At 39.2% G+C, this 72,089-nt stretch overlaps 2 protein-coding genes and 2 long non-coding RNA genes across 8 annotated transcripts in view; 2 read left to right on the top strand and 2 right to left on the bottom strand.

Moving 5' to 3' along the window:
- Nucleotides 1–15,883, bottom strand: part of LOC107785352 (lysine-specific demethylase ELF6) — an 18,703-nt gene extending 2,820 nt beyond the window's left edge. The window contains exons 1-5 of one of the 2 annotated variants that reach the window (XM_016606635.2): nucleotides 14,321–15,883; nucleotides 10,248–10,326; nucleotides 10,035–10,102; nucleotides 2,261–2,411; nucleotides 1,133–1,686 (exon numbers count right to left, since the gene is read on the bottom strand). In XM_016606635.2, coding sequence (XP_016462121.1) covers nucleotides 1,133–1,686; nucleotides 2,261–2,411; nucleotides 10,035–10,102; nucleotides 10,248–10,326; nucleotides 14,321–15,461 — 1,993 coding nt within the window. In that variant the 5' untranslated portion in view covers nucleotides 15,462–15,883. The remainder of the gene's footprint in view (nucleotides 1–1,132; nucleotides 1,687–2,260; nucleotides 2,412–10,034; nucleotides 10,103–10,247; nucleotides 10,327–14,320) is intronic. The other variant, XM_075219762.1, reaches the window with a different exon arrangement.
- Nucleotides 15,884–27,718: 11,835 nt separating this feature from the next.
- LOC107785351 (uncharacterized) lies at nucleotides 27,719–35,304 on the top strand. 4 transcript variants are annotated; one of them, XR_012694271.1, is made up of 5 exons: nucleotides 27,719–28,586; nucleotides 31,035–32,099; nucleotides 32,439–32,506; nucleotides 33,695–33,762; nucleotides 34,670–35,304. It is a non-coding gene; the product is annotated as an uncharacterized LOC107785351 (long non-coding RNA). The 4 variants fall into 4 exon arrangements; XR_012694270.1 differs by having other exon boundaries at nucleotides 34,662–35,304; XR_012694269.1 differs by having other exon boundaries at nucleotides 33,695–34,425.
- Nucleotides 35,305–48,393: 13,089 nt separating this feature from the next.
- On the top strand, nucleotides 48,394–53,300 carry LOC142162825 (uncharacterized). Its single transcript, XR_012694272.1, has 3 exons — nucleotides 48,394–51,440; nucleotides 51,781–51,848; nucleotides 53,039–53,300. It is a non-coding gene; the product is annotated as an uncharacterized LOC142162825 (long non-coding RNA).
- Nucleotides 53,301–64,426: 11,126 nt separating this feature from the next.
- LOC107785349 (polygalacturonase-like) lies at nucleotides 64,427–67,089 on the bottom strand. Its single transcript, XM_016606634.2, has 4 exons — nucleotides 66,618–67,089; nucleotides 65,807–66,096; nucleotides 65,011–65,239; nucleotides 64,427–64,916 (listed from the first exon to the last, which is right to left on the bottom strand). The coding sequence occupies exons 1-4, from the start codon at nucleotides 67,068–67,070 to the stop codon at nucleotides 64,695–64,697; spliced, it is 1,194 nt and encodes a 397-aa protein (XP_016462120.1). The 5' UTR covers nucleotides 67,071–67,089; the 3' UTR covers nucleotides 64,427–64,694.
- Between the last annotated feature and the right edge of the window lie 5,000 nt (nucleotides 67,090–72,089).

The raw sequence follows: 72,089 nt of genomic DNA, 5'->3' as shown, positions 1-72,089 counted from the left end.
AAATGGACCTTGGGTCTAAGCAAACCCCAAAAACCAGCTCATGAGGTGAATATTACCCAAGGCCATATAAGAAAACAATAGTCCCTTCTCTCAACCGATATGGGATGACATAATATGGGGGCCAGTACTGGGTAAACCAAGAATACAGATGGATCTGGCTATGATACCAAAATAAAATGGACCTTGAGCTAGGAACACACTTCAGCACAGTTATATACCTTTAGGCACAGAGAATGGTCAAATGATGTTAAACTTTCTCTTACATTATACCAGGTGTCCAGATATATACCTTTAGGCACAAAGCAGCAAACCGTACACTTGTCACCATGAAATGCTTAAACCTAAAAAAACGTGAAAACAACTACTTCCATCCAGTGATACAGCTGTCTATTCATTGGAACCAGCTCAACTAAGACTAACCTATTTAAGGTGACTTAAAAAGAGGAATGAAAAATGATAGAACATCTGCTGATTCATGCCGCTGAAGGTAAACCAATATTTCCAGAGCGTATCCTAACCCAATGAGTGGGCCAGCATATGAATATATGCGTATTTTATCACTCCAGGCAGAAATGAAAGTTATAAATCAACGGCTGGAGTTCGTAAACAAACTCAAAGGAAACTCATTACATCGTCTTCAGACTCGATAATTTAAAGGATTAGATCTTTAAACTATGAATGGTGCACAATTAAGATACTTTGATCAGCTTAGAAATGTATTGGTAGTTAGTAAGCAACCACTAACAGCAGCAACAAACTGAAGCAATTCTTTTCTTTGCTCTCTTCTTTTTCTATCAGTAAAAGTTATGTCATTTCTTTTTATCAGTATTCAGCTGAAACAGAAGCAATATTTCTTTTGCACTCCTTGAGTCCTTGAAGGAAAAAACATGTCAAAAGGAAAATAATGATAGAAAGATTAGGGATACATTCTTTGCACCAAAAAAGAGGAAGATCAGAAGAACTCAGTACTGTTGTGTTCAAGGAGTTCGGATTATTTCTCACATGTTGATCAGACACAGGAAGTTTCACAAATCAATTTGCAGAACTTTTTACAAGTAATAAAAGCAGGGCATTTAATAACGATAACAGACAAACTCGGCACCAGGAAAAATAGTTATAAAGGGTCTCCTACCTCTATTATAGTCCTCAATCATGCCCCTAAGATCTGAATGGCAATCCGACTCCACATGTTTCACCGCTCCAGAATCTTGTTTATTCTGAAAATCCTCTGGGAAAAGGTGTTCCGCAGCCTTTTTCGATGGTTGCACCAGAGCCATAAATGGAAAACCAAGAATCCCACAAGCTATACAGGGTAATGTCCCCGAATCGACTTCAAAGTCACATGACACATCATCATCCACATAGAAGTCACTGTAATTATCCATGTATAAGCTCATCTGGTCTAATAGATCCTGACTATCGATATTGTCAGACTGATCATTCCCTCTAGAAGCATCCACACTAGCATGCTTGTGCAGTTCAGATTCTTTACCTGAAGACGGCAGCATATCCACATCCCACAACACTGCATTGTCAGAAAAGCTTTTCTGAAGCAAAACTTTTACCAGGTCATTCTCTTTTTCTATATCTTCCAGGAAGGCTTTCTTTACCAGAAGCTCCTTTTCTTCCTTCTGACGATCTCTCAGACGAGAGGTTCGCACCCCAGGTAGCAAGGACCTTGGCACACTGTCATCCAGAAAGACAAAAGTAAAGAAACCAAAAGACATTTATAAGCTTATTAAAATGTCAAAGGAAACATAACCATACAATATTCGTGAGCCTATGTCCCCCTAGACTTAGGTTTTTCATGATTCTTTAACCTGAATGACAGGAAAAAGCAACAAAGTGGAGTACAATAGAGCTGGGATATCCCTGTATCACACATTAACTATCCTGCTTAGTTTCTCAAAAGTTATCCCATTCCACTGCCCATTATATCCGTCATTCCAGGAACAGAAGCAAACAATAGCAACTTTCACCTTTTAAAGTAACAAAAAGGTATACCTTAACCTCATTTACCCACATAACTTTAAACAGATGTCTAAAATTCCAAATCTGACATGAGTAATGTATCGTACACAAGGAAAACCAGATTTGTACAGCTGGAAAAAGGTTCTTAAAATCCAGATCAATAAAAGACAAATTAAGATGACGCCTATAAATTTTCAATCCGAGCACGCAAAAAAAACATATAATTCTCATCTCCTAGAGGGGATATGTTGGGCTGATCCACAAATGCAACAAGAGCAGATGAGCAGACCTTGAAACAAAAGACATGGTCAACAGATAAAGCAACTGCTGATGAGATAGCATAGGCAGATAGTTCATGGCAGCCCGACGAACAGCAGCTTCTTTGGCAACTGTAAGCCACTGTGGAGTACCGAAGTTGGCAGCCTCGCCACAATTGAAGCCTGCATTTAAAGTGAATATTTGGAAACTAGGATTAAAAAGTTAAAAGTCATGTGTTTGCCAATACAACATGTTTCACTTCATACTGCACCACTTAACACAAGAATTTGGGAGGAGAGGCAAAATAAAATAAAGCTGGCAATCAACTAGAGTAAAGGATCCAGACTCACAAGCAACTGAAACAGAATTTCTTTTATATAAGTCAAAATATTTATTGGACATCTTACCCAAGTCTGTGTCATCTTTACATGTGCGTATGCTATTAAGCTCCCAAAAATTCCATCCGGCCATCTTTACAGTAATGAATGTTTTCATTCCATCAAAATACAACATAATTAGTACTTTCCTTATAAATCTCAGTATTTCTTTAAAACTTCTATGATTCTTTTCTCACCAAATTGTCCAAAACAAGCAAATAGGAGCTGTCTTTCCCAGCACCTTTTTCCTACCTTCCATCCTCCAAGTTTGTCATGGCTTTCTAGGAAGATAACCAAACCAAATATTGAATATCTTAAGGCCCACAATTTGTTCCAAAGTTGCAATATATACTTCGTAATGTAATAAAATTTGCTGCATCATCTCCATGCATCTTATACATGCAAGACCAATTTACGACCGCTTGTTTTCTTTTCCTCAAGGTAGGATACTGACCCACAATGCACACCAGCAAAGAGCATTCTTAGTGCTCTAGTTTCCTTATTAACTTCCATGTGCTTGAAATCACCTCCATTGATCAAGTGATTGTAGCATGTTTACCCAGAAAAAATTTAGTCCTTGTCCCTCTCATGCCCACCCCCCCCCCCCCCCACCCCCCCAAAAAAAAAAAAATTTGTATATGCTATATCTATGTATATTCTAAACTAAACCTTCCACTTCATCCCTTTCTCAATCTTGAACAGGCCTTCTAAAAGACATCTTTCAAGGAATTCATTCCTGTTTTTTCTAATTATTTCGGCTACTTTGGCGTCCTTGACCATAGTTACAGTGAATGCGCTACGGAATTCAAGAACATTTGGCCTCTACACCATGTATTTAGCCACAAAAGAATGTGATTTCCTATTTTCCACTGTGATTCTCTTTTGTGAATCTAATGAATGTTAAAAACAGTTTTCCTTCCCCTTCATGAATTTCTTCCACACGCTTAAACCAAATCAAGAATTGGCTACTTTTATGACGGCTGGTTGCTACCTTACCACTAACCTTCCTCCTTTATCCGGGTTTAGGACAACAATGTGAGCAAGCTCACACGGCAGTTTCTCGAGAGGGAACGAGGTATATTTAAAATCATATGTAGTTGTCCTGAAAGACCTATGATTTCTTAGTCTCTACACCATGTATTTAGCCACAAAAGAATCTTATTTCCTATTTTCCCCTGTGACTCTAAATTGTGAATCTAATGAATCTTAAAAACTATTTTCCTTTCCGCACATGAATATCTTCCACACGCTTATACCATATCAAGAATTGGCTAGTTTTATGATGGTTGGTTGACAACCCTACTACAATCCTTCTCTTTTATTCGGGCTTAGGACGACAATGTGAACAAGCTCACACGGTGATTTCTCAAGAGAGGAGCATAGAAGAAAGTTGTATTGAAAAGACCATTGATTTCTTGGAAGCCATGCTGAGTTGCAAACTTTGTGTAAAATAAGGCATAGTAAAAGAAAAGATCTATATAGGCAATACAAATTAATTGGGAATATTGATTTACTCATGTTAATATGTGTACTTTTCCCCCACTTATAGGTATTCACTAGGGTGGTTGTTGTTGTCGCAATATGTGTACTTTAAATCCTGTACTTTCTAGGAGTCATTTAGTCCTATCGGAGATTTTAATGACACAAGAAAATATAAAGAATTTTTTTATTTTGTATAATGTTGGCTTGAGCTGAATTAATGGAAAAATATGGTTAGCAATAATTCATATAGCTGCTCAATTTGTTTGAGATTAGGGGTTATTGTTATTGTTGTTGCTTATAGTATATGAGGTTGTAACGTCTTCCTAAAGCCAATAATGCGCATGGTATCAATATTTTGTACACATCACCTCTTACATGGTACATACTTATTTCATTTGTGAATCTGTCTAATCACTTTCTCAAGACGGCTTGATTGATTAACGAATTGGCATTCATGGAAACCTCATTCTCCTACTGGTAGCATACTAGCATCACCATCTCCATCCAATCAAGCATACTTTTCATTCCTGTTTGCTCCATGCCGCTATCTCATAAAGTTATCCATCAGCTTTTCCTAACTTCTTAATAATTGATAATAGAATGAGAGAGACATAAATTATGTTTATACGTTGCATGTTTGATAGGGCCGATTTTATGGGAGTAACCTTCAAATTTTTCAGTTAAATTTGCTAAGCCACTATGTTCAATTAGAATCACTGCCTCTCTCTCTCTCAACTTACCATCAGCAAAGAGCCCAAATCGCAGTATCTCTCCATCAACGCCGGCGACCACATATAAGGGTTTCTCTCCTCCTCTACCCCCCCCCCCCTTCCTCTCGTCAGTTTCTTTCTCCTTCTTCTTTTGCCTCCTGTTCCCGCTCTCTCCTCTCTCCTTCTCTCTCTGTCGCCTCTGTTTTCCCTCTTGCTGGTGGAAGTTCGGCGACGAGACTGTCAGCGCCGGCGGTGGTCTGCCTCTGTTTTCCCTCTTCCCCCTTTCCCGGTTGCTTCTTTCTCTGTCTCCCTACCCCTCTCCCACTCTCTCTTTCTAGTGTGTGGGTGTAAAAGGCAGCAGATTCCCGGCGACCTAGCCATAGCCCGGACCGCGGGTAGACTGCAAAGGCGGGATCGACGGGTTAGAGTGCCTCCGGCCAACCAGGTTCTATCGTCCCTTTTCCTGTTCTTTTCTATTTTTGGATATTGGTCAACATTGTTATTCATCTGTTGTGTTAATTCTTCTACTGTTTAGTATTTTTTTTGGGGAGTCTTCGTGTGGTTGTATTCTTGCTTAGTTATTTTACCATTTGTGTTCTTCTTCTTGAGATTGAGTAGAATGTGGTTGTGTTCTTGCTTAGTTATTTTACCATTTCTTCTTGTTGAGATTGAGTAGAATTTTTATTCTGTTATTAACCATTTCTACTGGGTATTCTGGAATAAATTGCATTCACTTTATTCCCCGTTTCTTGTTGTGTCCCTTTATTTAGGTACTTCTATATATCGTGTTTTATTGAAATTAGGAGTACTGTAGTAATTAGGGACTTGTTATTTGGGCTATAGTGGCTGTGGTGAACAATGGTATAGTAAGATCATGTCCTTGAGTGGGGCAGGGGGTGGGGGGCAAGGGTAGTAACGGGGGTAAGGGAACCTCTAGATTGAGTCCTGGAACATAGGGACTTTGACTAGGAAGTCTATAGAGTTAGCTAAGATTCTCCAGAAGAGGAAAGTCAACATAGCTTGTGTCCAGGAAACTAGATGGGTGGGGAATAGGGTTCGGGAGGCAGACGGGTTTAAGTTGTGGTACTCGGAGGGTGAGGGGGAAGAATGGGGTAGGCTTACTAGATGATAGGAAATATAGAGAGCTAGTGATAAAGGTTAGGAGAGTGAACGACAGGTTGATGGCTATTAAAATAGTTGTGGGAGGGCTTATTTGAACATTATTAGTGCTGGTTTGGACGAGGAGGTTAAAAGGCGTTTTTAGGAGGACTTGGATGGGTTGGTACGGGGAACTCTGCCCACCGAGACGCTTATCATAGGAGGAGATTTTAATGGCCACATTGGGACGTCGTCTGGGGATTACGACGGGGTACATGGCGGCTTTGGTTTTGGAGACAGAAACGTAGGAGGAACTTCGTTGTTGGAGTGTGCTAAAGCCTTTGATTTGGTGATTGCTAACTCGTGTTTTCCCAAGAAAGAGGAGCACCGGGTCACCTTCCAGAGTACGGTGGCCAAAACCCAAATTGATTACATCCTACTTAGGAGGTGTGATAGAGGTTTATGCACGGATTGCAAGGTCATCCCAAGTGAGAATCTCACGACGCAACATAGGCTATTGGTTATGGATTTGGCGATCATGCGGACAAGGAAAAATAGGGTAGTGTAAGGTCTACCTAGGATCAGGTGGGGTGCCTTGACTAATGACAAAGCTTAGGAGTTGGGGGAGAAGCTACTGGCTATGGGGGCCAGGAGGAGTAGTAGGGACGCGATTTGCATGTGGACTATGACAGCGAGCTATATTAGAGAAGTTGTGAGAGAGGTGTTAGGGGTCTCAAAGGGTTTCTCTAGTGGCCGCAGGGGGGACTGGTGGTGGAATGAAGAGGTCCACGAAAAAATGGAAGCCAAGAAGGCAGCATATGTGAAGCTTACAGAAAGCATAGATGAGGTGGAGAAGAGGGCCAATAAGGAGTGGTACAAGGAGGCTAAGAAGGAGGCTAAGTTAGTAGTTACTGCGGCTAAAACCGCATTGTTTGAACGTCTGCATGAAGACTGAAGAGCTTGGGGAGAAAGGCGGGGATAAGAAGTTGTACAGATTGGCCAAAGTGAGAGGAAAAAAAAGGCACGTGACCTGGATCAAGTGAGGTGTATAAAAGACGAGGAGGATGGAATTTTGATGGATGAGGCACAGATTAGGCGGAGATGGCAGCCATACTTCCATAAACTTTTGAATGAAGGGAGGATAGGAATATTGTGTTGGGTGATTTGGAGCACTCCGGAAGTCATCGGGATTTTGGGTACTGTAGGCGCATTAGAGTAGGGGAGGTCGAGGGGGTAATGCGAAGGATGAGCAGGGGTAGAGCAACCGGTCTGGAAGAAATCCCTGTAGATAAATGCTATTTTCTTCAAGTTTACCCTAGTTTTAGTTATGATTTCAGGAACCAAATTGTATCTCGTCTCGAATTTTTCCATCCGTCGTGATCAAAGTGCCCAAATCGTTTGACTAGATCCGGTAAGGATATCATACCACAAGCACACTAGTGTGGTGTCGGCACGGGTGCGAAACCTATATTGCCGTATCGGAGCAACTTAGACTATAAGTTCTACGAGCATTGGACATTAATGAAAAACTTAGTTCCTCGTCCCCATCCAAAGCCAACTATTTGAGACTTTTGCCTCCTCTTTTCTGCTACCGATCCCGCTTTCGAAGTTGTCTTTGAATTCCAATCCCCCCTCCCCTCCCCTTCTATTTGCAGCTATGATTTTCAAGTCAACTCGCACACATCCCAACTAATCTAACGGGTTCCCACCTCTTTTTCGATAAGATATCACGCTAATCTTTCTTCTGCAAAATGCAGTTAGTTCCTGGAAGAAAGTCGATTTACTTGTCTTCATTCTACCAAACACATCTCTCACTTCCATATCTTTAAATCATATTTCAATAATCTTAGCTTCTTGACCTCTAAAACTTGGGTCACCTTCCCACGAATTGATATCTCATTGTGCCCTCACCATCACCCTGAGACCTTCATACAGAACCCACATGTTCTTAAACCTAACAAGATTTGTTTTCCTAGATCATTTGTATATAGAGAAAATTGTTAACTGTGAATTGGAGATCTCTAATGTGGAACTACAAGCATAAACTCATATGTCAAAATAGACTAAGAAACGATGTATTTTACATATCGGAGAGTAAGATTGAATCAGTGTTTGGAAAAGCGATCGCTTCGTCGCTTTAAGCGCGAAGCGGCAAGGCATCGCTTTTTACTGCCTGAGGCGATACGATCGTGTGAAGTGCACGCTTCAGTGAAAAAAGCGACAAGGCGACGAGGCGACGAAGCGAGTGAAGCGATCGCTTCTGTTAAAAAATCGCAGCTAGGCCCTTTTTACAAAAAAAAAGAAAGATTGAGTTTGTTTGTAAATTAACAAAACAGACCCCTAAGCTCGCTATTACAGATCCTCGACAAAACAGAGTGTAAACAGACGCCTTCTCTCTTCTTCATCGCAAAACTAGGGCTTCTGCCATTTCTTCAGTCCAGGTAAATTCTTCTTCTCCTTCTTATTTTTTTCTTTCTTCTTTCTTTCTTCTTCTTGTCCAGATTCTCCTTTTTTTCCTTCTTTATTCCTTCTTCTTCTTCTGTTCTCTTTTTCACTTTTTCTCGTCCAGCGTCTGCACAGCTAAGGCAGGCGTTGTTTTCTTTTTTCCCCCCTTTTATTCTTCTTAATTTTAATATGTATTTTAGTTTATAAAATTACTTATTATATAAATGTGTAATATTTTTCGGTTTATTTGATTTTTTAATGTGTATTTCAGTTTATAAAATTAATTATTTTATATATATATATATATATATATATATATATATATATATATATATATGTTATATTTTAGTTTATTTGATTTTTTTAATGTGTATTTCAGTTTATAAATTAATTATTATATATATGTTATATTTTCAGTTTGATTAATTGTAAAATGTATTTCAGTTTAGAAAATTAATTATTATTATTATTATTATATACACATTATATTTTAGTTTATTTGATTTTTTTAATATGTATTTCAGTTTATAAATTAATTATTATATATATTATATGTATTTTAAGAATTGCGCTTCACTTCAACGAAGCGTGCGCTTCGCTTTTGAAGCGAGGCGAGCCCATGTCGCTTTTTTGCGCTTCGCGCTCTCAAAAACACTGGACTGAATACATGCACCGGAAGTTTAATCAGCATGAGAAGGGCGAAGTTGAGGTGAGACTAGATGGGATTGCGGTGCCAAAATGCAAACAATATAGACATCTAGACTCGTTATTTCAAGATAATGAAATGATAGATGAAGACATTACTCATAGAATAAAAATCGAATGGTTGAAATAGAGAAGTGCCACTAGGGTATTATGTGATAGAAGGATGCCTACCAAACTGAACGGTAAGCTTTATAGAGCAGCTACAAGACCAACAATGTTATATGGTAGTGAAAGTTCAGCTGCCAAAGTCCAACATGTCCACAAGATGAGTGTTGCAGAGATACGGATGCTAAGATGGATGTGAGGTCGTACAAAACTAGAGAAGCTTAGAAATGACCACATTTGTCAGAAGTGCAAGTAGCATGCATTGAGGATAAAATGAGAGAAGGTCGCTTGAGATGGATTGGTCATGTCATGCTTCGACCTTCAAATGCACCGGTCCATAGGTGTGAAACTATGCTGAGTGGAGGTATTAAAAGAGTGGGGTAGACCTAAAATCACATGTAAGGAAGTTGTCTTGAAAGACCTACAAATTCTTGAAATCAATGCAAACTTAGCTAAAGATAAATTAACACGGGAAAAAAAGATCCATATAGGGTATACCTACTAGTTGAGAATAGGATTTAGACTTGCTAGAGAGCTTCTAATATTACTATTATTATTGCTATAATTTTTATATCTATTGGATATATGTGTGTTTTTTTTGTGTGTGTATATATATACACATTCATTTTCACTTTTATTTTATTGTGGTATGATGACGATTGGGTTGAACTAATAAAAAGGAAGTAAAGATTCATAAAGCTTACCCCAACTTGTTTGGATTTGAGGCGTTGTTGTTGTTAGAGTCATCAAGGGGTGGAGAAAGGAATTTAGTTAACTCATTAAAGGGAAAGATCACAATCAAATCAGCACAACAGCTATTTCTGCATAAATTGTTGAAGCTATCATAATAATAACTTCAATTTAGAAGATCAGAAGCAATTACCATGGCTGAAACCTATATGGTAGGCCCTCGGAAAAGTGACAACAAATTCACCAGGATTCTGTACCAATCTATGAAAAAAAGAGCACATATAGTAGAATGTTAGCAATATTAAAGAAAATTAGGAATTGCCACACAGGAGACCCCCACTTTAGTTCCAGAATATAATCAAGAGAATACAAAAAGTTAAAGTAGGATCAGACAAAAGGAAACCACCTGCAGCAGGGGATGCCTGATGCTACAACAACTTCAGGTGATAAAAGAGTGGTCTTCTCGCCCAATAGCGTAAGAGCAGCTGGAGAGTAAAATTATATTTATTGGATCTGAGAACTACAAACTTTTCAGAGCAAAAACTCCCAAATATCTCTATTTCAATGTCAACAAGAGAGTTGCCAGATGATTAAAGCCAAAGATCTATATATAAATGACACAAATTGAGCAGGCATATGAAAATTGTTTCCTTCAATAGAAATTAAACTAAGACTTGAGAAGGACAAGTTACCAGAATGTCAAGTATAATCACAAAAGACTGAACATCTGTAGCAATTCAGAATAAGTAATACAGGAAACAGGATCACTTCTTAAGGAACTTTGGAAAGAAACTCATACCCTTCACTCGAACATTTACTTTCTAACGTATGAAGAGATAGTTAGAGAGCAAATGCATGTTAAACCCCCTACCATGGCTAGTATCTCATAACTGCCAGCATACCATGCCTAAACAAATACAAAATGAACATGACTGCCAAAAGGCTATATAAAATGCTTAAACAATAAGTGCATGATAACATTGTATATCATTTTTTTGAGAAGGAAACAATTTTGTTTATATATCAACTGCACCAAGGAGGTGCGGTCTTTCAAATTACAAAACATTGTATATCATCTACGCAGCAACGTTTCCTTCTCCCTTTTGGAATGGTGGCTCCAGTTTCCAGAACATGAGGGGGGGATTTTTCTTAATTGATATGGCAAAGCCACCTCCTAAGCAGGAGCGCAATAGTATCTTTTTCACGCTTTACTCCCTTGTTCGCCCAAACATCCAATGTCATGGTTGGAGGTGGAGGACTCTACCACTAAACTATTCCTTCCTTGTCGACAAGATGAGAAATATACAGAGACAACAAGCAAGAGTAAGGATTTTGGTGGCATTTGACCTCACAGATGAGAGAACCAGCAAAGGAAACATCAAAGAGAAGAAGACTACGGAAACAAAATTCCATTTCTCTCGAGGTATTAGGGAGTACATTACCGGAATTACCCCAAATAAATTCCCTCTTCTCTCTCGTTGTTGTTCTTTAAAACCTTTTGCAGAATGAAAATAGTTATTAATAATAAATTCTTCAAAGATATTTTATGCTAACTATCAAATTAAACTCCTTAAATAAGTACTCTATACATCTATACATCGTTAGTGCAACTAAAAAAAAATTGACGAAGAATGGAGAGAAAAAGGGCAAACTAGAATCTTCTTCAAGCGAGGGCGCCCTATGCTACGCCCCTTAATGAGTCGAATGGTACTTCGACTTTCATGTGATTCTGACAGCCTGCATGGATCCCATGAGACCCGCCGACGATTACCATGAAATTTTTTGGTGTATTTACAAAAAAGGGGAAGATCGAGAAAAGAGACCGCAACCAAAAAGAAAAGCTCATGGCAAAAATCTCTTGAGGCACCTATAAAGGGAACCCACAATTGGATTCTTCAGGTGCTCGTTAACTTCTTGCCTTTACTCCTACAAAATGTCATGCTTTCAACTTCCCATTTAGGACCAGGCTAAGTCATTATTCATTTTCTAATATGAATATATCATATAGGCTTTTTAGCATGGTTATAATTTTTTTCAATCAAGTAATAAGATTTATTAACAATAAGCAAAAACCACTCGTATACAAGAAGTATAACAAAAAGTAATAAACCTTATAGAAAGAGATAGTTTTCTACAAACGACATCCAATCTTCTATACCTACAATAACTTCGTGAGTTCACCAAAAGGAAATAAGGGACAAGAGGTTGGTCCTTAAGTGTACAAAATTCTTCTCTATTCCGTCAAAAGTCCTCCTATTTCTCTCTCTTCAAATGGTCCGCAAAAGTGCTAGTAGAGCAACACTCACGCCCCAACATGACTCATAATTCCCCGCCTAAACATTTTTCATTGTCATCAGCTAGCCTCAGTCCCAAACTAGTATGAGTCGTCTATACGAATCCTCAGTATCCATTCCGCTAAATTTTCAGCATTTTGGAGGTTTATCATAATTGGACTATTTTTTACACTGACACACAATCACTTCAATCTCCTATACACTACTTTCAATGAAAGAAAGACTGTACCGGTGCAATAAGTAAGATTTCTACATAAAGAGCATATATTATACACAAGTACAAAATTTCAAATAAACCCAGCATTCTTTATGAAGAGCATTATGTCCTCTATATTGACTGAATTATCAAATTGCTCCAAAAGTAATAAAAATAAAAAGTCCCACTAACTTTTACAAGAGTATTTCAACTCTTTAAATGCTCTTCTTTTTCATATTATCCACATGAGCACCAAAAGAGCTATTCCCCATGTTCCTCTTCTCAGCTCTTCATTTCCACCCAATAGCATGTCAGTGATAGATTCAAGATCATCCATTTAACTCCAGTATTCCACAATATACACCATAGCCTACATGTGAATGTCACCTTTGTCATCTATATTACTTATATTGCTTTCGGGAAAGAGTCTCTCTTTCCCTCTACCCTATTAGAGTGCTGATTGGTTCCTTGATAACTAATTGGTTAGCTTTTATGAGGAGGTTAACTTGTTAGGTTTTTCTAGGAAATCAAAGTTTTCTTTTGTAAATCAATTTAAGTTGTTCAAATCTTGCCCCAGACAAAATCCTAGTATTTAAGTGGAGAAGCGTAAAGGGGCAGGCCCGTTATCCACCAAACTTCGAACCCTACACTAGTAGCCCTCGAATTACTAGGTTATCAAGACAATACATTTTAACTTATTCAATGTAGGATAGCACAACTTTAAAAAGAAACTTTGAAAATCCTTAAAAGAAGGAAAGCCCACAAGTTAGATATACAGGCAACTTACTCAAGTATAAGTAGTTTTGGCATTCAAGTTGGAAATTGCAAAAGCTTTATGTCCTAAATTTACTTTAATTTAATATATTGACAAGTACTTCAAAGTAGGAACCAAGATCGCTTTGAGTTAAATACTAGTGTAAGTTGTTTCCTTAAAAGAATATTAGTGTAAGTTGATTCACAGGATCATATCCCAAAATACGGCTTGCAGTATAACAGTTTCCCAAGAAGGAGAAAACAGAATAGATATGCCAAGCTACAAAAACAAAGAGGGAAAACAATGGATATGCTGAGCTACAAAAGCAAAGGAGGAAAACAACAAAACAAGGTTTTCTCCAATTGCACTAAATAAGGGACAATGGTGAGGAGAAACAACTCATACACCTAAATGTTACAAGAAACCCAACAATCAAGGATGGGGTTAAGGAGCTGCTGGCTGCAATTTTCTAGGTCAATGCACTTTGAAGGGAGGCATTCTTGAAGAAGGGAGAGATACTCCACCAGATACCAGTCAAAATCAATTAAAACCATGTTTGAGAGGGGCAAAAAGGGAAAAACAGTTGGAAAAAGAATGAAAAGAAAGTGACAAAGAGGCTGGATAACTTTTGCTATGATGAAAGGATAGACTCTAGATAACTTACAAAACAAGAAGAAACTTCTAATGGGAAGAAAGAGGGAGATCCTAATTCTGAATATGTTCCTATTACTTGCTGCTTTCTTCATAGTAAACAGGATATAGCCACTTCTGTAGATGATTGAATGGGGTCTGGAAGCTAAACACAAAACTATTTGCAAATGGCGTTATCAACCATATTTCTGAATAACATCTTGAAAACTTTTCCAAAAAGAAGTGCAACACGGCAAAGAACAAGCTTCCATGGGTTAAAAATATATAAATTCTGAAAGCAATGGACAGTTATACAGCGACTAACATACATCTCAGGAAATCTTTCCAAATGGCAATAGCATATAGAGCAATGACCAAGGACAGTTATTGTGTAAAGAAAAGTATAAGCATAACCCCAAGGTTACCAACTATGATATAACCTTTCCAAAGAGAACTAATTCTTCCATCTTTTTGTAAGATTACAAGAAATGAGAGTTTGAAACATTTCAAGAAGCTAAAGAATAAAAGAAAAGAAAATATTCCTTTCTTTCTTTTTCTTCTTTGATAATTTTCATCACATCATCGACAAAATAATATATCCATACCTAATCGATCAGTATTTCCTCCATAAGCATGATGACGAATGACTTCTTCAAAATTAAATGCATAATCTCCTGGCACAGCATACCAAGTCTTAGGGGATCCCGTATGAAGAAAATTCAAACTATGAAGCTCGTGATCCTCAACATGCCAAGCAAACCAGCTAAACAACATCCCTATATAGACCATAGGAGAAGTAACACCGGGGATATCATCTGGCATGAAGCGAGTCAGTGACCCAGGCGACCGTGCAATTACTTGCAAATTCCAAGGACTGTTTGAAAGGTTCCAACCAGCACTACCTTCCATTGCACCAGCATTACTACAATCTTTTGGCCTAAAAAGGGACGAGTTTGTTATTTTCTTTGATGGAGGGGTCAACAAAGAAGCGGATCGTGTCTCTACGCTATGACATGGACTTTTGTCCGCACTATTACCAGAAGTACCTACTCCATCATTCTTATAACTAGAATTTCGTCGCCTATTTCTATCGGGAATTGTCCTCTTCCCCCTCCTTCTCCTCCTGCGAAAATAATGAAAGTGTCCCTCAGGATCCCCAAATGCAGAACCGGGCACATCATTTGCATACTCCACGTAGATAGGGTCCTCGGAAGCCCTCTTCCAAAACATTGCCTCCACAACTAATGGAGAAAGCTCCTTAACCACGCCCAATTGACTCCTAGCAAAATTCTTCGATTTGGCTTCAAACTGCTCTAATGTATAAACTTCTCCACTTTGCCACACTTGCTTCTGAGCTCCCAATATTTGAAAACCAAATTCCCTTTTTATCTTCTTCTTTTCACTACGCCCCAATTCTTGATGCCGCGTGGTAAAAACTGCCCTAAATTCTCCACCATCAACATTTCCCTCATCCTCACCACTTGTTGTAGACGAAGTATCACGATTGGCATTCAAACCCAACTCGGGGCACTTGGATAGAGATTTATTCAAGTTATGAACCACATACTTCTTTGAAGGTTTAGGCAATGGTGGAATCACCTTGCAAATACCAAAAGCACTAGCTTCCTTCTCAATTTTGGATATATAAGCAATGGGGTCAGCAAATTCAGTATCAGTAGGTCGAAATTCAGGTGCCAGGGGCAACCTTTTAAGCCATTCTGGTATATCCACACACTTCATCACCATTCAACAGAGAGTACCATAACCACAATAACTCATGAGAATATTGAATTAATTAACCACCCAAATAAACACCCTAAAATCTACAGGCTAAACGAGTGAGTTTACACAACTACAAAACCCTAATTTGAGCTTCTGTTCCTCCGAAAAAATGCAGGAACTGGAAAAATGTAAAGGCGCGACGTATGCTAGACAGTGAACCTGAAACTTGAATTAAACTTCGAGGGCAATCTTCAAAACGATGAGTGAGAAAAAAGCCAAAATCCCCAAACATTGTTGTGTCCAGGTTATAACGGACAGTTTTGACTCTTGAAGATGCGTAATATAGCACTTTTAACCACCATTTCCTTAACCTACGCCAGGTGGGATAAGGCGCACAGCAGCACCGACGTCAGCGGGACATATGGTTGGGTCCAACGGACCAAAGTAGGTACCTTGGCGGGCGATTTGCATATATACTTAGTTTTAGGGTTACTATTGTAGGGAGCAAAATTGGCTAATATTAAATGACTAAATGGTAGCACGACACGTGGAGCCGGAGATATACGGATGACAAATCGAGTAAGGACTAAAGACCAGGGACAACAACTGCAGTCGGTATCGGATTGACCCGGAAGGGAGCGTAATCAACGAGAGCGGGTCGAATGTTTGTCACCAGATGACATTTAATGAAGAATATTCCCTAGTATTCAATAGGCAGCTGTTGCAGAGAATTTTGGCATTCATGATCTGTCATTACACATTCATCAATGACCCCTTTTATTGTCATTTAAGAGGGGGTTGATCCTAGGATCTTGTTTCCTAGGTATAGCTATAAATAGTGACTTCAACAACCACTGTAGAGAGACGAAATCTCTGGCAAAACTTATGCTATACTTTATTCTCAAGCTAAATAGTACAACTTTACTTTCTGTCTAATATTGCTCTTACTTCTGTCCTCGGAAGCATTCCTTCCGGAGCCAGGCCTACCATTTCCTTTGATTTTAACGCTAAGTCTTATTTTGAATTTATTTTATTTATCATTTTGGATTAAATCAGTTCTCTTGTCTATAAACCACGTAATAAATTCAATTGTACTATTTTACGGGTAAATAGTTTGGCGCCTACCGTGGGGCTTAGACAGTTGCGTAATTGAGTTGATCCTTGCATCAATTAGTAACTTGTTTGATTCTTTGTTTCATAGAAAAAATAAAAAATGGCAGTTAACGATGTCAACATCACACACAATGTTGAGGCGCACAAAAATCTGTCTCAAGATGAGAATTCAATCAATGACACCCGCAACGAGGGGGATGTGGCAACTCCAATCCATGGTGACAATATCCCCGACATGTGCGGAAGCTAACTCCCGATGATGCGGAGGACGAACACATTGTGGAAATGGTAAGGATCTTGAGAGAGTAACAGAAAATCATCATGGGCCATCTCTCAAGGCAGGACCAAGTCATGATGAAGTTGAATCAAGCATTATCAGGTGCTTCCAACAACGCGAATGGAAGAGGTCCAGTTCCTCCCAGCGCTTTTGCAAATCAAATAGCTCAAAGAGTTGATAACAACACCCCAAGGAGTGAGGTCGATTTCGACAGAGCTAGGGGTACCGACAGCGGATCCGGTAACGACAACGGTAATGATCCCTTCAAAACTGAACTCATGAGATTTATGAGGGTGATAAACGAGCGGATGGAGCAAAATGTGAAGGAGTTTCACGCTCAAATGGACCAGATTCCGGGCGCACCACTAGTGTTGAAGGGCCCAGATTCGAAGAAGTACACCAAGTTGTCGTTTAAGCCGAGCGCAACACCAAAATTGATTCCGAAACGATTCAAGATGTGAGACATACAAAAGTGCGATGGGACTTCAGATCCTCAGGAGCACATCACAACTTATACAACGGCAGTGAAAGGAAACGACTTGGCCCAACATGAGATTGATTCGGTTATGCTGAAGAAATTCGGAAAAACCCTCACAAAAGGGGCCATGACATGGTATTCACTCATACACTCAATAGATTCCTTTGAAATACTCGCAGATTCTTTCACTAAGGCCCATGCCAAGGCCAGGAAGGTCTAGGCCCAGAAGGCAGACATATTCAGAATTGCGCAAGGAGAGTCTAAATTATTGCGTGAGTTGGTGATCAGATTCCAAAAAGAAAGGATGTTGTTACCGGTCGTGCCAGATGAATGGGCAGCGGAGGTATTCACTAAGGGTCTAAACCCGAGAAGTTCTGATGCCTCCTAGAAGTTGAAGGAACACCTGCTCGAATTCCAAGCGACCACATGAGCGGATGTCCATAGCCAAAAATGATCCGTTAATCCCCCGGAACTCACCCGAGCCCTCCAGGACCTCAACCAAACATACCATCAAGTCCTAAAACATCATACGAACTTAGTCGAACCCTCAAATTACATCAAACAACGCTAAAACCATGAATCATACCCCAATTCAAGCCTAATAAACTTTGAAATTTTAAGTTTCCATAAACGACATAAGCTCGAAAATAAGATCCTCTTTGAAAGTATATAAAGTAAGTTAATAATGTTACAGTGGAGGTTACAAATATTTAAGATCATTAATAACAAGTACCAAGAGGGTTGGAAGACTTAGAAGCAAAACAAATTGAAGAAAATAAGTTTCGTCGGAAGTCGACAAGTTGGGAATATTGTAACATGTACTTTTGGGGTGAGACTAAGGTTCTTAACATGATAAGGAGGATACATTATGAGTTATTTTAGTTGTATGATAGTCGTGTGTTACATTTTGAAGTCAAGCAAGTTATGGAACAAAAGTTGGCATAGGTCATCACAAGTCACACTCATAATATGCTGAAAATTAGGTCAAATGTAGCTGAGCTTTTCTCTCAATACTTAGAGTTACGGGGTGATCCACCTATCAAATCCAAGGCTTAAGAGTCTAGTTTCCAACTCATTAAAGAGTACATCAATGTGACATTAGAGTAGAAAGATATTTATATTTTTGCAAGACTGTGCAGACTGCTAGGTGACAAGTAGGTGCATCACCTACTTGCTCAAATGAAGGGACCAAATAAATCCCCAAAAAGGGGAGGCCAAGGGGCCTTTTAAGGGCTGAATTAAATCACTTATTTTGATCATTTCTCAGACCAAGAATATCATATTAAACCCCTACAAATCCTCCCCAAAAATCCCACACAAACCCTAGGTGATTTCGGGTGATACGAAGTGATTCTGGTGCTAGATATCCTAGATAGCTTGTTGCTTTTCCTTTCTCCTTCTTGTAGCTACATTGGGGGACTAATTTCGGATGAAAATGAACTAGGATTCGTGGGTTCTACTCAGTCCAAGGTTATTTTATGCTTCTCATTTCCTTATCTAAGCTTATATGAGTTGTAGCTCGATTGTAAAGACTAGAACTTGCGAGTTTCGAAAGAGTAGTATGCTGTTTGTTGTTGCTGTAATTATTGGCTGGTTGTGAACTTATTTTTAAGTTGAATTCATGTATGATTTATATGAAAAGAGTCTTAATTATTTACTATTGGTTGTGTTGCTCGATTTGAAAAAAAAAAGAAAAAAATCGAAAACATCTATTAGTAATCAAAAAAATCAGTTTTGAGTTGTTGAACTTGTCAGACTGCTATGGGGTCACTTTAAAGTTGTATTATGGCTGAAATTAGTATGGATAATTGAATAAGTGGAGGTTAATGTTGTTGATAAATTCTGGAAGGAAGAAGGGGTTTAAAAATATAGTTGTTTAGTCACAAACCGAGCTTGTCGCTCATCTTGTTAAACTATTTTGAAAGGCTTATTATGAGTATTTGTTGATTTTTTGGGCTATTGTTGGCTGTTGTAACGTGTGGGAAGCCATATAAATAGGGGAGGTGCTGCCCATTTTATCGTAGAATAAAGTGTGTCGTTCAAATGCGATAAGTTACGGCATTCGTATTGTGACGACAGTATTGTTCATTGCTTGTAGACAAAGGAGCTGCAGGTTATGGTAGCTTGAGGATTAGACTGGATATTATGAGGTATGTAAGGTCTTCCTTTATTTTCTTTGGCATGATTCCGTAATTTACATTACCCTTATAAGGGATTCCAGAGGGCGTGTGCTTGTATACGTACTATTTCAAGGATTAAGGTCCGTTCACGAGTATAGTCATATGAATGTTGAAATGGATTGTGTTGGTCGTAGTTTCATGTATTCTTAACGAGTAAGTAGAGCCTTATTAAAGGTCCTTGTCTTTTATATGTAACAAGAAGTCTAGATGTTAATTAAACATTACACACGAATGGTTTGATGAATTAGAAGCAATATAGAGTTTGTATAATGAGGGATAGTTATACACAAATAGTTCAGCATCGTAGCATAATGCATAGTTTGCAGAAAGATAAGAATGATTCGACCTAAAGAATTCCATGACTTCCAATACTTACACGTTTGTGTTCACAAAACTGATAAAGACCTAGGAAGGTAGTTGTGTTGCTCTCAAGTTAAGTAAGGTTGATTATATATGAGGGTGATGTTAAGAGATAATATACATTACCTAAGGAGTCATAAACTACAGAATACAAGCTTAGCAATAAGAATATATGTTGATAGAGCGTAAATCCCACAACTCTTGTTACGTATTGATGAATGGATATATGTATGTATAGCGATTAGCCTCATACGCTAAAGTATTACATAGCTATAAGTACAAAGAATCATGTAATCCCCAGCAATGAGCCATGATGTGAAATAAGGATAGAAGTGCGATTTCAAAATAGTTGCAACATTCTTTATGGATAAATAATATAGAATACGAAGGATGACGTAGGAAGTGGCTAACGAATAAGGATTAGTTATTGTAACGAGTTACTCACGAACTTGTACGTTTATGAATACGAGTTTATCTATTGATGATTGAATGATGTCTACATGAGTGATATGAAATGAATATGTATAAGACATGATCCCTACGAACGGTCTGTGAACGCGTAGGTGTACATTGAAGCCCTATGGACGGTCTATGAACGCATAGGTGCATAATGAAGGTTGGTGATGGATGGTCTCAGTTGCACGCATAGCCAGACCTATGAGCCCTACATATGGTCTACTATGTTACGCGTAAGATCCACTAGTTATTCATGTTTATAAGGAAGCCTTACGGACATTCTCTTATGAAATGCGCAAGTGCCACTTTTATGTTTCAATGTAATCCTAGAGATTTTTGATCTGTCTGAGGTAAGTATTCGGATATAAAGTATGATGGCTAGAGGAATATTACAGATTATGTTCCATGATACGATGTTTTCCGGTACAGATAGCATATGGGAACAAGTTTAGGTATATCATGACACGAATTAGATGTATATACGACATTAGATGTTCTCGGCCAACAGAGCCTTCCTTTTTCAGTCTATATCCTTTGTAAGGTAAGTTGGATAATTCAATACTTAGATATGTTATGAGTCAGAATAAGGTAAGTATGATTCCCGGATCTCATTGACCCTCCAGATTTCTTTCAGTATATCATATGTACATGTCTGTCCAGTTTCAATTACAGATTTCTTTAAGTATATTATATATATGTATCAGTTCAGTTTCAATTAAGTTATTCATATGTTATCTGCCTTACATACTTAGTACATTTCTTTGTACTAATGTCCCATCGTTGGGGCACTGCATTCATGATTGCAGGTTCAGGTATCCAGTTTGACGGGATCTTATCATAGACGGAGTTGATACTCAGCTGAGGATTGGAAAAGCTCCATTTCATCTGGAGTTCAGCCGAGTCTAGAGGTTATCAGACTATCCTATGTATATATACACTTATGGGTAGGACAGTGTCCTATCCTAACTATATTTTGATGTTAGATGCCCTTAGAGGCTAGACACATGTTATATATGTACAATATGTTAGAGGCCTTGATGGTCTGTGTGTATTCATATTTTGAGTAGGCTCGCTGATATAGCATTTTCCCACCTATAGTTACACAATACGAGTTGGGGCTATGTTGTACCATGATAGTTACAAAAATAATCAGTTCAGCCAAGTCGGCCTATGTATGTTCTAGTTTTCGTCGAATGATCATGAGTTGCAAAATGGTTCGCTCGGGCCAGTACGACACCGAGTGCCAGCCGCGCATGGGGCTTGACAAAGTGGTATCAGAGCAGTTACGTCATAGGGAGTCTATAAAGCCGTGTCTAGTAGAGTCTCACTTATGGGTGTGTTGCATACCACACTTATAATTGAGAGGCTACAGGCCACTAGGAAATGTTACCCTTCTTTTATTTCATATCCTGCCATAGAGCTGATTAATAAGAAGTCGGTATAAAGCCTATTCCAGATTGTGTATGCACTAGAGGTGCAAGTATTATAGTAAAGCTTTAAGGTATGGATGTAAATTCCACCTATATGGAAGGGAGGTTATAAAAGCGACAAAAGATGCAATGCGAGATTTAAAGGTAAGTAAGTTAAAGGTAAAGAAGGTACGAGATACTCAAGTTCAAAAGGTTGAGAATAGTCCAGACTTCATATAGAGGGGTAGAAATGTTGTGGTTCAGTACCCAGAAGTGATAGTGGTGTCGTCTGTAGCACATCCTCCAACTTATGGTTTCTAAGTATCGAAAGGCCTAGTTACGAGAACAAAGAAAAATTAGAGGCAAAATGATTTCTCGCTTGAGGTTCCAAAATAACATAAGGAAATTTATGGTGCTAGCAAGTAAAATAAAGGTTGCGAGTAGTACGAATAATTACATGTAGGTCGCAAGCTAAAGTATGGTAGAGTGACAAAGTTCTAGGTAGACAGAAGTAAGGATAAGAAAAGGTGAGTGAGGAGGTGACGAGAACAGGTAAGGCATCAAGATTAAGCCCATCAAAACAAGAGAGGTGATGGTTTTCGTAAGTTATAGAAAGCTCAGTATAACCTAAACAAACTCGAAGGAGTTTAAGACTAGGAGCATTTAGAAGAGATAGAATACTTCTTGGTAGTAGAATAAGAGTGCCATTGTGATAAACGATAAGAGGATGACATTTAGGAATATAGCCTTCTTATTTAAGTAATGATTCAACAAGAAGGGATTTCATGAATTCCACGAGACTAGAATAACTTCCATAAGATGAATCACGTTGAGATGCTACATTGAAGTATAGTATCGTCCCTAAGGTGGATTATGGATCAACATTAAGGTGAATCAACAATAGTTGGATAAAATTTCCAAAGTATTAGATGAGATTAGGCTGTCATTCTTAAGATGAACTGTAATGAGGAAGCATTAAAAGACATAGATTTATACATATAGAATAAGCAGCGAGAGAGTAACCTGGAGTTGGGTAGCAGAGCTCGGTAATATGACAACTGGAGTAAGTGTTATAGTATATTATGACCTACCTAGATGTAGTAAAGACATAAGGATAGATAACCAAGGCTATGAAACAGAATATAGCAATAAACGTAAGTTCGACAAAGCACCAAGCAAAGAACTTCAGTATGCCTATAGATGCCCAAAGGAAAAACTTGGCATAGTTCTCTATGGGTTCGCAAAGTGAGGCCTAAATATTTGCTAGAAGCTGGAGGAAAAGGAAGAGAAGAGTCATATAGGCACGGGTACAAAGGTTGATTCATACAGACTACATGACAGAGGTAGCAACAGTTGATGTAATCTTGGAAATAAGATCCTTTTTGAAAGTATATAAAGTAAGTTAATAATATTACGGTGGAGGTTATAAATATTTAAGATCATTAATAACAAGTACCAAGAGGGTTGGAAGGCACAAAAGTTAAATGAATTGAAGAAAATAAGTTTCGTCGGAAGTCGATAAGTTGGGAATGTTGTAACATGTACTTTTGGGGTGAGACTAAGGTTCTGAACATGATAAGGCGGTTATGTTATGAGTTATTTCAGTTGTATGATAGTCGTGTGTTACACTTTGAATTAAAGCAAGTTGTGGAACAAAAGTTCGCATAGGTCATCACAAGTCACACTCATAATGTGCTGAAAATTAGGTCAAATGTAGCTGAGTTATTCTCTCAATACACTTAGAGTTACGGGGTGATCCTCCCACCAGATCGAAGGCCTACAATTCAGTTTCCAACACATTATAGATTACATCAATATGACATTGGACTAGAGAGATATTTATATTTTTGCGAGACTGTGCGGACTGCTAGGTAACAAGTAGGTGCATCACCTACTTGTTCAAATGAAGGGACCAAATAAATCCCCAAAAAGGGGCGTCCAAGGGGCCTTTTAAAGGATAATTTAAATCATTTATTTCACTCATTTCTCAGACCAATAATATCATATTAAACCCCTGCAACTCCTCCCCCAAAAATCCCACACAAACCCTAGGTGATTTCGGGTGATACGAAGTGATTCTGGTGCCGAAAATCCCGGACAGCTTGCTACTTTTCCTTTCTCCTTCTTGTAGCTGCGTTGGGAGACAAATTTCAGATAAAGATGAACTAGGTTTCATGGGATCTACTCATTCCAAGGTTAGTTTATGTTTCTCTTTTCCTTATCTAAGCTTTTACGAATTGTAGCTCGATTGTAAAGACTAGAACTTGCGAGTTTTGAAAGAGTAGTACGTTGTTTGTTGTTGCTGTAACTACTGGCTAGTTGTGAACTTATTTTTAAGTTGAATTCATGTCTGGTTTATATGAGAAGAGGCTTAATTATTTACTATTGGTTGTTTTGATCGATTTGAAAGAAAAGAAACAAGTCGGAAACATGTATTAGTAATATGAAAAATCAATTTTGAGTTGCTGAACTTGTTGGACTGCTATAGGGTCATTTTAAAGTTGTATTATGGCTTAAATTAGTAGGGATAATTTAATAAGTGGAGGTCATTGTTGTTGATAAATTCTTGGAGGAAGAAGGGGTTTAAAACTATAGTTGTTTAGTCACAAACCGAGTTTGCCACACGAATGGTCTGAAATTCGAAACAATATAGAGTGTGTATAATAAGGGATAGTTATACACAAATAGTTTAACGTGGTAGCATAATGTATAGTTGAAGAAAGATAAGAATGATTCGACCTAAAGAATTCCATGACTTCCAATACTTACACGTTTGTGTTCACAAAACTGATAAAGACATAGGAAGGTAGTTGTGTTGCTCTCAAGTTAAGTAAGGTTAATTATATATGAGGGTGATGTTAAGAGATAATATACATTACCTAAGGAGTCGTAAACTACAAAATACAAGCTTAGCAATAAGAATATATGTTGATAGAGCGTAAATCCCACAACTCTTGTTACGTATTGATGAATGGATATATGTATGTATAGCGATTAGCCTCATACGCTAAAGTATTACATAGCTATAAGTACAAAGAATCATGTAATCCCCAGCAATGAGCCATGATGTGAAATAAGGATAGAAGTGCGATTTCAAAATAGTTGCAACATTCTTTATGGATAAATAATATAGAATACGAAGGATGACGTAGGAAGTGGCTAACGAATAAGGATTAGTTATTGTAACGAGTTACTCACGAACTTGTACGTTTATGAATACGAGTTTATCTATTGATGATTGAATGATGTCTACATGAGTGATATGAAATGAATATGTATAAGACATGATCCCTACGAACGGTCTGTGAACGCGTAGGTGTACATTGGAGCCCTATGGACGGTCTATGAACGCATAGGTGCATAATGAAGGTTGGTGATGGATGGTCTCAGTTGCACGCATAGCCAGACCTATGAGTCGTACGGACGGTCTACTATGTTATGCGTACGAGCCATTAGTTGTTCATGTTTATGAATGAGCCTTACAGTCGGCCTCTTTTGGAATGCGTAAGTGTCACTTTTATATTTCAATATAGCCCTAGAGATGTTTGATTTTTCTGAGGTAAGTATTAAGATATAAGGTATGATGGCTAGAAGAATGTTATGGATGAAGTTCCATAATATGATGGTTTCCATTACAGATAGCATAGGGGAACAAGTTTAGGTATATCATGACACGAATTAGATGTATATATGACATTAGATTTTCTCGACCAACAAGGCCTTCCTTTTTCAGTCTACATCCTTTGCAAGGTAAGTTGGATAATTCAATACTTAGATATGTTACAAGTCAGAATAAGGTAAGTATGATTTCCGGATCTCATTGACCCTCCAGATTTCTTTCAGTATATTATATATACATGTTAGTTCAGTTTCAGTTAAGTTATTCATATATTATCTGCCTTACATACTTAGTACATTTCTCTGTACTAATGTCCTACTATCGGGGCACTTCATTCATGCCTGCAGGTTCAGGTATCAAGTTTGACGGCTCTTGTCATAGCCGGAGTTGATACTCAACTGAGGATTGGCAAAGCTCCATTTTATCTAGATTACAACCAAGTCTAGAGGTTATTGGACTATCCATTGTATATATACACTTATGGGTAGGACAGTGTCCTGTCCTGACCATATTTTGATGTTAGATACCCTTAGAGGCTTTATAGACACAAGTTCGATATGTACAACATATTAGAGGCCTTGACGGTCTGTGTGTATTCATGTTTTGAGTAAGCTCGTTGATACAGTATTTTCCCACCTACAATTACACAATGCGAGTTGGGGCTATATTGTCCCATGATAGTTACAGAAAGAATCAGTCCAAGCAAGTCGGCCTATGTATGTTCTTGTTTTCGTCGAATGATTATGACTTGTAGAGTGGTTCGCTCGAACCAGTACGTCACCGAGTGCCACCTATGCCTCCCCAGGTTTGGGGTATGACAGTTCCGCTCCTCAAATAACAGACCTTTGCAAGACAAAGAGGTATTAGGGATTCCACTTATCCCAAGTTGTCAAATTACAATTTCAACATTAGTGTCATGGAGTTGGTATCGATGATGAGGAATATAAAAGTGGCATGATTCCCGAGGCCGATCAGATCCAATCCCAGCCAAAGGGATCCTAACTTATGGTGTGAGTATCATGTGACTCATGGCCACAGAACTGGATTTGTGATTATTGCTGTGGAGACTCGAGGTAGAGTTGCACCCTAATCATAGTCCCTAGCGTCTCGTTCTATCATTTTACTATTATATTTGATTTAGACAGTGTATTGTAGTATCAGACTTGTATTTATATGTTAGAGCTCATGACTCAGTGTTACCAGTTTCTGGGGAATTGCTGTATTTGTTATTATTCATCTATTCTATTCGACTCTTAGATTCGTTAATTTCTATATTATTATTGTTCTTATGCAATTATTTTATGTTTGGCTTGCCTATCAAGTGGTTTAGGCGCCATCACGATCAATGAGGGTTTTGAATCATAACATTCTGTCCAGCTCCATCATTAGATACTGAACTCAAATTTTATACTTATAAGAACTGATAATTTAATCTTCCGTGTATAAGCTAAATTCTATGCGCTAAAGCATATACTATATAAGTAATGGACACAGAGAATACATGATCTATTAAATTTTTTATTAAAATTGAGTAAATAATTATTTTATAATAAATACTATACCCAACCCATGGTTAAATAGTATATATTCCTGTAATGAATCGGCCGGTCGTTTTGTACATTTGAGCCCCGTTTTCCCATTTGATACTTTCCTTGTGCTCAGTTGTTATTCTGTAACTTGCGGAGATGGTTGGTTTGATTCCGGGAAGGTTTTGCAGTAAATTGGTACACATAGTTCCATTGTTGGAAGCTTGAGTCATAATAGTTGACTAAGGTTTGACTTTTGTGCTAACAATCTCGGATTCGTATTTTGATGGTTGCAATAGGTTCGTATAGTGATTTGGACTTAGGAGTATAGACATGTAATTTTTTACTCTCCCCAAGATTTTACACATTTTTAGCGTAAAATATTTAGTTTAGGTTTAGTATCGCTATTCTAAATAATTTTGATTATTTTAATTTATTTTATCACAAAAATAAAAATTACAAAAATATTTTCTTTTATTTAGCTAATTAATATTTTATCTAGTTACTTTTAATTTATCTACGTTACATAAAATTCAAAAATGCAAAAATAGTTCCACTTTATTTTCAGGAATATTAATTTAATTTTACAATGATTTTTCCATTTTTATCTTTTAGTATGATATTTAAAAAATACAAAAAAAATAAGTTTGTTTTAATGGTTAATTTTATTTTAATAGTTATTCTACTTAAGTAGGATTAATTAGTAAATGGTGTAGTATTTTTAGTCTTGTTTTAAAAGAAAGAGTATGAAATTTGAGGCTAATGTTGTTTGGTCTTAATTGAAGAGGTCCAAAGAGATGACCCAATTTTAAAGCCCAAACCCTAAGACCAACTCCCCTTCTTCTTATACACCCTAACACACATTTTCAAGACCTAGACACAACCTAAAAAAAACCTAACACATCTAAGGGAGCCGTTTCTCATGATCTGGAACCAAAAAAAACCCTAAGACCATCATCTTCCTCAACCTAACACACCTAGGCCCCTAACCTAGAGGATCCCTGAGAAATCAGCCGCATACGCTCCTTCTTGAACCAGCGAAGAACAGAGCTCCATCAGCCATCTCCACCTTTCTTCTTCAACCTTCAGACACCCTAACGCCACTTCCCCTCCGGCCAAACCCAAACAGCCGAAACCCAACCCTTTCCTACAAAATCTTTGGCAGTCGACCACCCTAGAACGACCATCTCCACCAAACCATCAGCCGTTGCCAATTTCCAAACATTCAAAATAGCTGAAACATAACAAAGAGGGGGGGATAGAAGATAGATTTAGAAAGAAAACAAAAAATACAGAGCGAGAAAAGGGTTTACAAATAGAGAACAAAGAGATGCGAGTTTCAATCCATCTCTGTTTTTTGTTAAACCACAAAAAACTTCAGCCTTCTTCAACCATGAAAGCTGTAAAACCAGCTCTAAGAACGTGAAAACAGTAGCTCAAACCACTGCTCGTCGCCGTGAAAATAGCGGCGTGTGTGTGCGATTTTCTGATTCTCGCCGGAATTTTAGATCGACTATTTTTTAAACTTCCCGGCGAATTTCGAGATTGTCCGGGTGAGGTAGTCCAAGGTTTAAAAGCAGAAAAATCGCTTGCGCCCTTCTTCAATAACTTGGTAATTGCTTTCTTAATTGCTTTAACACCCATCTTACCGGAGGACGGGGACAAATAAGCCTCTGAATTCGCCGGAGTTGGAAAGCGCGAGGGTTATGATCTTGATATAGCTGAAGTTTGGTAAGTTTTGTTTTGACTTAATATAAAGGTTTTCATATTTACTTGATATAGTTTCACTTAATTTAAGTAAAGATTTTCCTGAATTCAGTATTTTGGCCTTAGTCTTCGAAGCTATATGATCTTGGATACTATAATTAAGGAAAATGAATTATGCTGGTAATTATGTTAAGAGTTGTTATCTTCAGCATCTTAATATTCATTCATTTGATTATGTAATCTTGTTTGAATTGAACTTCTGTGCATATATTGATTCCAGTGGTTTCGCAAATGCTTGAGTCTCTTTTCTAGTGATTGAATTTAAATGCAGTCTTTTACTTTTTGTCCCGCATATATTCATTGCAATAGTAGTCTTGGAAAGAAAATGTGTAGGCAAAGTTGTTTGTTTGAATTAATAAAAATAAAGAATATCTTTTCAATATTAGTTCCGATTGTAAAGTAGCCAGTTTAACACTGTTCGCTAATGATGTGGGAATTAGATTTGAGCAATTTACAAAAATGAAGACGTGAATGGAATTTGGTGCCGATTGTTTTTTCAATTAAATCTTATGGATTTAGTGCTCTGTTAAGTTGACCCATTTTTCTATATTTCATATCCCTAATTCATAACCTCACAATAAATCTCAAATTAGTTTTAAGAATAACCATGAATTTCGTAGTTTGCTTTAGGCGCGTTATAATAAATCATCATAACTACGAGTACGGTTTCCGTGACGTAGTTGTGATATGTAATTCTCAAATCCGGGTGCACATTTTATGTGACCCGACCACAACTTCGAACCATTAATAAATTAAATATGTTATATATCATGGGTACGGTTCCCGTGACACAATTCACAATGTGTACAAAACATACAAGTGTACGACAATCGTAACTTGTTCCAGAATAATTTCATAAATAAATAAATAAAAGCGGTTAAAAGGTTAAAAATGCACAATAGGTATAAAAAATGTAATAAATCAGATAAAGAGACCAATTATTAATAGTTGAGCAACCATGCTAAAATCACGGAACTCGGGAATGCCTAACACCTTCTCCCGGGTTAACAAAATTCCTTACCCGAATTTCTATATTTTGCGGACCATAAATAGAGTCAATCTTCCTCGATTTGAGATTTTAAACCGGTGATTTGGGACACTATAAATTATCCCAAGTGGCGACTCTGATTTTGAATAAATAATTCCGTTTCGGTTTTGTCACTTTAATTGGAAAAACTCCCTTATATACCCCTTTCGGGTAGAAAAAGGAGGTGTGACAGCTCTGGCAACTCTGCTGGGGACAAGAACCCAGAATCTCTGGTTCAGGGTTCAAGAATTCGAGCTTAGAATAATTGTTATATTTGGCTTTTATTTATTATCTGATTTTTACTACATGCTTGGGCCTAATTAATGGTGTCTAACAAGCCAGGTTTAACCGTAACTGGACCGGCCTAGACTGGTTAAAATCAGAACCGGCCCGGACCGGTACAAGGGAGCCGGGTGGGGTTGGGTTAGAGGGGTAGGGGGTTTAATCCGTTCACCTATTTTTAACCGGTTACTCGGACCGGTCAAACCCGATCATCAGAAATACTATAGAACCAGTTAAACTGGCCTGGCCCAGACCAGACCAGCCCGACCCAGACCGGTTAACGACTAATTTCTTTTTTTTAAAATTGTTGATTGGCTTATTTGGTTACCATTGGCAACAGTCACCTACCAAGGAGTCGTTGCCCAACGGCTGATTTGCACAATTAGCCCTTTTTTGGGATTTATTTTCAAAAAATTAACACTTTTTGTAATTACAAATTTAACCCTTTTGTAAAACTATAAATACACCCCCTCTCTTCTTATTTCTTCACTCACTCTCATTTCTCAATCTCAATTTCTCAATTCAAGTTAAATCATGCTCCGTACTTCTAGAGTGCGCTCATATGTTTGGGAACACTTTGAGGTGGTAGAAAAAAATGAAGTTCACAAAGTAAAGTGCAAGAATTGTGGTCGAGTCTTAAATCTTCGTCCAAAGTGTGGCACAGGCTGTTTAGGGAGGCATATGAAGAGTTGTCTTGAGCGTCCTCTAAAAATTCGTATTTAAGTTGATTTGAGACAATTTGTGTTATTTTAAAATTATTATACGTATTTATGCTTAATGTTTTAGTTTGTTAGATTAATTTGAAGTATTGTTATGCATGAAAATTTAGTTTTACTTTTTTTTCCGTTAATTTACTTGTTAAATGCAAACATCCATTTGTAATTTTGAAATAAATGTAGCACTTGCAATTTATAAGTGCAATTTTTCCCATCTTCATTTTATTCTTTATATTAATATAACTTACAATAGTTATACAAAATACAAAAAATGTAACGACCCGACCGGTCGTTTTGAGCTTTAGCACTTCGCTCGCTAGTTCTCGGGCATGACTAGCACCGTGCGGTGTATTATGACTTATATAAATCGTCGATTTTGGTTTTCAGGGTAATCAGAATGAATTTGGAAGAACAGTTCTCAGTCTGAAGCTTAAAATTTGAAAGGTTGACCAAGTTTTGACTTGTTAGTATATGATCTCGGATTGGAATTTTTATGATTTTGTTAGCTCCGTTAGGTGATTTAGGACTTAGGAGCATGATCGGAATGTATTTTGGAGGTCCGTGGAAGGTTAAGGGTTGAATTGGCGAAATGGGCTTTTTGGCATTTTTCAGTTGATAGGTGAGATTTTAATATAGGGGTCGGAATGGAATTCCGGAAGTTGGAGTAGGTCCGTTGTGTTATTTGTGACGCATGGGCAAAATTTCAGGTCATTCGGACGAGGTTTGATAGACCTTTTGATCGAATTCAGAATTCAGAAGTTTTTGGAATTCTTATGCTTGAATCCGATGTGATCTTAGTGTTTTGATGTTGGTTTGAGCGTCCCGAAGGTTGGATCAAGTTTGAATGATGATATGAGATATGTTGGCATATTTGGTTGAGGTCCCGAGAGCCTCGGGTGAGTTTCAGGTGGTTAAACGGATCAAATTCTTGTTTTGAAAGTTGCAGATTTCTTCAGATCAGTGTTGCAGAGTTTTGCTCTTCGTGTTCGCGAGAGGGCCCTCGCGTTCGCGAAGAGATGTTGAGTGAGTCAGGCCAGTTACCCTTCGCGTTCGCGATGTTGGTCCCGCATTCGTGAAGGTTGAGTCTAATTGTGCATCGCGAACGCGTGGCATGGTTCGCGTTCACGTAGAAGGGTGAAGCAGACTTGGGCACCTGGCCCTAAAGCATCGCATTTGCGACTGAAGAAACGTGTTCGTGTAGGCTGAGCTGAGTAAGGCATCGCGTTCGCGAGGGTAGTGTTCGCGTTCGTGTAAGAGGAAATTTGAGCTCTGAATTATTTTTTCTTCGCGAACGCGAGGCTTTTACAGCGTTCGCGAAGAAGGAATTTTTGGCTTCAGCAGAATGTTTAAATAGCCATGTTCGCGATTTTTGGTCTATCTTTCACCATTTTTGAGCGATTTTGGAGCTTTTTGAGTAGGATTGAAGAGGGAATCAAAGGGAAACACTTGGAGGTAAGATTTTTGAACTCAATACTCTATCCTATGTTGATTCTTACTTGTTTAAACATGAAATTTGTGGAAATTAAAGCCTAAAATTAGGAAAGGGCTTGAAATTGGAAAAGTATAAATTGGGGATTTGAGGGGCCATTTGATGTTCGATTTTGATGTTCTTGGTATGTATGGACTCGTGAGAGGATATGGATTTTATTGATTTAATTTTTATTGGATTCCGAGACGTGGTCTCGTGGGTCGAGTTTGGCCAATTTCAGGATTTTTGCTATAAATTGGTTATTTTCGAGTGGGCTTTATTTCCTTAGCATATTTTGATGGTATGAATCTGCTTTTGGCTAGATTTGGAAAATTCGGAGGCCGAGTTGAGAGGCAAAGGCATCACGGGCTAGAGTTTGGACCAGATCGAGGTAAGTAATGATTGTAAATATTTGTCCTGAGGGTATGAAACCCCGAATTTTCACATCTTTGTGCTATATTGAGGTGACGCACACGCTAGATGACAAGCGTGGGGGCGTGCACCGTTGGGGATTGTGACTTAGTCCGTCCCGTATGACTGTTTAACCGCATATTTGATTGAAAACTGTTTGCTATCATCATTTTTTGGGCTGAATGCCATATTTGGGCCTCGTGCCAACTGTTTTGGACCCTTAGGGGATTTTTACTACTATTCCTCACTGTTTTGACTTCATATTTGCTCTCAGTCATGCTGTATTCTACTGTTTACATAACTCAGCCATATTTACTCTGTTTTGACATTTGAAATAATATTTTGGGCTGAGCATCATGTTTTATTATGCCCAAGTGGCTTTGAGAGATTTCTGACTAAGTGAGGTCGAGGGCCTATGTTGTGAGGATATTATGGGATCGGGATGCGCGCCACATCAGTGTGGTACTGATTTAAGATTATGAGGCCGAAGGCCTGATTTGTTACGCCACGAGGTGGCTTGATATGAGGCTGAGAGCCTGTTTGATTATGCCATGAGATGGCTTGTTATTGCGCTTGGGCCGTAAGGGGCCCTCCCAGAGTCTGTACACCCCTAGTGAGCGCGGGTACCCTGAGTGAGTGATATATTGATTATGCCATGAGATGGCTTGTTATTGCGCTTGAGTCCTACGGGGCCCCTCCTGGAGTCTGTACACCCCCAGTGAGCGCGGGTACATAGTGTGAGATGTGGTATAGCCCGAGGGGCTGATGTTGTTCTATTTTATTGCCTGAGGGGAGGTTCTTGATTTATGTTATGCCCGAGGGGCTGATTACGAGTGATTGTGAGGTAGCCCGAGGGGCTGGTTCTGTTAATATTATGCCCGAGGGGCGGTTTATGGTACATGTTTTGCCCGAGGGGCTGTTTACATTTCTATCATGTTTACTCACTATTTTTTCACTCGTTTGAAACTATTGAAAATTTGTTTTAAAAGGTTTTACCAAAACTGAGCATGATTTATGAAGTAAATGATTTCTGTACTGTGTTGGAAATATCCTGCATTTGTTGTAGCGTTTGACGTGGCTTACGTATTTTCTTACTGCTCAACTTTCATTTACCTTTATTACTTATTTAGTTGGAGTACTCACATTACTCCCTGCACCTTGTGAGCAGATTCAGGTATTTCAGAACCCGGTAGCAGGTGTTGATTGTTCAGTGGTAGAGTCATCGGAGTTAGAAAGGTAGCTGCCCGACGTCCGCATCACTGCTTTTCTCCCTCTTGTTTTCATTAGACTGTATTTAGTACATTTTCAGAATTTTTTGTTGTATTCAGACCTTAGTTGATGCTCGTGACTTGTGAGACCGCGATGTTGGGCTTATGTATTTATTCCGCACTAATCATTTAGACTTACATTATGAGATATCTGATTAATTAAAGGCTTAAAAATGATTATTATTAATTAAATAGTTAATTCGGGAGTTGTGTCGGCTGGCCTAGTTTCACGATAGGTGCCATCACGACCGGGTTACTTTTAGGGTCATGACAAGTTGGCATCAAAGCCTAGGTTTTATAGGTCTCACGAGTCATGAGCAGGTTTAGTAGAGTCTCGCGGATCGGTACGGAGACGTCTGTACTTATCCTCGGGAGGCTGCAAAACCTTTAGGAAAAACTTCACATTCTTGAATTCTTATCGTGCATCCTTGATTCAGCTTGAAATGTAACTCTTTGAATTCCTTCCATGCGTTCGTACACGCGCATGAGCGCTCGATATCAGTTGTGCATCAACGGCTTGTGATTTCCTGATCGAGGGGTGAGATATGATTTATGTGTCTTGATGTTGGGCCAGTATGGAGGACTTGAGGCCGAGTTTTGCCTGTAGCTTGAGCACTGAGGCGTTGATTATGTGAGTACGTGCTTTTGGATTCATGTTTTCGGTAGTATCCCTATTAGTGGAAGTGATGGCTGGATGGCTATGTGATGAGTATGATGTGACTGCTAGATGTGTTCATACGATTTGAATGAGATGAGAATGGCGTGCTTGGTGATGAGTGGTGATGTTACCACTCATTCTAGTCTCTTTTCTTTAGCTTTTATGTCCTTTAACTATAATATGAGGTCGTTTATGGTGTGTATTGCTAGATTTTCAGGTAAATGATGCCATGAAATGATTTGAATTCAATTGGAGTGGAATTGAACAAAAGGGGTGAAAACCATGCAAAACTCCCATGTGATTCCGCATCTGCGGAAGGTTGGTCTCATAACCCTGCTTCTGCATGAAAAGTCCCGCTTCTGCAAAGTTGTCTGACCTTGCAAGAAACTGCATCTGCGGTTAGATTACTGCTTATGCTGTTGCGCATCTGCGCCGGGTAAACCACATCTGTGGTGATAGAGTTTAGTTGACATTTCGCTTCTGCGATGGGATCTCCGCATCTGGGGAGCCGCACCTGCGAGGATTCTTCCGCAGGTGCGGTCAACAGACCTGGGCAATTCAGGCATTTCATATGTTCTCAACTTCAAACTATTTTTATACACGACCTAGCAGATATTTTGAGGATCTTTGACTTATTTTCAGTTCTTAGAACTAGAGAGAACAGGTGGAAGCTAGGGTTTTGCACACACACTTGGGTTTTGAAGATTTCAAGCTTGTGGTTAAGGATTTCTTACCCATTTATGTTTATTTCTTCATTTTCTTGCTTTGTATTGAATATTTAAGTGTGTAGTATTTATTTCCAACACTTGAATCTTGTTTATGGAAATATTCATAGTTAAAGTGTGGATTAAATACCTTGTTGTACTTATGTATTGAATGATTTTCATTTATTTATGAAGTGAGTTGTCGTTTCGTTAATTATTCTTGTTCTTTAATGTTTCCAAAGGGATTAGCTAACCCTAGGACTCGCCCATTAACTCCGAATTAATTTTGGAAAAGATAATTTGGGGTTGGGAAAGATTAATTAACAAGAACTTGAGGTTTTAACCCTCATTTTATAGATTCTACCTAGGGATAAGATTGAACTACTTGTAGCCATATCGGGTGTGCTTTTCCTCTTAATTGAGTTAGGAATAATTCAATTAGGAAGTCTTGTTAGTCTTCGGAAGAAGCTAATTAAGAATTATTATCCGTGGCTAATTAACATAAACTCGCTCATATTTGTAAAATCGTGAAATACATTGGATCGTTACTTGAGTGTAATTCCTGATGCATCCATACTTGTAGCCAGTGATCATTTTACTTGCTTTCTAGGTTAGTTTACATTTTCGTATTTAGGTGTAAATATTTTCTCAAATCAATTCTAAGTGTTTGTCATTGCATAACAAGTGATAATTCTTTTACATTCCTAATCGCCTACATATTGTTTTCTGTGGGATTCGACCTCGACTCATAGTTGAGTATATTATATTGCATGCGACCGTGTCCATTTACTTTTTAGTAGTGGATTTGGACGTCATCACTTGGGGGTAGTAAGAACTATCCGGTGCTTGATTTCCATCGCGATTTGATGTATGGCCCGAGTTGTGGGCGTGTTGAAGGATCTTTTCATGTTGCCTAGTTGGGAAGTGAAGTAGATTTCATGTTGTGGTATGAGTTCAGACTCAGGAAGATTAAGTGACTGCATAATGTTTATGACGGTGAAAGGGTATAAAGAGATGTTAGTTTGGCGCGAAGCAGGTGGGTTATCCCCTACGGAGTGTTCAGAAGTTTGCGTGATCCTTTATGTTGTTTATTGGAATATCTCTGTTACCAGTGAAATATATATGTTGCCATTCGAATTTGGGTCACCTAAGAGAGTGGGATTGACTTATTCGAAGGTGAATGCGAGATTTGCAGAAGATTTAAAGTACTAGATGGTCTGTGTTTCACGAGCTTATGAAGGATTGAGTTTAATCTCACTATGGTATTATGGCAGTAATAGAGTATATGCATTATGAGTTATTGTGTGTTTTGATCTATGGCTTTGAGCCAAGCGGGGAAGTCTGCTATTTATTAGTTGATTGCACGGTTATGTGCTATGTTGGTTCTAGTTTGAGGCATACGGGTGAATCAGTTATGGCTTACGAAGGTTGAGACCGAGGATGGCTTGAGTAAAAGAAATTTCAATAAAGGTTATGTTATGCTTTATGGGTATATGAGAATCATGGAAGGACTTGAGTTGTTATTGGTAGAAGATGTACGGTGCATAGAGCAGGAAGTTGCTTGGTTGTATTAAGGTGAGGTTACATTATACGGTGTGAGAGTGCTAATGGAGCACATGTCATCTGGTCCGTTTGATCGGTCTAATTACGGTTTGAGTAGAGTGGATGACTCTCGAGAATGGTTCTAATGGGTTCAAGATTTTACATGTAATAATTGGAGATTTCCAGGTTGTATGTTTAGCTAGAAACTGAGGTTTGCATTGGAGGGTATAAAGACTTGTGGCATTTCTATACCAATTATGTGATTCTATATATCAGTATCAGGAAGGTAAAGGTAACGACTTTGGATTTGCAGGAAGTCCCTTCAGGGTAGGTATTTTGAATGTGGTACTTTTGGGAATATTTAAGAGAGTATTCAACGGCTTATAAGCCTTAGACGGTATGGTTTTATGCTTGGGTCTCGTGTGGTGAGTCTGGCTTGAGGAATTGTGGTGTTATAGTAAGAAGGAGTATCAAGTTGAAGGTAAATCAGAAGGAAGCTCAGATAGATGGGATAGCTTGGTAGTAGGCCGGATCGGCATGGTAAGGATATGATTAGTTCTTTGGATGCTTATGAGGTAGCTTATACAAGTGTTTCACGGCAATGCTCCTGGGTCTTAGTGGCCTGCATAGCTTGGTTGAGTTAGAAGGATTCAGTCTTGACAGTTTAGTTTTGTGCGAATGGAATTCAGAGAGTTCTCAATGGTTCCTACCACGGTTAGAGATATATATTTTCTGTGAGCGTGAGGAGCATGGGATGTGTAGTGATTTTCTTCTAGTTGGGATCAATGGAAAGTTCTTAGCCAGTTGAGTACGTGGTTGCTTGTGGCTCGGATGGGGATATGAAGTTCTCATGTTTATCCTAGGATGATATGGTATGTGCAGTATGTTGTGTGGGATTGAGATTTGCATGTGTAAGGTCACGGTTCTGTTTTGAAAGGAAGGTCACAATTCTTGGGTAGCATGGATAGTTTCAGATGACTAGATAAATGAGATCACTGATTGGTATGGCTTGATGAGGGTATAAATTTTAGAAAGGGCGATGTGATTGAGTTGATGATACTTCATTAGTATTGCAGCACTCTCTTGTTGGATCGACTGCTGATTTTCGAGTTTGCTTGGTGGCACAGAAGAATTATAAGAGTACCTCTCATGGGATGATTGAGTATTAGAGGTGTGTTGTATATTCAGACAGTGGAGATGGGATCGGATATGGTGATTCGCATGTTGTATGGATTTAGAGACTGGGAGTTCTCATAGACAGGTTAGGTCGTAGTTGTGGACCGCGTATATCGGTCTTGTGTGGTAACTATGGGAGATTTGGAGACCCGAGTGGATCTTTGTTGCTTTTTATGGTGGATTTTGATGTGTTATTGGGTACATATTGGTGGTCTCCATGTTGTGCTATTGTGGACTGTTGCGCTAAGACAGCGACGTTGGCTATGCTAGGGATGCCACAGATTGAGTGGCGAGGTTCGACGAATTAAGTTCACAGCAAGATGATTTCATTTTGAAGACCTAGCGGATGTTTGAGAATGGTTGTCTTTCTTATTTGGCCTTCGTGATGGATGTCAGGGCAGAGACTTCTTCTATTGATTCAGTTCCGGTGGTGAGGGATTTTCGGATGTGTTTCCTGCTGCCGGGCATGTCGTCGGACAGGGTTGTTGATTCAGTATTGATTTGGTGCCAGGCACCATATCGTATGGCACTGGTGGAGTTAAAGGAATTGAAGGAGCAGCTTCAGGAACTCCTTGATAAGGGGTTCATTGGTAGGCCAATATGGACGTGTGTTCTACATCGAGTTGGCTTGGTTGACTCCGCATTGTATGGTTAAGGGATGTGTTAATTCAATTGTTATTGAGCTTATTAGTGATCTGGGGAGATCTATGAGTTACCTTTCCATGTTGCGAGGCGTTGGGATTTGTTGGTTAGAGGCACTTGTGGTGCAATTTTATTGGGGTCTCTTAGTGGAATTCGAGCAGGAAGAGTATTGAGTATTGCTCGGCGGATGTCATATCGGTTATGTCCTTTCGAGTTTGTGCAATGTTATGTCAATTGCTTCACAGTGGTTGTGATGATATGTTTTGGTTCTAGACATCAAATTGCGTGTGGTTGTCGATTTGAGAATAGTGACTTGAGGTGTTTCATGTTGGACCAGTGTTTGGATGAGGTCGTGCATTAGAGCGAAGCTATGTGGAGGTATGATCCTGCGGGATAGATTCGTGTATTCTGGTTCTACGACGTGTGATGGGTTTTCAGCATTATGTTGTGGTGGTATTGGTGAGCTTGCGATACAACTCTTTCATTCGAGTCATTTTCATGATTTAGTACATTCAGATTGTTGCTTATTGGTGTGCGGGTTGCACGAGTTATGACTTTAGATGGTATTGATGTGCCATGTCACCAGAGTAGCTGTGTTGGGTTATGAGATCGTTGGGATCTAGAATGAATACAAACAGATTCGATTTCAGCATGTTGGAAGGATAATATTGAGGTTCAGCTCAGAAAGTTGCTATGGTCCTTGCCAAAGAAGAAGTGGCTTCATGAATGTTTGATCTGAGGAATGGTTATGACTTACTGCGTGTTTCAGTTATCATTGAGAGTATACGGAAGTCTTGGAATGAGGCTTTATTTGATAAGAGGTAATATTGGTATTCGGTTGTTTTGGGCAACTACTGTGATTAGAAGTTATCGCTGCGAGTGTTTGAGTATGTGGTATATCATGTAATGGTATCTGAGGTGGTAGGTATGGTTTATTACAGCTTGTTCGGGCCTATTCAGTGTATAGATGTGAGATTCTGGTCTTGTGGATGAATTCAGAAGTGGAAATTTGGTTCTAAGGTTTATGGGCTAGGTTAGATTGTGAAATTTCAGTTGCATTGTGTTATCAGACCTATATGAGATAGGGTGACCTGGGATCACCCCCGGGTATATACATGGTAAGGTTACACAGCGATTCAATGGTTTTCAGAACAACTTTGGGCACGTTCAAGGACGAACGTATGTTTAAGTGGGGGAGAATGCAACGACCCGACCGGTCGTTTTGAGCTTTTGCACTTCGCTCACCAGTTCTCGGGAATGACTAGCCCCGTGCGGTGTATTATGACTTATGTAAATCGTCGCTTTTGGTTTTCAGGGCAATCAGAATGAATTTAGAAGAACAATTCTGTCACGAGCCTAAACCCAAACCCGGTCGTGATGTCGTCTCTCGTGAAGACAAGGCCAACCGACACTTACCCATTTCAGTTCTTAAGCAGTTAACAATGAGATTTAAGTCTAAAACATGATACATAATCCAAAATTTAAGCAGTCAACAGTACAAATTTGCAGAAGAACAACCCAACACAGCCCGATACCGGGGTGTCACTAGTCATGAGCATCTATCAATCCTAACACAAGTCTGAAAAGTCTATAAGCTATTACAAAATATTTGATAAAGAGATGGAAATGAGATAAAGGGGAAGAAACACGGGTCTGCGGATGCCAAGCAGCTACCTCGTGGACTCCAAAGTCTGCCAGGAGCTCTCAACTCGTACTAGCAGGATCAGCAACGCCTGAATCTGCACACGGGGTGCAGGGAGTAAAGTGAGTACTCCAACTCAGTGAGTAATAATCATAAGTAAAGACTGAAAGCAAGAAATCACGTAAGGCACATTACATGCTATAATGAAGTAGTAAAAGCCATTAAAACAGTAAATCGGTAAGGATATGTGAAAGTCATTTTAGTTCAACATAAACTTCATGAAAAGCCTTCTCAACAATTAAGCAAGTAAATAACAGGAAATTAAGAAAGATAAACACATAACGGTTTGCCCCTCGGGCACAATGCAAACAAATCCGCCCCTCGGGCAACATCTTAGAACAATACCAGCCCCTCGGGCTATATCTCACATCACAATGGGTACCAGCGCTCACTAGGGGTATATAGACTCCTGAAGGGTCCCCTTACGGCCCAAGCACAATATCAAGCCATCTCGTGTCATCATCACTAGGCTCTAGGCCTCATATCAACAAGCCACCTCATGGCGTACATATCTCAGGCCCTCGGCCTCATAATCATAATCAGTGTTTCCTCACAACATAGGCCCTCGGCCTTACTCAGTCAAAATTCTCACAAGCCACTCGGGAAATAGTAAAACATGATTCTCAGCCCAAAATATCATTTAAAAATCATTTAAGTGTTAAAGCAGAGTAAACATGGCTGAGTTATGAAAACAGTGAAATATAGCATGACTGAGTTCAAGTATAAAGTCAAAACAATGAAGAAATATCAATAAAAATCCCCTAAGGGTTCAAATAGTTGGCACGAGGCCCAAATATGGCATTCCGCCCAAAACATGATGGTAGCAAATAGATTTCAGTCAAATACGCGGTAAAATAGACATTTGGGATGGACTACGTCACAATCATCAAGCGTGTGCGTCACCTCAATATAGCACAATGATGTGCAATCCGGGGTTTCATACCCTCAGGACATCATTTACAATCATTACTCACCTCAATCCGGTCAAATCTCTAGCCCGCGACGCCTTTTCCCCTCGAATCAGCCTCCACTCGCGTCGACTCTATCCAAAAATCAGAATCACGATGCAAAAATATGCTAAGGGAATGAAGCCCAAGTGAAAATAATCAATTTACAACACAAATCCCGAAATTACCAAAACCCAACTCTAGGCCCACGTCTCGAAATTTGATAAAATTCACATCAATGGATTCCTTATCTCCCCACGAGTTCATACATATCAAAGGTACCAAAATCCGACCACAATAGGTCCCTCAAATCCTCAAGTCTAGGTCTCCAACACCAAGCCCTAGTTTCCCCAATTTTAACCCTTAAATTCCATTAATTATAGCTCTAATCCTTGAAATAATACCATAGGGACGGGTTTTAGGTCCAAAATCCTTACCTCAATGAAGTCTCCTTGAACTCTCTCTTCAAAATCGTCCAAAAAGCTCCAAAGCCAACTTAGAAATGATGAAATAGCTCAAAAATCGCAAAGAAAACAATTTATACCTTTTGGCCTAGGGATTTCACATCTGCGGCCATATTCTCGCTTCTGCGGTCAAGACCACCGCATCTGCGGTCCTCACTTAAGTCACCAAAACCGCATCTGCAATACATTGCCCGCACTTGCGTCATCGCAGGTGCGACTCCTGAACAGCTTCTGTGGCTCCAGCCTTTCCAGCCTAAATCCGCTTCTACGACCAATCTTCTGTATCTGAGGCATCGCACCTACGGTCCCTAATCCACAGGTGCGGAAATACCAGAAGCAGCAAAATCTACAGCTCACCAAAATTCTAAACTTCTCCGTCAACCATCCGAAATCACTGCGAGGCCCCCGGGACCTCAACTAAAAACACAAATATATCCCATAGCCTTATTCAAACTTGTACCAATATTCAAAACACCTCAAACAACATCGAATCAACCAAAACACATCGGATTCAAGCCTAAGTTTCCAAAATCTTTCGAATTTCGCTTTTGATCAGAAACCCAGCCAAACCACTTCCGAATGACCTGAAATTTTGCACACACATCCCAAATGACAACGGAACTACTGCAACTCTCGGAATTCCATTCCGACCCCTATATCAAAAATCTCACCTAACAACCGGTAATCGCCAAAAGTTAAATTTCGCCAATTCAAGCCTATATCTACTCTGGACCTCCAAAACTCTTTCTTATTACGCTCCTAAGTGCCAAATTACCTCCCGAAGCTATTCGAACCATCAGAACTCCCATCCGAACCCTCTAACACATAAGTCAACATCTGGTTGACTTTTCCAATTTAAGCTTCCTCAAAAGAGACTAAGTGTCTCAAACCTTACCAAATCCTTTCCGAACCCGAGCCAACCAACCCAATCACATATAGAACCGATAGACAAAGCAATAAGAAGGAGAAATGGGGGAAACACAGCGGTAGCTCATGAGACGACTAGCTGGGTTGTCACATCCTCCCAAACTTAATCAATCGTTCGTCCTCGAACGAGTCAAGAAACATACCTGAAGCCACAAACGTGTGAGTATATCTGCTCCGCATCTCTCGCTTGGTCTCCCAGGTAGCCTCCTTCATGGGCCGACCTCTCCACTGCACTTTCACTGAAGCTATATCCTTTGACCTTAACTTTCGAACCTGACACTCCAAAATAGTTGCTGGCTCCACATCATAAGTCAAATCATCATCCAACTGAACCGTGCTGAAATCTAGAACATGAGATGAATCTCCAATATACTTTCGGAATATAGAAACATAAAATACCGGATGCACACTTGACAAGCTAGGTGGCAAAGTAAGCTCATAGGCCACCTTCCCAATCCTCTGAAGCACCTCAAAAGGCCCAATGAACCCAAGACTCAACTTACCTTTCTTCCCAAATCTCATAACACCCTTCATGGGCGAAACCTTCAACAGAACCTTCTCACCAACCATGTAGGACACATCTCGAACCTTCTGTCAGCATAACTCTTTTGCCTCGACTGCGCGGTACGAAGCCTTTCCTGAATCACTTTCACCTTTTCTAAAGCAACCTACACCAAGTCTGTCCCCAATAACCTAGCCTAAAAGGGCACGAACCAACCAACTGGAGATCTACACCCTCATATGGAGCCATCTGAATACTCGACTGGTAGCTGTTGTTATAAGAAAACTCTACAAGCGGTAGAAACTGATCCCATGACCCTCCAAAATCAATGACACAAGCATGCAACATGTCCTCTAATATCTAAATAGTGCGCTCGGACTGCCCGTCCGTCTGAGGGTGAAAATCTGTGTTCAACTCAACCTGAGTACCCAACTTTTACTGCACAAACCTCCAAAATTGCGATGTAAACTGAGTGCCCCTATCTGAAATGATGGAAACTGGGACACCATGCAAATGAACAATCTCCCGGATATAGATCTCTGCCAACCGCTCTAAAGAATAGGTAGTACGCACAGGTATGAAGTGCGCGGACTTAGTCAGCCGATCCACAATCACACAATAGCATCGAACTTCTTCAAAGTTCGTGGAAGTCCAACTACAAAGTCCATAGTGATCCTCTCCCACTTCCACTCTGGAATATCCATCCACTGAAGCAAGCCACCCGGTCTCTGATGCTCATATTTCACCTGCTAACAATTGAGACACCGAGCTACAAATCTCTCAATGTCTTTCTTCATTCTCCTCTACCAATAATGCTGCCTCAAATCTTGAGACATCTTCACGGTACCCGGATGAATGGAATACCACGAGCTATGGGCCTCCTCCAGAATCAACTCCCGAAGCCCATCCACATTGGGCACACATATCCGGCCCTGCACCCTCAAAACCCCATCGTCATCAATGGTCACATCTCTGGCATCATCATGCTAAACTCTGTCCTTAAGGACAAGCAAATGCGGATCATCATACTGGCACTCTCTGATGCGATCGTATAAGGAAGATCGAGAAACCACATAAGCCAATACCCGACTGGGCTCTAAAATATCCAACCTCACGAACCGACTGGCCAAGGCCTGAACATCAACTGCAAGAGGTCTCTCCCCAACTGGAATATATGCCAAACTTCCCATACTCACCGCCTTTCGGCTCAAAGCATCGGCCACCATATTAGCCTTCCCCGGATGGTACAATATAGTGATATCATAATCCTTTAGTAACTCCAACCATCTCCGCTGCCTCAAATTAAGATCCTTCTACTTGAACAAGTGTTAGAGGATACGATGATCAGTAAACACCTCACAAGACACACCATACAGATAATGCTTCCAAATCTTCAACGCGTGCAATATGGTAGCCAACTCCAAATCATGAACGGGGTAGTTCTTCTCATGGGGCTTCAACTGACGAGAAGCATAAGCAATAACTCTACCCTCCTATATCAATACACAACTAATACCAACTCTCGAAGCATCACAATACACGGTATATGAACCTGAAGCTGATGGCAGAACTAACACTGGAACTGTGGTCAAAGCTGTCTTGAGCTTTTGAAAGCTCTCCTCACATTCATCCGACCACACAAATGAAGCACCCTTCTGAGTCAACTTGGTCAAGGGCAATGCGATAGATGAGAATCCCTGAACAAACCGGCGATAATAGCCTGCGAAACTAAGAAATTTGCAAATCTCTGTGGCTGAGGACGGTCTGGGCCAACTCTGAACCGCTTCTATCTTCTTCGGATCAACCTGAATACCCTCGCTGGACACCACGTGCCCTAAGAAAGCCACTGAACTGAGCCAAGACTCACACTTGGAGAATTTTGCATAAAGCTTCTCCTCCCTCAATCTCTGCAACACAACTCTCAAATGCTCCACATGCTCCTCCTAACTACGGGAATACACCAGAATATTATTAATGAAGACTATGACAAACGAGTCTAAAGAAGGCCGGAACATGCTGTTCATCAAATGCATGAATGCTGTTGGGGCATTGGCCAGCCCAAAAGACATCACCAAGAACTCATAATGATCATATCGGGTCCAGAAAGCTGTCTTAAGAATATCCGAGTCCCTAATCTTCAACTGGTGATAACCTGAACGGATATTAATCTTGGAGAACACTCTTGCTCCCTGAAGTTGGTCGAATAAATCATCAATGCGAGGCAAAGTATACTTGTTCATAACTGTTACCGTGTTCAATTGCTTATAATCAATGCATATCCTCATAGTGCCATCCTTCTTCTTCACAAATAGAACCGATGCACCCTAATGTGACACACTAGGCCGAATGAACCCCTTATCAAGGAGTTCCTGAAGCTGCTCCTTTAACTCATTCAACTCCATTGGTGCCATACGATACGGAAGAATAGAAATGGCCTGAGTGCCCGGCACCAGGTCAATACCAAAATCAATATCCCTGTCCGATGGCATGCTCGGTAGGTCTGCAAGAAACACATCGAGAAAATCCCTCACGACCGGAACATAATCAATATTGGGAGTCTCAACACCGACATCCCTCACAAAGGATAGATATGAAAGACAACCTTTCCCAACCATACGCTGGGCCTTCAAGAATGAGATCATTCTACTGGGAACATAATCAGTCAAACATCGCCACTCAATCTGTGGCACACCCGGTATAGCCAATATGACTGTCTTAGCATGACAGTCCAGAATAGCATGACATGGAGATAGTCAATCCATGCCCAAAATGACATCGAAATCTACCATACATAATAATAAAAGATTCACACGGGTCTCCAGACCCCCAATAGTCACCACACACGACCGGTACACACGGTATACAACAACAGTATCACCCACCGGGGTAGATACATGAACAAGTGAAGCAAGAAACTCACATGGTGTACCCAAATAACGAGCAAAGTATGATGACACATAAGAAAAGGTGAAACTGTGATCAAATAATACAGAGGCATCGCTGTGGCAGACTAAAACAATACCTGTAATAACAACATCTAAAGTAATAGCATCGGGTTTAGCTAGAAGTGCATAGAAATGGGCCTAACCGCCACCAGATTAACCTCCCCCTCTAGGGTGACCCCTAGCTGACTGACCTCCACCCCTAGCTGGCTGTGGGGGTGGTGATGAAGTAACTGGCGCTGAAGCCGATGATTTACCCCTCTGTTGAGATGAACCCGCAAGACGACGAGGGCACTGCCTCCATATATGACCCATCTCTCCACACTCATAACAATTCCCGAGTGCTGGAGAAGGGGACTGAAGGGAACCTCTCACATCGGAGTGACTAGTAGATGCACCTGGCATAGAAGAGCCCTGAATTGATGGAGCACGGGATGAACTCTGAGCTGGAAGGGCACTAACTAATGACTAGCCCTGATGGGAACTGTGAGAACCATGACCCGATGACGCCCCATGATAATTTGGGCTAGCTGGCTGAGCATGCCTGAATGGACGACCTCTGTCGTGCTGAAACTGACCTCTCAAAGGAGTACCACTGTAACTACAAGATCCTTGAGGCCTCTTGGCCTCCCTCTCCTCTCGCTCCTGGCGATGAACAGACTCAATCTCATGAGCAAAGTCCACAACCTCCTCGAAAGTAGCACCAGTCACCCTCTCCCTGGTCATGAGAATACGAAGCTGGCAAGTGATTCCATCAACAAACCTCCTAATCCTCTCTCTATCTGTCGGAACCAACCAAATCGCATGACGAGCTAACTCGGAGAACCTTATCTCATACTGCATCATAGTCATCTCTCCCTGACGTAACCACTCAAACTACCTGCGTAGCTCCTCTCTGCGAGACTGCGACATATACTTCTCCAGAAAGAGAATGGAGAATTGTTGCCAAGTAAGAGTTGCTGCACCAACAGGTCTACGCCTCTCAAAAGCCTCCCACCAAGTGAAGGCAGCTCCAGAAAACTGAAAAGTAGTGAAAGCGACCCCGCTGGTCTCCGGAATACCTGCTGTACGAAGCATCCTCTGACATTTATCCAAGAAACCCTGGGCATCCTCTCCCTCTGCACCACTGAAAGTTGGAGGCTGAAGTCTACCAAACCTCTCCAACCTACGCTGCTCATCCTCTGGCATGGTAGGAACTACATAGTCCTGAGCAGCTGCAACCGGCTAGGCTAGATGTGGCCCCGACATCTAAAGTCCCTGCACGACCTACTCAGGTGTGTGAGCGGTAGGAGTCTGATTGCCTCCCCCGGCCTAAGAAGTAACTGCGGCTGTAGTAGCAGAGACCGCCTGAGCTAGGCCAGTGCAAACTGATAGAATCTGAGCCAAGGCCTTCTGAAGACCCGGAATCATAACGGGCACAGCTGGTGCCAGAGCTGGTGCTACTGGAGCATCCATAACTAGGACCTGATCCTGAACTGGGGCGGCTGGTGGATCTGCAGGTGCTTCCCTAGCTTCTGTGCGAGCCATACCTCTGCCCCTACCGCGACCGCGTCTTCGGCCTCTAGTGGCCATAGTTGGTGGTACTAGTTGTCGTCCATCCTGATCTGTAGCTCATGTCCTCACCATCTGTGAGAGAATAAAATGACAGAAGTTTAGTACTCGGATCAATAAATTCGCATGACAAGAATTTCAAGAATACAAAGTTTTTCCTAAAAGGTTCTGCAGCCTCTCGAGGATAAATACAGATGCCTCCGTACCGATCCGCGAGACACTACTAAACCTGCTCATGACTCGTGAGACCTATGTAACCTAGGCTCTGATACCAATTTGTCACGACCCTAAACCCAAACCCGGTCGTGATGGCGCCTCTCGTGAAGACAAGGCCAGCTGACACTTACCCATTTCAGTTCTTAAGCAGTTAACAATGAGATTTAAGTCTAAAACATGATACATAATCCAAAATTTAAGCAGTCAACAGTACAAATTTGCGGAAGAACAACCCAACACAGCCCGATACCGGGGTGTCACTAGTCATGATCATCTATCAATCCAAACCCAAGTCTGAAAAGTCTATAAGCTATTACAAAATATCTGATAAAGAGATGGAAATGAGATCTGGGCTGCGAACGCCGCCAGCTACCAAGAGAATCTTTCAATCCTCCCGAGCTAGAAAGATCAACACTCGCTAGCGGGAGCAGCAACGCCTAAATCTGCACATGGGGTGCAGGGAGTAAAGTGAGTACTCCAACTCAGTGAGTAATAATCATAAATAAAGACTGAAAGCAAGAAATCACGTAAGGCACATTATAGGCTATAAGGAAGCAGTAAAAGCCAGTAAAGTAGTGAAGCAGTAAAGATGTGTAAAATTACTGAGTTTAGTTTAAACATCACTAGGCTCTCGTCCTCATATCAACAAGCCACCTCGTGGTGTACATATCTCAGGCCATCGGCCTCATAATCATAATCAATGTTTCCTCACAACATAGGCCATCGGCCTTACTTAGTCCAAATTCTCACAAGCCACTCGAGAAATAGTAAAACATGATTCTCAGCCCAAAATATCATTTAAAGATCATTAAAGTGTTAAAACAGAGTAAACATGGCTGAGTTATGAAAACAGTGAAATATAGCATGACTGAGTTCAAGTATAAAGTCAAAACAGTGAGGAAATATCAATAAAAATCCCCTAAGGGTTCAAATAATTGGCACGAGGCCCAAATATGGCAATTCGCCCAAAACATGATGATAGCAAATAGATTTCAGTCAAATACGCAATAAAATAGACATTCGGTACGGACTAAGTCACAATCCCCAACAGTGCACGACCCCACACTCATCATCAAGCATGTGCGTCACCTTAATATAGCACAACAATGTGCAATCCGGGGTTTCATACCCTCAGGACATCATTTACAATCATTAATCACCTCAATCCGGTCAAATCTCTAGCCCGCGATGCCTTTGCCCCTCGAATCGGCCTCCACTCATGTCGAATCTATCCAAAATTAGAATCACGACGTCAAAATATGCTAAGGAAACGAAGCCCAAGAAAAAATAATCAATTTACAACACAAAATCCCGAAATTACCAAAATCCGACCCCCGGGACCACATCTCAGAATTCAATAAAATTCACATCAATGGATTCCTTTATCTCCCCACGAGTTCATACATATCAAAAGTACCAAAATCCGACCACAATAGGTCCCTCAAATCCTCAAGTCTAGGTCTCCAACACCAAGCCCTAGTTTCTCCAATTTTAACCCTTAAATTCCATTAATTATAGCTCTAATCCGTGAAATAATACCATAGGGACGAGTTTTAGGTCCGAAATTCTTACCTCAATGAAGTCTCCTTGAACTCTCTCTTCAAAATCGTCCAAAAAGCTCCAAAGCCGACTTAGAAATGTTGAAATAGCTAAAAAATCACGAAGGAAACAATTTATACCTTCTGGACTAGGGATTTCGCATCTGCGGCCATATTATCGCTTCTGCGGTACCGTTTCTGCGATCAAGACCACCGCATCTGCAGTCCTCACATAAGTCACCAAAACCGCATCTACGATACATTGCCAGCACTTGCGCCATCGCAGGTGTGGCTCCTGAACCGCTTCTGCGGCTCCAGCCTTTCCAGCCTAAATCTGCTTCTACGACCAATCTTCCACATCTGTGGCATCGCACCTATGGTGCCCAATCCGCAGGTGCAGAAATACCAGAAGCAGCAAAATCTGCAGCTCTCCAAAATTCCAAACTTCTCCGTCAACCATCCGAAATCACCCCGAGGCCCTCGGTACCTCAACCAAAAAAATAAATATATCCCATAGCCTTATTCAAACTTGTACCAATCTTCAAAACACCTCAAACAACATCGAATCAACCAAAACACATCAGATTCAAGCCTAAGTTTCCAAAATCTTCCGAATTCCGCTTTTGATCAAAAAGCCAACCAAACCATGTCTGAATGACTTAAAATTTTGCACACACATCCCAAATGACACAACGGAACTGCTGCAACTCTCATAATTCTATTCCGACCCCTATATCAAAAATCTCACCCAACAACCGGAAATCGCCAAAAATTAAATTTTGCCAATTCTAGCCTAAATCTACTCCGGACCTCCAAAACTAATTCCGATCACTCTCCTAAGTCCCAAATCACCTCCTGAAGCTATCCGAACCATCGGAACTCCCATCCTAGCCCTCTAACACATAAGTCAATATCCGGTTGACTTTTCCAACTTAAGCTTCCTTTAAAGAGACTAAGTATCTCAAACCTTACCAAATCCTTTCCGAACCTGAGCCAACCAACCCGATCACATATAGAAACAATAGACAAATAAATAAGAAGCATAAATAAGGGAAATTGAGCGGTAGCTCATGAGACGACTGGCCGGATCGTCACAAGTTCTCAGTTTGAAGCTTAAAATTTGAAAGGTTGACCAAGTTTTGACTTGTTAGTATATGATCTCAGATTGGAATTTTATGATTTGATTAGCTCCGTTAGGTAATTTAGGACTTAGGAGCGTGATCGGAATGTATTTTGGAGGTCCGCGGAAGGTTAAGGCTTGAATTGGCGAAAATGGGATTTTTGGCGTTTTCCGGTTGATAGGTGAGATTTTGATATAAGGGTCGGAATGGAATTCCGAAAGTTGGAGTAGGTCCATTGTGTCATTTGTGATGTGTATGCAAAATTTTAGGTCATTCGGACGAGGTTTGATAGAGTTTTTGATCAAATTTGGAAGTTTTTGGAATTCTTATGCTTGAATCTGATGTGATCTTGGTGTTTTGATGTTGTTTTAATCGTCTCGAAGGTTGGAACAAGTTTGAATGATGATATGTGATATGTTGGCATATTTGGTTGAGGTACCGAGGGCCTCGGGTGAGTTTCGGGTGGTTAAACGGATCAAATTCCTGTTTTGAAAGTTGCAGATTTCTCCAGATCAGTGTTGCAGAGTTTTGCTCTTCGCATTCACGAGAGGGCCCTCGCATTCGTGAAGAGATGTTGAGTAAGGCATGCCAGTTACCCTTCGCGTTCATGATGTTGGTCCCGCGTTTGTGAAGGTTGAGTCTGATTGTGCATCACGAACGCATGGCATGGTTCGCGTTCGCGTAGAAGGGTGAAGCAGACTTGGGAACCAGGCCCTAAAGCATCGCATTCGCAACTGAAGAAATGCGTTCGCGTAGGCTGAGTTGAGTAAGGCATCGCGTTCGCGTTCGCGAGGGTAGTGTTCGCGTTCGCGTAAGAGGAAATTTGAGCTGTGAATTATTTGTGCTTCGTGAACGCGAGGCTTTGACCGCGTTCACGAAGAAGGAATTTTTGGCTTCGGCAGAATGTTTAAATAGCCATGTTCGCCTATTTTTGGTCTATCTTTCACCATTTTTGAGCGATTTTGGAGTTTTTTGAGAAGGATTGAAGAGGGAATCAAAAGGAAACACTTGGAGGTAAGGTTTTTGAACTCAATACTCGATCCTATGTTGATTCTTACTTGTTTAAACATGAAATTTGTGGAAATTAAAGCCTAAAAATGGGAAATTAGGGCTTGAAATTGGAAAGTGTAAATTGGGAATTTGAGGGACCATTTGATGTTCGATTTTAATGTTCTTGGTATGTATGGACTCATGAGAGCATAAGGATTCTATTGATGTGATTTTTATCATATTCCGAGACGTGGTCCCGGGGTCGGGTTTGGCCTATTTCAGGATTTTTGATATAAATTGGTTATTTTGGAGTAGGCTTTGTTCCCTTAGCATATTTTGATGGTATGAATATGTTTTTGGCTAGATTTGGAGCATTCAGAGGCCGAGTTGAGAGGCAAAGGCATCGCGGGCTAGAGTTTGGACCGGATCGAGGTAAGTAATGATTGTAAATGTTTGTCCTGAGGGTATGAAACCCCGGATTGTCACATCGTTGTGCTATATTGAGGTGACGCACACGCTAGATGACGAGCGTGGGGGCGTGCACCATTGGGGATTGTGACTTAGTCCATCCCGTATGACTGTTTAACTGCGTATTTGATTGAAAACTATTTGCTATCATCATGTTTTGGGCTGAATGCCATATTTGGGCCTCGTGCCAACTGTTTTGGACCCTTACGAAATTTTTATTACTATTTCTCACTATTTTGATTTCATATTTGTACTCACTCATGCTATATTCTACTATTTTCATAACTCAGCCATATTTACTCCATTTTGACATTTTAAATGATATTTTGGGCTGAGCATCATATTTTATTATGCTTGAGTGGCTTTGAGAGATTTTTGACTGAGTGAGGTCGAGGGCCTATGTTGTGAGGATATTATGGGATCGGGATGCGCGCAGCATCAGTGTGGTACTGATTTATGATTATGAGGCCGATGGCCTAATTTGTTACGCCATGAGGTGGCTTGATATGAGGCCGAGAGCCTGTTTGATTATACCACGAGATGGCTTGTTATTGCGCTTGGGCCGTAAGGAGCCCCTCCCGGAGTCTGTACACCCCCAGTGAGCGCGGGTACCCTGAGTGAGTGATATATTGATTATGCCACGAGATGGCTTGTTATTGCGCTTGGGCCGTAAGGGGCCCCTCCCAGAGTCTGTATACCCCACAGTGAGCTTAGGTACCCAGTATGAGATGTGATATAGCCCAAGTGGCTGATGTTGTTCTATTTTATTGCCCGATGGGTAGTTCTTGATTTATGTTATGCTTGAGGGGCTGATTACGAATGATTGTGAGGTAGACCGAGGGGCTGGTTCTTTTGATATTATGCCCGAGGGGCGGTTTATGGTATATGCTTTGCCCAAGGGGCTATTTACGTTTCTATCATGTTTACTCACTATTTTATCACTCGTTTGAAACTATTGAAAATTTGTTTTAAAAGGTTTTACCGAAACTGAGCATGATTTACGAAGTAAATGATTTCTGTACTGTGTTGGAAATATCCTGCATTTGTTGTAGCGTTTGACGTGGCTTACGTGTTTTCTTACTGCTCAACTTTCATTTACCTTTATTACTTACTGTGTTGGAGTACTCACATTACTCCCTGTATCTTGTGTGCAGATTCAGGTATTTCTGAACCCGGTAGCAGGTGTTGATTGATCAATGGCAGAGTCATCGGAGTTAGCAACGTAGCTGCCCGACGTCCGCAACACTGCTTTTCTCCCTCTTGTTTTCATTAGACTGTATTTCGTACATTTTTTGAGTTTTTTTGTTGTATTCAGACCTTAGTAGATGCTCGTGACTTGTGACACCCCAATGTCGGGCTTGTGTATTTATTTCGCACTGATCATTTAGACTTACATTATGAGATATCTGATTAATCAAAGGCTTAAAATGATTGTTATTAATTAAATGGTTAATTCACGAGTTGTGTCGGCTGGCCTAGTTTCACGATAGGCGCCATCACAACCGGGTCGGTTTTAGGGTCATGACAAAAAAAATTAAAAATTACACTAACCCGGCCCGACCCCTTGTACCCGTAACACTTACGGTTCATTTTTTACACGGATGAACCCGAACCCGTTAAACTTGTTAAGCCCCAACCCATAACCGGCCCGGACCCTAACCCGTACGATTACTATTTTTTCCTACCCAGCCCGGCCCGGCCCACCCGTTAGACACCCTTAGGCCTAATGTGCTAAATGTTGCTTTTTACCACTTTGATAATATTTGACCTGTATATAAATTGCTGCGAAACCCTTCTCTTCTAATCTTCTAGGAAGTGCACGCCGGCGTGAATTTTTTTCTATTAGTTTCATATCCTTAATTTAGAACGAGGTTCAGACAAGTTACAAAGCCGGATGATCTTTTGGTTACCGGTACGCTGCCCCCTCCCCCCCGGCTCGAGTTGTCCGCTCGGGTAAGCCAGGTCTAGAACAATACACCCAGCTTTTAAACCTAGAATAACATTACCTCATACCGAATCCCTAGTAGGAACATTTGTTTGCATTACGTGCATTTGACTTTGGGGACTTAATACAAGAGTTGGGTCCGTCTAGGACAGGTGTACCCAAAAATAAAAGACCATCCTGATGTATCTTATGTGCTACATGTTGCAATCTTCAAGGGTAAAATGGGTCATTTGGCAGACCAATGATGGCTGATGGTAAATGAGAAAGAAAAGAGGTTGAAGTGTAAAAATGAAGCAAGTAGGGCCAGTTATATTTTTCTTTCACATTTTTTTCCAAGAAAAAGACAACAAAAAAATAAAAATGAAAAATCCAAAAAAGATTTTGCACTTTCCCCTCATTTTTCAAAAAAAGAAAAAGAAAAAAGAGACAAAAAAATATATTTTCTCCAAATTAGCTATTTTTTTAATTCTCGCCTGTATCCAATCTTTCCTAACTACGCATACTTGATTCTCGTCTTTCGGGGTGGGATACGTAGGCAGCCCACATAGGGTTCAGTTTTCCTAGTAAGTCTTAGGTTCTTGGCTTCGCGGGGTATTAGCCAAATCTTGCATGTCTAGCCACTTTTGGCCACATAGGCCGTTTTGCCAAAATAGCTTCAATCATGTCTTGCACAGGTCCAACATGAAGTGTTATTGTCTCACATAGTGTTCTATGTCTTTAACTTTATTTGGTCTTAATTTTCTCATACAAGTATGGATCTACTTACCGGAGTTTTGAGCATGACAGACGCCTCAGGACCATCCAGTTAGGATCGCTCATTCAGAAGTTGCTTAAGGATTTTTTTCTATGTTTTGAGTCTGTTTTTCTTTTTATGTCTCCTTTTATCTTCTAGTTTCGAGTCTTTTAGGTGATATTAGAATCTGTCATAGTCTAGTTAAGTTTGTTGAGTCTTTTGTTATTGTACTTTCTATTTTTTATTTGAAAAAATGTGTTATAAATCAAGAATCCAAAAAAAGAAGAAGAGATTTTGCGTTTTATATTTCTGTTAGAAGTTTTCTTTAGAATACTAATTCTAGAAAATTAAAAAAAAATTTCTTTTGAGGTAGTTTTCCTTTAGGAAATTAATATCTAAAACTCAAAATAAAAATTGCTTTTATATTTTTTTTAGTATATTAAGACTAAAAAATTAAAAAAAAAAGAGAATTTTCTTTTGATACCTCTTTAGAAGTTTTCTTTAAGATATTAATTCCAAAAATCCAAAAAGATTTTCTTTTGAGGTTCTTCTTTGGAAAATATATAAAAAACAAAAATAAATTCTTTTTATTTTCACTAGAACTTTAGGACATTGTGCATAGAAAAAAATACTTTATCTTTTGTTTATCTTTAGAGTTTCTCCCTTAGGTAATCAAAAACTGAAATTCAAAAGTATTTTTTTTTTATCTTTTTCATTTCTCGTTTCGAAATCATTCTTCAGGATATCAAATGAAAATTCATAATAATTTTTCTTTGGTTTATTCTTTAGATTACCTTCCTAAAAAAATCGAAAAAATATTTTTCTCTTGTAGGGTTTTTTTTCCTTAATAATTTCTCATAGAGTATCTGTTTCACAAAAAAGAAAAAAAATATGCTCGCTTAAGATTGAGTTTAGAATAGATTATAGAATATTAAGTCTAAAAAAATGAGAGAGATTTTCTTCTTTTTTCTCATTAGAGTAGTCATTAAGGTAAAAAAAAAGAACATTAGTTTATTTAGTCTATTCTCGATTTTCTGAACTACGCAAAGATCTGATTCATGCGGCGACATGATACATAGGCAACCTACATAGGGTTCGATCGAATCATTTTTAAAAATTAAAATTAAAAGAAAAAAAGAGAGGTGAAATTATGGGATGTGAGAAATGAGAGGAAAGAAAAGAGTGATAATTAGAAGAAAGAAAGAGGAAGGAAAATGAGCAAGCCAAGAAGTGCTAGAAAAGAAAGAAAAGAGAAGATTGAAATGAACAAAATTGGGATGATGCCAAGCGACCTTGTGACCCTCGAAGTTATTCTAGAACCGTTAATTGTTAAAAGGTGCATTACACGCAATGTAATATTTTTAGCTTTTAAATGTCCTAATACTAATAGGATGACCCCGTTTTGTTCCTTTTATTATCTTCATTGAGCAGAAGGGTGGTTGGTTTGTGGTTCTTAAGTAACTCATCCATACAACACAAGGTCAAAGAGGAAGATAGCCATGACTAGCAAAGACTTGGACACGTGTGTTATTGATCCGTGTAAGGAGATTTTTGAGTCAAATTCTGAGTTAAAAGAAGAGGTCTTAATGTTGAAAGGACAGATGACCGAAATATATCAAGCCTGGATTAGTGGACGTCCTCCACCATTATTTCCCACTAACTACCCTGAAAGCCTTGTCACCATTCCTCCACTGTCACAAATCTAGATTCCCACTGCTGCTGATATCTCCCCACAACCTTTTCACACTCCGCTCACCAAAACCACCTCATATCCCGCTCCTTTGACCACTCATGTTTTTGTAGCTCATCCACCAGCTACCTTTCCTCGATCCTCTAGCGAGACTGTGTTCAAAATCCCCGATGCCCAACACTGTGCTCTAGAACCAACTTTCAAGATCTCGAATCCATACTCTCACGCTCCTCATTTTGAGACTCCCGGTGAAACTAAAAAGCCTGCTAAGACAGTGGAGCAAGATGAGATATCCAGGAAGGTGAAAATCTTAGAGCAGTCTTTAAGAAACATGAAAGGGTTGGTAGGTCAGAAGAGTATTGCCTTCAAGGATCTGTGTATGTTCCCTGATGTTCACTTGCCCCCAGGATTTAAAATACCAAAGTTTAACTTGTATGACGAGCATGGAAATCTAGTAGCCCATCTGAGGGGTTATTGTAGTGAAATGAGAAGTGTTGGCGGGAAAAAGGATTTGCTGATGGCGCATTTTAGTGAGAGCCTGATTAGGGCAGCCTTGGAATGGCATACTCGTCAAGATGTTAGTAAGTGGCATACATGGGGTGACATGGCTCAAGATTTTGTTCGGCACTATCAGAACAATGAAGACATTATCCCAGACCGCCCCTCCCTATCTCAGATAGAAAAGAAACCCAAAGAAAGTTTTAGGGAGTTTTGGTTCAGATGGAACAAACAAGTTGCTCGGGTCAGTCCTCCGATTGATAGAAAAGATGTTGCTGAGCCCCGCCAACAATAGGATCCAGTGGGCATTCCTACTAAACGATTTCAGCCTCAGTACCGACCCCATGAACATCCCCGAGCTCCACATAATCCACCCTAGTATTATCCTTCGAACAACATCCGACTATCTGTCCAACCACTAGGTCACTCCCTAGGGCGAGCACCAGCATCCCAAAATTCTCGTGCGCCTTCATAACATTTTTAGGCACCCTATAACCCTAAAAAACATAGGCATGGAGTGAAACAAATACAAAGAAATAGTTTCACGCCAATCAGAGAATCCTACATAAGCCTGTTTGAGAAGTTAAACATTCTGGCCCGATTGAGCCTCTCCTCGGCTATACTCTGGACCCATATGCAAAAGGTTTTGATCCTACTGTACGGTGCATGCATCACTCTAATGTCCAAGGGCATGGCATTAAAGATTGTCGTGCTTTGAAAAGGGAAATAGAAAGAATGATTCAAGAAGGGATAATTGTGATCAAGGACAGTGACAGGGGGTATTCAAATCCCTTTGGGAACTTGCTGACTGAAGTTAATAATATTGAAGTTGGTAATGGTCTTGATAATATTGATGTGGAACTCAGTGTCTAAGATGCCAAGCTTGGTAATTGGAAAGACGCTCCTTTCTTGGCTAGTCGGGGATGAGTCTTGGTGGTTCATTTTGTTGTCATTTCTGTTGTCCGGGTTATTTCAGGGTTGTAATCCGGATATTGTCTTGTGACTCAAACCCTTCTATTCTTTTATTTTGCTTAGTATGTTTAGTCGTAGTAACTCGTTTAGTGTTGTCTAGGTTTATTCCAGGGTTGTAACCCTAGTTTATTTTGCTTGTTTTGTTGTTCAAACCCTTTCACCGTCTGTCTAATGCAATTTTCTGTTCTCTGTTATTTCTAGTCATTTTTTGTTTAGTTCTCTTCTCCTTTTATAGTTCTTTTCATGCTGGCTCTAGTGACATGACATGCACGCATAATTCTAGGCCTAGTCTTAAAAGTTAGTTTAATCATGAAGCAATGAAACAATTTTGAAGATGATAGGGACATTTGATGGAAATAAGTATAGATTTGGACTTGTGAAACTGGGGCAGATAATTTAGGAAGTTAATAGGATGACAAGAATTCGTTAAAGGAGAGTGCATCCCGGACAATTTGAAGCAAGCAACTTTGAGTTCAAGTGCATCTCAAGTTACAAGATAAAGTCAAGAAAGTTTTCTACGAATTAACGGAGGATATCCATTGTGAAGAGGGAATCACCCAACGAGGGTTTTATACTTGACAAGGCACTAAAAAAAGTGGAAGGCATATCAGTAATATCAATGCCAAAGCTGCAAAAGAAATGTTGTGCATGATCTTCCTTTTTCATTCTCAAGTTGCATGTGTTGTACTTGGCATTTTTAGAGATTGGGAGACCCTCTTTCAGCTACCCGAATACTTTATACCATTCTGTACCCCTTTTGAGCCTATGTTAATTTGTTTTAGCTCCCCTCTTTTGGAATTAAGTTAGAGTCATAGAAAAAAAAAGTTCATGTCTCCATAGGTTTGTTTCAAAAAGCTCTTTCTAAAAGAAAAGCCAAAAAGAAAAAAAGAGAAAAGAGAAAAGAGAAAAAGAAAACAAAGAAAGAAAAAAAACAAAAAGAAAAGGAAAGGAAAATAGCAGCAACAAAGAGTAGTTTTTGAACTACGTTCGACCTAATTCTTGTCACCACAAGATACGTAGGCAGCCTTAAGGTTTGATCACACCAAATAAAATATTTCATAATCCCACGAAGTTGAGAGTGGGGCAGTCTTTCTTAAAAATTCCATCTCAAAAAGAAAAAGAAAAAAAAAGATTCAAATTCCCTTGTTTTGGAAATTGAGGCAAAGTTTTTAGAATGGATTCCAAAGTTGTAAATAAATCAACCCCGTTGTCTTAGTTATTTTGACCATTTATGATATCCTTTCTTTCTAACCCTGTCCAAAAACCACATTACAGTCCAAAAAAGACATCCCAGATAATCTTTGAGGGTGCCGAGCTAGACATGCCAGGAGCATATGATGTTTTTACTGTGGTCAACGCCTTGTCATCTACAGAATCAGAGGAAGTAAAAAAGAAAAATAACAAAACGAGAGAGACTTATCGGTGAAAACCTTCACAGGCACCATAAGGTAACGGTAAGTTGAGAGAAAGACCAAATGAGAAAGGCTTGATGGTGAAAACCCTTCGGGCACTATATGTCGAATAAGGACCGTAGATCAGATAGGATAATCGGAGCATTGAAGCCCAGTTTCATGACTCAGATATAGAACAAGAGTTGAACATTAGACTTTCTTTACAAATTAGGCCACTTAATCCAAAAGCACATGTCATGGTCATTAGAGTTGGTATCCACATTTAATAAGTTTCTACTTTGTAATTTTCTTGTTAGGTATCATCTCTTTCCATTGTCCCTTACTCTGCTCCCTTTGTTTTGTTTACTCCCTCTTGTTGAGTCTGTTTGGTCAGAACAAGTGAGAAATAACTTCAAAATTTTCTACCAGCCTTCCAATTGCACAAAATGGAATCTGGCTAGCATATCAAAGCGGCATAAGTTAGGAAAGAACAATATACACACTGAGTGGGTTGGCAATTGACGTGTTTGGGATTCATGTGAAATACAAAGGTTTGGTATATGTCAATTCATGAGCATGATGCAACAGATAGAGGGTGTTGGGTTTGAATGGATCAGAGGTATTTTCTGTGATAAGGGTGACAGAGAAAGTGGTTAGTCAATAAACAAGCAAGGTCTTTCGAGTTGAAATCAAAGTTATCATGGAAGTGAAGGAGCAATCGCCCTCAAAGTCAAGGCCACAAACCAACTACCATGTTTGAACTCACAAATTTTCTTTGTTTGAAACAGGGACGAAGACTATGTCCAAATCAAAGCTTGGAAGCTTGAATTTTTCAAGTGTCGTGCCCACATTTTGTCAGCACAAAGGCTATTTTTTGGTTTTACTTGCTAGGCATTCCCCTAGTTAAGAAGGATTTTACCTCCTACACATTTTCCTTAGTCGAGAAGAACCGTACCTCCTAGGCATTCTCCCTAGTCAGAAGAGTTTTTAGCTTTCCTTAAGTTCAGGACCCTCCTGGATAATGAGATTTAATTTCAAGTTTTCAGGACTTTCTTGGATAATAGGATTTAATTTCAAGTTTTCAGCACCCTCATGGATAATGGGATGTAGTTTTAAGTTGTCAGGACCCTCTTGGATAATGAGATTTAGTTTTAAGTTTTTAGGACCCTCATAGATAATGAGATTTAGCGTAAGTTTTACCTTTAGGAAATAGAATTTAGCTTTCAAGTTTTCACTCTTAAGATGAGATTTAATTTTAGTTTTCAGGGCCCTCCTGGATAATGGGATTTAGCTTTTAAATTCTTAGAGCTCTTTTGGATAACATGATTCGATTAACACTCACAGATGTTCCCGGTACCAAACTAGGGCAGAAAAGATTCTTTTGTTTTGTCTGTTTTGTTGTAAAGGCAGGCGCCCACCTGGAGAACAAGGGAATTCATTTCAAGTTTAAGCATCAGGCGCCCACCTGGAGGAAAAGGGAATTCATTTCAAATTTTAAGTCAGCATCAGGCGCCCACCTGGAGAACGAGAGAATTTGTTTCAAATTTTAAGTCAACATCAGGCACCCACCTAGAGAACAAGGGAATTCATTTCAAGTTTAAGTTGCAGGCGCCCACCTGGAGAACAAGGGAATTTATTTCAAATTTTAAGTCAGCATTAGGCTCCCACCTGGAGAACAAGGGAATTTATTTCAAATTTTAAGTCGAGGGCTGGTCATTCGTCGTAACATTTTCGGGTTGTTTGACACTATTACGGTGGTCGTTTTGTGTATGAAGAGATTGGGGTGTGTTGGGTTGTTTTGTAGTATTTTGTGGTGTATATAAGGTTGGAAAATAATGTATATATATATTTATATTTTTGTGTTCTTGTGTTGTCGGTGTTGTCTAGAATTTGGAAAAAGTAAGGATTATAGGGGAGATGCTGCCCGTTTTTATACAAAATAAGCTTATCGTTCGTTGTGCGATAGTTGTACCTTTCATAACTTAATGATAGTATCATTATCGTTGTTATAAATTAAGGTGCGAAGATGCTAGTTCAACTTCGTGATTTGAAAGATTGTGAGGTATGCTAAGGCTAAACCTTTCCTTCATTTTGGCATGATCCCGTAACTACGTGAGTTTGATAACGAGGCATAAAAAGAAGTTCGTATTACTGAACTTATGTACATTATCCTAGTTTCATAAGTTACAGTATTCCCTCTTATCGGGACTTCATATTCAGTTTAGTTTGGTCTTCTTTCAACCAAGAGAGCAGAGAGTCCATATATATACAATATTATAGTATTTTCACCACCATCGAGCTATAATCGATGGGCAGACCCCTTATTGGGCAACCTCTAATCAGATGGTAAGTTATATACCAAGCCTACTATGGCCGAGCGCCTATGAGCGGACCCAGAATGGCTGAGATACAGAGCCTAGTATGGCGGAGCGCCTATGAGCGAGCCTACTATGGCAGAGTAGTTACACGATCCGAGCCTTATAGGGTCGGGCATTTATTTTACTTACTATATTGAGAGAGTTGAGTCAGTATATGTGGATAAGTATATCTCCAGATCATCTTTGACTCCTAGTTACTTTCAGTTATTATATTATCAATTTAGTTTCAGCTTTCAGTTATTTTATTGCCTTACATACTTGGTACATTATTTCGTACTGACGTCCCTTTTTTGGGGACGTTGCATTTCATGCATGCAGGTTCACACAGATAGATGGGCAGACCTCCTCAGTAGGTGTTTCCTGAGTTCAGCTTTATTGATAAGCTCCACGTCCTTCGGAGTTCGGGTCTAGAGTTTTGTGTACATCTTGTGTATATATGTATATAGATTATAAGTAGGTCGGAGCTCTATTCCGATCACAATACATACATCAGTAGAGGCTTGAATAGGCATCATCAATAGGCTCTCGGCTCTCAAGCCATCTCGTGGAATAATCAATAGGCTCTCGACCTCATATCAACAAGCCACCTCGTGGCGTTCAATCTCAGGCCCTCGGCCTCATGATCATAAATCTGTGTATCCTCACAACATAGGCCCTTGGCCTTACTCAGTCAGAATCTCATAAGCCACTCGGGCAACAGTAAAACATGATGCTCAACCCAAATTATCATTTAAATTATTATTTAATATGTTAAAACAGAGTAAGCGTGGCTGAGTTAGGAAAACGGTAGAATATAGCATGACTGAGTACAAGTATAAAGTCAAAACAGTAAAAATCCCCCTAAGGGTCCAAATAGTTGGCACGAGGCCCAAATATGGCATTCAACCCAAAACATGATGATAGCAAATAGTTTTCAATCAAATACGCGGTAAACAGTCATTCGGGATGGACTAAGTCACAATCTCCAACGGTGCACAACCCCACGCTCGTCATCTAGCGTGTGCGTCACCTCAATATAGCACAACGATGTGAAATTCGGGGTTTCATAACCTCATGACAATATTTACAATCATTACTCACCTCAATCCGGTCCAAACTCTAGCCTGCGACACCTTTGCCCCTCGAATCTACCTCAACTCGCGTCGAATCTATCCAAAATCAGAATCACTACGTCAAAATATGCTAAGGGAACGAAGCCCATGTGAAAATAATCAAGTTATAGCATAAATCCCCAAATTAACCAAAATCCGACCCCCGGGCCCACGTCTCGGAATTTGATAAAATTTATATCAATAGATTCCTTATCTCCCCACGAGTTCATACATATCAAAAGTCCCAAAATTCGATCACAAATGGCCCCTCAAACCCTTAAGTCAAGGTCTCCAATACCAAGCCCTAGTTTCCCAATTTTAACCCTTAAATTTCCATAATCACAGCTCTAATCCATGAAATAATACCATAGGATCGATTATTAGACTCAAAAATCTTACCTCCAGACGATACCTCTTGATTCCCTATTCAAAATCTCCTAAAAAACTCCAAAACCGACTTGAAATGGTGGAATAACCCAAAAATTCGTGAAGGAAATAATTTATACCTTCTAGCCTAGGCATTTCGCACCTGCGGTCCAGATACCGCTTTTGCGGTCCAAGACGTCGCATCTGCAGTCCTCACTTAAACCCTTTCGTTCCGCATCTACGATGCACAATCCGCACCCGCGCCATCGCAGGTGCGGTTCCTCAACTGCTTCTGCAGTTCCTGCCTTCCTAGGCTCTTTTCGCTTCTGCGATTGGTTTTCCGCATCTGCAAGGGTCGCACCTGCGGCCTCCCAACCACAGATGCGGTTATGACAACAGTTCCAACACTTCAGCTGTTATTCCCAATTTTCATTCTTTCCGTCAACCACCCGAAATCACCCCGAGGCCCCCGGGACCTCAACCAAAAGCACACACAAGTCACATACCACCATCCAAACTTATACCAATCTTCAAAATACCTCAAACAACATCGAATCAACCAAAACACATCGGATTCAAGCCTAAGTTTCCAAAATCTTTCGAATTCCACTTTTGATCAAAAGTCTACCAAACCATGTCCTAATGAACTGAAATTTTGCACACACATCCCAAATGACACAATGGACCTACTAAAACTCCCAGAATTTCATTTCGACCCCTATATCAAAATCTCACCTATCAACCGAAAAATGCCAAAATTCCAATTTCGCCAATTCAAGCCTAAATCTACTCTGGACCTCCAAAACACATTCTGATCACGCTCGTAAGTCTCAAATCACCTCCCGAAGCTATCCGAACCATCGAAACTCACATTTGAGCCCTCTAATACATAAGTCAACATCCGGTTGACTTTTCCAACTTAAGCTTCCTCAAAAGAGACTAAGTGTCTCAAACCTTTCCAAAAAACTTTCCGAACCCGAGCCAACCAACCCGATCACGCATAGAACTGATAAACAAAGCAAATAAGAAGCAGAGATGGGGGAAACGGAGCGGTAACTCATGAGACGACTGGCCGGGTCGTCACAAAGGTAGTGCTGCATGACAGTTGCAGCCCTTTGGAGTCCCGTCCATTATGTTGATACTGTTATTTTCATATTCAAACAATATTGTATTTTGAGACTTCTTTATGTATCTAGAGCTCAAGACTCTGTAGCATCTAGTTCTGGGGAGTTGTATTGTGTATTATCATTTTTGGTCTTATGCTATCACTTTTTCGTTGTTATTTTAAATTCAGTCTTATTATATCATGTTTTGATGATTAAATGTTATTAATGTGATTGGCTTACCTAGTCTTGGAAGTCAGGTATCATCACAATTTCCTTCGGTGGGATTTGAGTTGTAACGATCCCAATAAAAATAACGATAAGAGGATATGATTATTTTATTTCCTGATGCAAGTACCTGAACAAGTAGGAAAATTAAAAACTAACAGACTCATGTGCTTTTCTTAGTTTGAATTTTGTAAGCAGTATACATCACTAACACATTACCACCAAATTTTACCAACAAAAAGAAAATACTAAAGATAATTTTGATTTTTGAACCTGGTTTACAAATAACTGCCACTTCTGAACTTTCATTCTGTATTAATATAATGTCTACCAGCTTTCCTGTTTATAATTAGCAAATATCAAATCATTATCCAAATGCACGATCTTGCACAGATGTAGACTTAATCTCTATTTTCTAACCTAAGCAACTAGTTTGTTTTACAGAACCAGAAGCTCTTCCTCCAGCATTAACACAAGAAGCTTCAGCGGGTTGATCTCTATAGCTAAGATTTACATCTTCTATTGATATGCCACTGCATGGATATTTTTTGCTACAATCAAATTTCACTGCAACTTCCGTAGCAGATGTACCGCGTATGTCCTGATACTTTACGTTGCTGATTTTCACACCCGAGCCCTAAAAATATTTAAAAGAAAAAAACAGTGTTAGTTTTCTAGGAGAAGTCCTCAAAAGAAAAAAAAGGCTGAATTTATTTGCTTGTATCACTTACCTGATGAGGGCAATTTTCATTGTTAGGGCAATAATTTTGGTCTATAATGATAGGGTTTTGAACGTTAGCCATAACTATATGCTGGAAGAGAACATTTTTGACGAAGCCATTGCTTGATCTTGCCCATGTTTTTACTCTCAATCCATTTTGTGTTCCACTGAACGTGACTGTTTTAACTGTAACATTTTGAACTCCAGGCTCTTCTAGTTCCCAGCCTAAACTTCCAATGCTGCAGTACGTAGTAGTTAAAGTTAAAACAAACTAATTAGGTGAAGAAAATAAACCAGTATAAAACATATTTATAGAGCATGAATAGCCTAATTTAGTTGCAATTATGTTGACTTTGTTGCTACTCATAGCCTAATTTTAGTTGCAATTAAGTTGACTTTGTTGCAACTCATAGCCTAATTTTAGTTGCAATTATGTTGACTTCTGAAATTTACAGTCTCAAAAATATCATAACATTTCTGTGTTTATAAATTATACTATGTAAAATGAAAAGGCTAAATTTATTTTTTTTTAAATCAAAAGGCTAAATATTAATTGTTTCTTAATATAAAAAAGTATCATTCTTTTTGGACAAACTAAAAAGAAAAACGTGTCACATAAAAAAAATAGAGGAAGTACTTTTTTTTCCAGGAAGTAATGAATCAATTAGATTTCTTAGTAGAATGAACTCCTTAAACATACTCAGGAACGTAACACTATATGAGGTGGTGATAAAATGTTTGATTCTTTAATGAGACGTAGAAAGTACTACTAATAATTGGAACTAAACTCTTATATTTTTCCAAACCTTATTCCATGGCCAGGGCCACAGGCAATGTTTTCAATCCATAAGTTGGAGGTTCCAGGGCCAATTGAGATACAATCATCTCCAGTTCCAATATGGGAGTTCATAATGGTGACTTTAGACGAATATTGGACGTGAATACCATCGGTGTTGGGACTGTTTCCTGGAGCTGATACCTTTACTCCTTGTAGCTTCACATTATCACAATTATCTACCAATATGTGGAACATTTGGCTGTTTTTCGATGTTAATCCGCTTATATCTATGTTGCTGGAGTTGGAAAAAGTAAGTCCCTGCAGAACGAAAATAACGATGTGAATGCATAGAGTAAAATATTTACTCTTTTTATTGTTTGTGGTTAATTTGCATTATATACAGTTTCCAGAATTATGAATATATCATCAGATGATTTATTTCAAGTTAGTTGAGACTGCTCAACCCCACTTACCCACGTAAATACTAAATAAACAAACTTTTAATGTTTCATTATTTTTAACTATATATTTTCATAAATAATACTTCTGATATATTAAAATTTAAAATGGAATGACGAATACTACTAATTTATTGTTCCTTGAGGTAATTATTCTTGCAAGAAGTTTTGAAAACGAATGTCAATGAATTGAGTGAAATTTAATCTATTGCGCGTGTGTGGTTGTGGTGAACAAGAAGAAGACCATTTACTTCAAGTTAGTTGAAACTGCCCAACCCTACTAACTTACCCAAGTAAACACTAAATAACCAAACTTGTAGTATTGTTTCATCTTTTCTTACTTTTAATAATTTAAACAAGAATGATGAAACTTAATCATACCATTGTTCCTTGAGGACAATTCTTGCTAGAGGTTTTGCAAGCCCAAAGACTAGCACCTTGTCCATCTAAGGTTCCACCATATATGGAAACTCCAGTGACTCTTTCAAATTTCATCCAATTTTCTTCATTCCGATTGGCATTATAATCCGATGGAGCTAATATAGTGCCATCAATGTGTAAGGTAATAGCCTTGCTCTTGCATGTTTCACCTTGAAAATATGCACTTTTAAGCAAGTAACTTCCCTTTGGCACGTAAATGGTGGCAGGGCTAGTAGATGCACATGCTGCAGCCCATGCACTCAGAAAAGCTTTGGATGAATCGATTTTTCCATTGGATTTTGCTCCATAGTTTTTGACATTATATATTGCATTTGCAGCAATGGAAGAGTTTAAGATCAAGAACAAGATTGTGAAAAAAAGTGGGAGGTTTTCTAGTAAACTCATTTTCCTCATTATCTTGTTTCTTTAGGTTGGGGGGGGGGGGGGGGAAATAGATGTTACAGGGATAATCAAATATTGGAGGGGTGATGAGGAAATGGATAGGTTTTGAGGGGAATTTATAGACTTTGCATTAGAGATCAGCGATTCAGGTCATTCTAACTTTTGTACGACGTTCATGTGCAAAGTAATGTGTAATAGAAAAATAAAAATAAGAAAAAAAAATTAAGAGAGAAAAATTCTTAATTTAAGTTGCTGACGTGAGTTAGGTTTTAGGCAAATAGTACTTCTTTCAACACATTTGGTCATGTTGAGGAAGACTTTAAGTTCAAAATTCAAGAAGAAGTCGTTAACCTATTGTTTTTTTCTCAATGCTTAACGGAAAAGTCAACTACATTAGGAATCTTTAACAGAATGCACATATACATCTTTAAATAAGTAGTAATATATCTTTTTTAAATAATGGGAAGTTCAACTACATGAAATTCAACTATGGATGGGATATATTTTTAACTGTGTTTCTAAAAAATTTCAAAGAACTTTCAAATCATACTCACATTTTCTATAGATAAGTGGTTTATCCACTTCCTACATTAGGTATTAGAAGCTGGTATCTCCTACTCTAATTACTTACTTAAATTTTAAATAAAATTCCACCTTTTTCGATAAGAACTATGTGATTTCCTTTTTTTCTTTAAAAAGAGTTTCAGATCTTCTGTTGTCGTCCTCTTTCACTAAGTTGTTAAACTTACTTCTGGACTGGTAACGTGTCAATATCATAAACGGTTAACTACAGTGTTTTAAGGATCCGATCGGTCCTTTTGAGCTTTAACATTTCGTTCGACAATTTGAGATATTGAGTAGCTTCATATGATACATTATGACTTGGGTGTACGATGTTTGGGAGGTTCAGGATTGATATAGAAGGGTGATTTTCGATTTAAAAGTTTAAAGTTGGAAGAGATCAACATGGTTTGGCTTTTAAATAAACGACCTCGGAATTGAAATTTGATGATTTCAATAAGTTCATATAGTGACTTTAGACTAGGAGTATGTTCGGATTTGAATTTGGATGTTCCTAGAAGCTTTTGGCTTTATTTGTCGAAAATTAAAAATTTAAAGAATTAGAGAGTTTATAGGTTTTATCGGAAGTTGACTTCGGTAATTTCGGACTCCTATTGTAGTTTTGAGACCTTGGTTAGGTTCATTTAGTTGATTAAAACTTGTGTGTAAAGTTTGGTTGTGATCCGGAGTATTTAGTTATGATTCGGATGAGTTCGACGAAGTTGGAATGTTTGAAAGTAAAGAAAATAATTTTAATCTTCGATTCTAGCTTTTGATATTATTTGTAGTGTTTTGAACTAATGTATTTGGACTTGTTGGTATGATTAGATGGGGTTACGTGAGACTCGAGTGTGATTCGAGGTAGTCTCAGATCATTTTGGTTGAATTTGGAGTAGCTGGTGTGATGCAGTACATCATGATCATGGAACAAGGCTCACGATCACGGAGTAGAATATTGGTCATTTGGTATTTGTGCATCGCATTCGCGAGGATGCGATCGTGTTCGCGGAGTGTTATGGGAGATAGCTATCGCGTTCTCTTAAGTGGCTTCACATTCGCGAAGTGTTCGAGAAAGCCGGACAGTAGACTTCCGCATTCGTGTTTGATCCCTCGCGTTCGCGTAGTTGAGTGGCCAATTAGCCTTCGCATTCACGCGTTATAGGTCGTGTTCACGCTGAAGGTTCATGAGGCAATTTGCAGCTTGTTTATAGTTGAATAAAAGATCGACATCTACAGCTTGTTTATAACTGAGTATTTCAGAACTTAGCTTCATTTTATCCTATTTTGAACCCTAGACTCGGTAGGAGACGATTTTGTGAAGAGTTTTTCATACTAAACTATTGGATAAGTGTTTCTAATCAATTTTTAACTATATTTCGTGATCATATATATTAGATTTAACATCAAATTCATGAGAATCAAAGAGGGAATTGGGGATTTTTGTCAAAGTTTTGTAAAAAAAGAAGATTTGAGTTTTGAGAGTTGATTTGGACAAGGATTTGAAAATAAAACACATATATAGACTCCCAGGGTTATGGGTAGTCGAGACCTACCCTTAGACCAGGCGAGCCCGAGGTTGACTTTTGTTGACTTTTTGGAAATTGTATGAAAATTATAGCTTTATTAATTGAAATTATTTTATCTTGTATTGTTTGATGTAATTAAGTAATTTTTGGCTAGATTTGAGTCGAGCGGAGGTGAATTTTAAAGGGAAAAGCTATTTTGAGTATTGATTTGACCAAAATAAGGTAAGTATCTTGCCTAACTTTGTGTGGGGGAAACTACCCCTTAGGATTTGGGTTGATTGTGCTATTTGAAGTATGCGGAAGATGTGTACACGAGATGACAAGTGTGTACACAAGCTTATATGTGGTATTTGACCGGTGTAGCCTCTTAGATGTTTTTTATGGATTTAATTATATTTGTCACAACATTTTATATTTTTCATTGTTGAATTTGCTTGTACGTGGCTTACTTGAAGTTGTTAGTACATGTTCCATCTTTTAATGTCAAGTTCACTCTTATATATTTATTTGTTAATTATAATTACTTGTTGAATTCATGCCTTATCTGTTACATGCCTTAATTGTTAATTGATTCTTGCACACCCCGAACCTGGGGAGGCGTGGCTGGCATCCGGTGCCGTAGTGGCCCGAGCGAACCACTCTATAACTCATTTTTTTGGTAACTATCATAGGCCAACATAGCCACAACTTGTAATGTACAATTGTAAGTGGACAAATATTATATTAATGAACCATCGTTCTTAAAACATGAATATACATGGGCCATCAAGGCCTCTAACGTACCACACAAAATAAACCTCTGTCTACAATGCCTCTAAGATTATTTGACATCAAATGGGACAGGGTACCAGCCTACCCATAAGTGTGTAGCAATATCCTGACACGATGACTCATAAAACTCGGTTGCACTCCAAATGAGGTGGAGTCTTATCGATCCCTCGCTGAATACGATCATGGAAGAAACATGGAGTAAAGGACTCAACCTGTAAGTCTGAATAGCTCTGTAAATCATGAAATATTTATAATGTCATGCACATGCGTATAAATGTCATATGATGCATACGGTTTGTACGTACATAACATCATCAAGCCTCTGAGGGTATCCTACATATCATCTTGGCAATTGTGGGCAAATCATCAACGTATACCAGCTGATCAGGTGGTGGTGCGTATACAACGCCGTAACCTTTTCCCATATCCCATATACATATATATATATATATATATATATATATATATATATACATATATACACGTATATAACGCCGTCTGAGTCATATTTGCCACTGTGGGCAAAATCATCAACGTATAAAAGCTGATCAGGTGGTGGTGCGTATATAGCGCCATAACCTTTTCCCATATTCCATATACATATATACGCGTATATAATGCCGTCTGAGTCATGGGTAAATGCACATGTAAACGAATGCAATGCATGAGAAGTACGTTAATAAAATCTTTCGGAATGTCATAAGACCATTATGCCTTTGAATAATATCATGAAATAAACTTTTTTCAACTTACGTATTTTTCTGAGACTCATGACCAAATGATATAATAATATGGAATCAATAATAAGAATATAAGTATGTCTTGCACTTCTATGAATAGAGTCATTTATTGAAGTTGTACATTTGCTCATTTCGTTTGCATCGTATGGATCATGCCAAAAGGAAAGAATGGATAGCCTTAACATACCTGGAGTAGAGAAAATCTTTATAATATTCTTGGAAGAGGTTAAGGTAGAGAATTTATATGATATCAATATTTTGCAGTTCGGTACCTTAGCTTTTCCCCGTAATAAAGTTTCCAGCAGAGTTTGAGGATTCATTTTGCTCTCTGGAACACACTTACACAAGTTAATGGATCTATGATTGACAATGAACAGAGACTACCAAGTCTTACATGACCTTCCACAAAAGCAATGTCACCTCTAAGTAATCATTTTGATTTTTTTCTTCAAAATATTAAACAATAAATACCATCGCATACACTCAGCACCACACCAATTAATTTCTACCCTCATGTATCCTGTTTGGCAGCGATGAACTGCATCCTATCGAACCATCAACTGCACCCAAAGTCTGAACTGAAAAAAAAACATAAAGCCCACCCCCGGAGATACCTAGTATATTTGCTAAACCATTGCAATATCTAATCTGCAGCATGAATGAACTAATGCTAGCTGGGCTAACATGGAGCTCTATACTACCTTTAAGTGAAGCAGACAAAACGATCTCCATGTTTCAGTAACACTAAACTACCATACACACTAAATCCTTTCACTTTTTCTTTCTTCCCTTTGCTCCCAATGTTTTACACTACCATGTAGACATCATAAGGAGTAAATCGTACAAGACACCATAAAGAAACTTCTTACAGGGAACTACTGTAAAACACTAGGTTAAGTTAAGTAGTTGTGGTACTTGATAGCCAACAACATTCTTATTATTCAGAATTTCTTTTTCAATTCAATCACACACACGTCACAAGACAACAAAGAGAAGGAAAAGTCTGCTTTGCTTTTGGAGAAACAAATCTTATAAATTCTTGAACAAGACAGGGCAAAGTATTCTTCTATCCAAGAGTGCAGAATATAGGGAGCACTGTAATAGACTCGAATATAGGGAACACTGTAATAGATTCTAATTCCATATAGTTGAACAACAAATTTTGCTCTCAAAGACCTATAGTAGAAGCTTAAGAATCGCAACATATCTTTCAGAAGCGTTCAATGAAAATGCCTTAATAGTTCATTTTTTTGTATCTATCTATTAACTAGTTTCTCTAAACGTGCGTTGCACGTTTATCTAATATCAGTATTATACAATTCGGATAAAAACTTACTTAACCGTGTTTGCACCAAACTAATTATTTTTACCAGAGTTAAGTGATTTAATACAGGGAAAACATGCATTAATTGATCATGATTAAGTGCTAGAAC

This window comes from Nicotiana tabacum, chromosome 8 (genome assembly GCF_000715075.1).
Source record: "Nicotiana tabacum cultivar K326 chromosome 8, ASM71507v2, whole genome shotgun sequence".
In the NCBI taxonomy this organism is placed as follows: domain Eukaryota; kingdom Viridiplantae; phylum Streptophyta; class Magnoliopsida; order Solanales; family Solanaceae; genus Nicotiana; species Nicotiana tabacum.
Note: the sequence above shows the minus strand (reverse complement) of the source record. Positions and strands in the feature narration are given on the sequence as shown.

Excerpts from the sequence above, each read along its gene's own strand:
- LOC107785349 (XM_016606634.2), bottom strand. The coding sequence starts at position 67,070 with ATGAGGAAAATGAGTTTACTAGAAAACCTCCCACTTTTTTTCACAATC. Across the intron at positions 65,240-65,806 it reads GGCCCTGGCCATGGAATAAG|CATTGGAAGTTTAGGCTGGG; the intron begins GTTTGGAAAAAT and ends TACGTACTGCAG. Across the intron at positions 64,917-65,010 it reads ATGAAAATTGCCCTCATCAG|GGCTCGGGTGTGAAAATCAG; the intron begins GTAAGTGATACA and ends AAATATTTTTAG.